This window comes from Gorilla gorilla, chromosome 10, assembly GCF_029281585.2.
Source record: "Gorilla gorilla gorilla isolate KB3781 chromosome 10, NHGRI_mGorGor1-v2.1_pri, whole genome shotgun sequence".
Classification (NCBI taxonomy): domain Eukaryota; kingdom Metazoa; phylum Chordata; class Mammalia; order Primates; family Hominidae; genus Gorilla; species Gorilla gorilla.
This window is the reverse complement of record NC_073234.2, coordinates 24462900-24534434: the sequence shown is the minus strand read 5'-3', so window position 1 is coordinate 24534434 and position 71535 is coordinate 24462900. Positions and strand designations below refer to the sequence as shown.

The 71535-nt window shown below is 44.1% G+C and overlaps 1 protein-coding gene and 1 long non-coding RNA gene across 9 annotated transcripts; one reads left to right on the top strand and one right to left on the bottom strand.

The window, feature by feature from the left end:
• Positions 1 to 16369: 16369 nt before the first annotated feature.
• A2ML1 (alpha-2-macroglobulin like 1) lies at positions 16370 to 70017 on the bottom strand. Of its 8 annotated transcripts, none has more exons than XM_019038173.4 (36): positions 69925 to 70017; positions 69272 to 69455; positions 68755 to 68917; positions 62865 to 62917; positions 57962 to 57982; positions 56978 to 57137; positions 56315 to 56399; positions 55078 to 55204; positions 54197 to 54311; positions 53429 to 53538; positions 51077 to 51244; positions 49246 to 49473; positions 47090 to 47150; positions 46389 to 46534; positions 44899 to 45048; positions 43680 to 43874; positions 42835 to 42925; positions 42320 to 42434; positions 40568 to 40796; positions 40244 to 40370; positions 38319 to 38440; positions 37737 to 37788; positions 36972 to 37055; positions 35227 to 35403; positions 34977 to 35058; positions 34463 to 34619; positions 31629 to 31703; positions 31287 to 31449; positions 29288 to 29502; positions 25253 to 25468; positions 24953 to 25080; positions 24663 to 24753; positions 24247 to 24315; positions 18919 to 19021; positions 18434 to 18475; positions 16370 to 17392 (listed from the first exon to the last, which is right to left on the bottom strand). In XM_019038173.4, exons 1-35 carry the CDS (start codon positions 69984 to 69986, stop codon positions 18435 to 18437), a joined length of 4365 nt encoding a protein of 1454 aa, XP_018893718.3. In that variant the 5' UTR covers positions 69987 to 70017; the 3' UTR covers positions 16370 to 17392; position 18434. The 8 variants fall into 8 exon arrangements, with proteins under 8 accessions (XP_018893718.3, XP_055214606.1, XP_004052709.4 ...); XM_055358631.2 differs by having other exon boundaries at positions 42320 to 42431; positions 69925 to 70004; XM_055358630.2 differs by lacking the exon at positions 16370 to 17392 and adding an exon at positions 17547 to 17986 and having other exon boundaries at positions 69925 to 70004.
• LOC109029127 (uncharacterized) lies at positions 35312 to 40683 on the top strand. Its single transcript, XR_008670511.2, has 3 exons — positions 35312 to 35429; positions 36155 to 36259; positions 40586 to 40683. It is a non-coding gene; the product is annotated as an uncharacterized lncRNA (long non-coding RNA).
• Positions 70018 to 71535: the final 1518 nt, after the last annotated feature.

The window sequence follows — 71535 nt, the reverse complement described above, 5'->3', positions numbered from 1 at the left end:
GCAGTGAGCCGATATTGCGCCACTGCACCCAGACTGGGCGACAGAGTGAGACTCCGTCTCAAAAAAAAAAAAAAATCTGGAAAGCAGACCACAAGATGTACAGAACAAATGGCGGAACACAGAAACCAGAAACACGGAGAAAAGTAATCTCAGTTCCAGAGAAGGCATAGGCTATCTCCCCTTACAAGAACAATCCTCCCACACCGCACCCCTCACCTGTCTCATTCCTGCTTATTCTTCATCTTGCAACTTGAGTGTCACTTCTGGGAATTCTTAATTCAGCGCAAAGATTAGGTTAGGTTCCCACAACCTGACTGTGCTTTGTCACATTCATCCCCCTAATGAAGGGCAGGCAGTGTTGCTCTCCCTCACTAAGCTGCAAGCCTGGGAAGGGCAGGGAGTGTGGTTGTCACATTCATCCTGTTCACTACTCAGTGGGTGCCCAACAGATTCGCATTTAATGAAGGCCCCTCTGCTGGCCTTCAGATTTCAGTGCTTATGGAATAATTATTTCTGTCCCCTGCCACTTAGCCCTGTACTCTGCTTTGTGATGGAAAAGAGGAAACCAGGAATAAGAAAATGTGCCCCACAGATTTTGCCAAAACCATAATCTGTTAGATAAATTGCTGAGAGGGAAAACACTAGAATACCTCAAACGGCAATTCCATTCAACACAAAATATGTAAATATACGTACTTTGGGAAAGTACATCACATATCACCACAGAGCAAATGCTGTTGGATCGCCATTATTTAAGGAATATCTCATACTCAGTTTCTGGATTTCTGCAACAACTGGTAAAGGGGAAAATATCACATTTCTTAAATTTATACATGTATAGGCTGGGCACGGTGGCTCACACCTGTAATCCCAGCACTTTGGGAGGCCGAGAGGGGAGGATCACTTGAGGTCAGGAGTCTGAGACCAGCCTGGCCAACATGGTGAAACCCTGTCTCTACTAAAAATACAAAAAAGTTATCTGGGTTGGTGGCGGGAGCCTATAATCCCAACTACTTGGGAGGCTGAGATAGAAGAATCACTTGAACGTGGGAGGCGGAGGTTGCATTGAGCCGAGATCGTGCCACTGCACTCCAGCCTGGGTGACAGAGCAAGACTCTGTCTCAAAAAAAATAAAAAGATAAAAATAATAATAAAAGAAATTTATACATGTATAGTTGAATAAGCACAGAATATCTCTGAAAAGATATACCAGAAACTGAGAATTAGCCAAGCCCCACCCACACACTTTACTGTCTACATTAGCTTGACTTTGCTATTCTACTGTCTTTACCAACAAGACTTTAGTATTTCAGGAAGCCCTTGCCCCAAAAATAAAAGCTGTAGTGGGAATGGGTAATGGGTACAAAAAAATAGAATGAATAAAATGTAGTATCTGATAGCACAACAGAGTGACTCGAATCAATAATAATTTAGTGTGCATTGTAAAATAACTAAAAGTACAAATGTATTATTATTATTTTTTCTTGAAACAGAGTCTCACTCTGTCACCCAGGCTGGAGTGCAGTGGCTCAGTCTTGGCTCACTGCAACCTCTGCCTTCCAGAAGCAATTCTCCTGCCTCAGCCTCCTGAGTAGCTGGAATTACAGGCGCCCGCCACCACGCCCGCCTACTTTTTGTATGTTCAGCAGAGATGGGGTTTCGCCATGTTGGCCAGGCTGGTCTCCAACTCCTGACCTCAAGTGATCCACCCACCTCAGCCTCCCAAAAGTCCTGGGATTACAGGCGTGAGCCACTGTGCCTGGCCTAATTGTATTGTTCGTAACACAAAGGATAAATGCTTGAGGTCATAGATATCCCATTTACCCGGATGTGATTATTACACATCGCACGCCTGTATCAAAATATCTCATGTATCCCATATACCTACTCTGCACTCACAAAATAAAATTTTTAAAAACTTTTTATTTCCATAGGTTATTGGGGCACAGGTGGTATTTGGTTACATGAGTAAGTTCTTTAGTGGTGATTTGTGAGATTTTGGTGCACCCATCACCCGAGCAGTATACACTGAACCCAATTTGTAGTTTTTTATTCCTCTCTCCCTTCCCACCCTTTCCGCCCAAGTCCCCAAAGTCCTTTGTATCATACTTATGCCTTTAATTTTTTTAACTGAAAAAACTTTTTAAAATAAAACTTTTAAATAATGTTATTGTTCATTTCAGGAATATCCAGACAACGTATTTTAAATTGCTTAGCTTTCCAGTACACAGTTATCAAATGATTATTCATGCTCGAAAACTTTTTTAAGCCCTCACCTTGCTAAATCATGATCCGTACCCAAACTTAATCAGAGCCCTTCACTGAAAGACCCACCTTAATCCAACCTAGAACCTCATAAATATCCTCCCTTTGCCCTCCCCTCCCAGATGCTGCTCAAGTTTCCGCAAGGCGGTGTGCTCCCTTGCTAAGACACGAATAAACTCAGCTTTGCCTGTCTGTGAGATTTCGGGTGGTGTATTTCAGGGCGCTGACATTTGGCAAAAGAAATAGTATAGGTTACATCCGAGGAGGGAACTGAGAGAAGAAATGTGGAAGGTGTCTTTCTGGACCTTTGAATTTTTACGTGGGCTTGTATTGTCTATTCGAAAATAAATGCTAAAACAAAACAAAAAGTTTAAAAGCAGGACACCATCGTGTAATCTCCTTTCTGACCAGAAGGTGGCGCCTCCACCTTTCCTGGGGCTGGGGAAGGGGAAAGCTGTAGAGAGGAGAGAAAGGTCCCAGTGAAACAACAGGGGCCTAGATTGAGAGTGAAAATTTTACCTACTGGCAAGAAAGGTCCAGAATCTCTCTTCACAATAATAGCTAATATTTATTGAATATATATTAAACGCCAATTAAGATTTTTAAAACAGGCCGGTCACAGAGTCTCAAGCCTGTAATCCCAGGACTTTGGAAGGCTGCAGCCAGTGGACAGCTTAAGTCCAGGAGTTTGAGAAAAGCCTGGGCAACATGGTGAAACCCTGTCCCTATTTTTTAAAAATAAAAAATGAAAGATTTTAAAACAGCATTCTTCTTTTTTTCTTTTTTTTTTTTGAGACAGAATCTCGCTTTTTTACCTAGGCTGGAGTGCAGTGGCGTGATCTCAGCTCACTGCAACCCCCGCCTCCCAGGTTCAAGCAAATCTCCTGCCTCCCAAGTAGCTGAGATTACAGGTGTGCACCACCACTCCAGGCTAATTTTTATATTTTTAGTAGAGATGGGGTTTCATCATGTTGGCCAGACTGGTCTCGAACTCCTGAGCTCAAAGTGATCCGCCTGCATCAGCCACCCAAAGTGCTGGGATTACAGGTGTGAGCCACTGTGCCCAGGTTTAATACAGCATTCCTAAGGTAAAATTGGTATACAATAACAGCACATATTTAGTGTACAATGTGATGAATATTAACATGTATGCAACCATGAAACTATCACCATAATCAAGATAATGGAACATATCACCCCCAAAGCTTTCTTGTGCTAATTTGCAATCCCTCCCTTCCTCCCTATCAGTTTTAAGTACTTTACGTAGATAATTTTATCTTCACTACCACTCTTTGAGGTATTATCACTCCCATTTTACCAAGGAGGAAACTGAGGTATAGTTAGGCTAAATAAATTGCCCAAAGTCATTCAGCTAGCAAGATGTAGAGCTGTTATTTGAACACAGGCTGATTGACACCAGATACACACTACATCAGCAATTTTCATACTGGAGTACATGTATCTCTGGGGTGTACAAAGCCTTTCCAACATGGACAGGGCTGAAATTTCCAGATTTTGACTTCCACATGCAGTCTCCATCTTGACACTTCACCAAGAATGTTCTCTACGTGTCAAAGCATCTTCTTTCCCCTCTCCCTGCTCACTTTACAAAAGGTTACTGCAACTCTCATTCCTTCCGTGGTATGCTGTTCTAGGGCACACACATACACATACACACACACACACACACACACACACACACACACACCCCCTCTTGACCACCAAAGATAATTTGAAATATTGTCACTTTGTGTAGATAAAGTACTTTCATGAAAAATCTTTTTGGAAGTCAAGATTTATAATTCTTTCAACCAAATTAAAGGAGCATCTAATCAAGTTGAGTGCTGATAAATCAGTTTTTGATGAAAGATTATTATAAGGTTTTGGTATATAACTTGAAAGAGTTCACAAAATTCACTGGCATTGCTAAAGCTAAATGACTTCTACTCCTATTTATATGAGTGAGATTACTCAAATAATATACCTAAAGAAATTAAAAATTGGAATACAATTCATCTTGATTCTTGTCTCATTCTAGAAATAAGCAAATTATGGGCCAGGCATGGTGGCCCACACCTGTAATCCTGGCACTTTGTCGGGCAGATCACTTGAGGTCAGGAGTTCGAGACCAGCCTGGCCAACATGGTGAAACCCCATCTCTATTAAAAATACAAAAATTAGCCAGGCGTGGTGGCAGGCGCCTGTAGTCCCAGCTACTCAGGAGGCAGAGGCAGGAGAATCACTTGAACCCAGAGGTGGAGGTGGCAGTGAGCTGAGATTGTACCACTGCACTCCAGCCTGGGGGACAGAGTGAGACTCCATGTCAAAAAAAGAAAAAAAGAAATAAGCAATAATCATCTGTGAATGTATGCACTAATATATTATTGGATAATTGAAAAAAATCCCAACCACATTCATGTCATTAGAAAATGTGCTTCCAGTTTTTACTTTTTATTATGTGTAATATTTTTTGGCCAGGTGCAGTGGCTCATGCCTGTAATCGCAGCATTTTGGAAGGCAAGGCGGGAGGATCACTTGAGGTCAGGAGTTTGAGACCAGCCTGGCCAATGTAGTGAAACCCCCTCTCTGCTAAAAATACAAAAATCAACCGGGTGTGGTGGCACGCACCTGTAATCCCAACTACTAGAGAGGCTGAGGCAGGATAATTGCTTGAACCCAGGAGGCGGAGGTTGCAGTGAGCCGAGATTACACCACTGCACTCCAACCTGGGCAACAGAGCAAGACTCCGTCTCAAAACAAAAGAAGTGATATTTTTTAACTTCTTATTTTAAAAATGTGTGCTGTTTTGATCGAATATGTCTAATTGTGATGTTAACTCAATCCACAAGAAGCCTTGAATATATTTGAGCCTTATAAAATAAAAATGTTTTGATATCTGAAGTTATAGATGTATTTTTATGGCAGAAACTCTGATAAGATGATCAATAAAACTTTTAAGCATAAAAACATATTAAATAAAATTCTCTGATAAAAGTGGATGAAGGCTAGGCATGGTGGCTCACACCAGTAATTCCAGCACTTTGGGAGGCTGACATGGGATGATTGCTTGAGCCCAGGAGTTTGAGACCAGCCTGGGCAACATGGCGAAACCTTATCTCTACAAAAAATGCAAAAATTAGCCTGGTGTGGTGGCAAACACCTGTAGTTTCAAGTACTCGGGAGTCTGAGGCAGGAGGATAGCTTGAGCCTGGGATGTTGAGGCTACAGTGAGCCATGATTGCAGCATTGCACTCCAGCGTGGGTGACAGAGACACTGTCTTAAAAAAAAAAAAATTAAATGTTGACCAAAAATATGCAAAAGAATGTATGCTTTTAAAAAATTATTTTAAAAAATTATTTTAGGAGGTAGGCAATAAAAAATGTTTGAGTCTATATGTTTCCTTATGTTTGCGTCACAGAAAACACAATTATTATTTTTGATTGGTCAAACCAAAATCTCTTCAGGGATGTGTTATTGTAGTGGGAAATCAGAGACTGGAGAGACTAAGCGGAGTTCAGGAGGGAATATTTTAAGTGTACACTAGCTCAGCGGACAGGCATCTTGAAAGTCTGAGCAGCAAACAAAGAAAATGAACGTCTTTTATGCACTTTGAGGTGGGAATTATATGATGCAGGAAGCTGGTTTACAAAAGCGAGAACAAAGCAGTTAATTATCAGGTGACATTCTTAGGACTCAGCTTACATCTTGGGAAAACATGTCTTGTGACTCATGCTTATCTATCTTGTAACTTTGCAGCTGCACAGCAAGAAAAACAGGAGCTTACAGAACTTACAAAATATGTGGGGGAGAGATATGGTTAATGCTTCACAGACCTTACAGAGGAGCAGTTAATATTCTTTCTTAACTCTTATTTCAGGGGGGCTACTTCATGTCTATTCTAGCATAACTTTAAACTGTAAATTTAATTTCTTTTAATTTTTCCACTTTATTATGAACTGAAATGTGTTCCCCAAAATTTATATGGGTTTTTTTGTTTTGTTTTTTGTTTGGTTTTGTTTTGTTTGAGACAGGGTCTTGCTCTGTTGCCCAGGCTTGAGTGCTGCAGTGGCGTGATCTCGGCTCAACCTCCTGGGCTTAAGTGATCCTCCCACTTCAGCCCCCAAGTTTCTGAGACTACAGGTATGCACCACCACACCCAGTTAAATTTTTTTGTTTATTTATTTATGTTTTTTTGTAGAGATGAGTCTCCCTGTGTTGCCCAGGCTGATCTCTAGCTCCTGGGCTCAAGCAATCCTCCTGCCTTGGCCTCCCAAAGTGCTGGGATTACAGGCATGAGCCACCACACCTGGCTTCCAAATGTGTATGTTGGAGCCATAACCCCCAATGTGACTGTATTTGGAGATAGGGCCTTTAAAGTGGTAATCAAGGTGAAATGCAGCCATAAGGGTGGCTAATCCAATGTGACTGATGTCTTCAGAAGAGGAAGAAGACAGTTACAAATGCATAATCACAGAGGATAGGCCACTATGGGCAAAAGTCCAGAGCGGGCACAACTGGTAGCTATCAGCTGTTAACACTCCCTGGAAGTGAAGGAATAAATGCTTCTGTCTCGAAAGGGGGTGGTTCTGGGTGCTGTGCCACAGAGTCCGCCATGCTGTCATTGTTCATGGACCACACAATTGTGTACTGAGATAATTTAAAAGAACCTAAGGAAAAAACCAAGACAATAAGCAAATTTAGCAAGGTTGCTGGATTCAAGGTCCAAATACAAAATAAATAGGAAATTAGATGTTATTACTGAAATTGTTTACATAACATCAAAAGAACCAACTGCCTAGGAATGAATTTAATATAAGATGTGCAACACCCACTACACTGAAAACTACAAAACACTGCTGAGAGAAATTGAGGATGGACTTAATACTTAAGGGACAGAGCATGTTCATAAATTAGAAACTTAACATTATGAAGATGTCAGTCATCTTCAACTCTATAGCTCCAAAGCAATCCTCCCAAATTCCCAGCAGGCTTTTTGAGGAAATTAACAAACTGATTTAAATTTATATGGAAATTCAAAATGCCAAGAATAGCTAGGGCTATCTTGAAGAAGAATCACAAAATCTAGAGGATTATACTACCCAAAATCAAGAACTATAATAAAACTATAGTGTGTGTGTGTGTGTGTGTGTGTGTGTGAGATATTGTTGAAGGATAGGCGAAGTAAACAATGAGACAAAACAGAATCCAGGAATAAACTCTTCCAATGTATGGCTACCTTATTTATGATAAAAGCAACATGCTGTAATGTAGTGGGAAAAGGATGGTCTTTCAATAGATGATCTAAGCCATATTAAATATCCATGTAGGAAAACAAAGTCTCTTGACCTAGCTCATACCATGCGCAAAAAGCAATTTCAGATAAAATTAAAACAAAAACAGCTTTTAGCTGGGTGCAGTGGCTCACGCCTGTAATGTCAACCCTTTGGGAGGCCGAGGCAGGCAGATTGCTTGAGCTCAGGAGTTCGAGACCAGTCTGGGCAACATGCTGAAACCCTAACTCTATCAAAACAATACAAAAAATTAGCGGGGTGTGGTGGCATGTGCCTCCTGTGGTCCCAGCTATTCAGGAGGCTGAGGTGGGAGGATTGCTTGAGCCCGGGAAGCAGAAGTTACAATAAGCTGAGATTGCACCACTGCACTCCAACCTGGGTGACAGAGTGAGAGAGTGAGACCCTGTTTTCTAAAAAAAAAAATAAAAAAAAAAAGCTTTTATTTGAAAACATAAGGAAAGCATTTTTTGACCTCGAAGGAAAGATTTCTTTCTCTTTATTTTGATTTTGATTTTGTAGAGACAGCTGCCTTCAAACTCCTGGCCTCAAGTAATCCTCCCACCTCAACCTCCCAAAGTGCTAGGAATAGAGATGTGAGCCACCACACCCAGGCAAGATTCTTAAATAGAATAATAAAATCACTCACTTGAACTATATTAAAATTAAGAACTTTTGTTCACCAAAAGACATTATTGAAAGAGTGAGAAGGCAACCCGTAGACTGAAGAAGATATTTGCGGTACTGAAGTTTATTCTGAACTTTTTGCAAGTCTGAAAATCTCACAAAGTCCTCTGATCTAGACATATAAAGAATTTAACAACCCAGCAATCCCATTACTGGATGTATACCCAGAGGAATATAAATCATTCTACCATAAAGACACATGCATGCAAATGTTCATTGCAGCACTCTTAACAATAGCAAAGATATGGAATCAACCTAAATGTCCATCAATGAGAGATTGGATAAAGAAAATGTGGTACATATAAACCACGGAATACTATGCAGCCACGAAAAGGAATGAGACCATGTCTTTCACGGGAACATGGATGAAGCTGGAGGCCATTATACTCAGCAAACTAATGCAGAAACAGAAAACCAAATCCCACCAGCCTGGCCAACATAGTGAAACCTCGTCTCTACTAAAAATACAAAAATTAGCCAGGCATGGTGGTGCATGGGCACGGTGGCGCATGCCTGTTGTCCCAGCTACTTGGGAGGCTGAGACAGGAGAATCACTTGAACCCAAGAAGTGGAGGTTGCAGTGAGCCAAGATCGCGCTACTACACTCCAGCTTGGGCAACAGAGTGAGACTTCATCTTAAAAAAAAAAAAGAAAAAGAAAACCAACTCCCACACATTCTCATTTATAAGTGGGAGCTAAATAGTAAGAACTTATGAACACAAAGAAGGGAAAAACAGACACTGGAGTCTACTCAACGGAGGATGGTAGGAGGAGGGAGAGGAGCAGAAAAGATAACTATTGGGTACTGGGCTTAATACCTAGGTGATGAAATAATCTGTACAACCAACCCCCGCGACACGTGTTTGCCTATGTAACAAACCTGCACAGGTAGCCCCAAACCTCAAATAAAAGTTAAAAAAAAGAAAATAGTTAAAAAAAAAAGAAAAAAAAAGAAATAAAAAAAAGAATTTCAAAAAAAAGTCAATCCAGAATCATAGACAAAAGCCTTGAACAGACCCTTTTTCATCAGAGGGTATCCAACCACAATGAGATACCACTTCACACACACTAAGATGGCTAGAATTAAAAAAACAGGGCAGGTGTGGTGGGTCGCGCCTGTAATCCCAGCACTTTGGGAGGCCAAGGCAGGCAGATAACTTGAGGCCAGGAGTTCAAGACCAGCCTGATTAACATGGCAAAACTCAGTCTCTACTAAAAATACAAAAATTAGCCAGGCATGGTGGTGCACATCTGTAGTCCCCGCTACTTGGGAGGCTGAGGCGGGAGAATCGCTTGAACCTGGGAGGCAGAGGTTGCAGTGAGCCAAGATCATGCCACTGCACTCCAGCCTGGGTGACAGAATGAGACTCTGTCTCAAAAATTAAAAATAAAAATAAAAAACAGGCTAGGTATGGTGGCTCAACCTATAATCCCAGCACTTTGGGAGGCCGAGGTGGGCAGATCACCTGAGGTCAGGAGTTTGAGACCAGCCTGACCAACATGGTGAAACACCGTCTCTAGTAAAAATAAAAAAAATTAGCCAGGCGTGGTGGTGGGCACCTGTAATCCCAGCTACTTGGGAGGCTGAGGCAGGAGAATCTCTTGAACCTGGGAGGTGGAGGTTGCAGTGAGCCAAGATCGTGCCATTGCACTCCAGCCTGGGCAACAAGAGTGAAACTCCATCTCAAAAAAAAAAAAGAGAGAGAGAAGAAGAAGAAGGAAATACTTTCCAGGGACTTCCGGTTACTTTTTATAGGCTGGAATTCTGCCACATGGCCAAACCTAACTGCAAGCGATTCTGAGAAGGTGGCAATTTTAGTTGGGCACGTGGCTGCTCCAAATAAAATTGTACTTTTTTGTCAGTGATAAAGAGAATAGATAATGGGGTGTGGTAGTGGGGAGTTGGAAGCACCCAGCACAGGGTCCAGCCTTCCAGAGATCTTACATTCTGATGGGGGAGATGGGAGGGTCAACAGAAAACAGGAACCCAGCTTGGTAAATCCTCCGCTGGAATCACAGGTGCTGTAGGAGCAGAGAGCTCTTAAGGAAGCCTTGCCAGAGTAGGAAACACACCTTGGAGGCCATTCCTTGAAGGACCAGTGGAAGTCCTCCAAGCAGAAGAGAGAAAAGCTTTTCAAGCATGATAGAAAGCATCTTTGAAAGTTATCGGAGATTTTAGTGGAAATTGGGAACCAAATGTTCCGTGTTCCTGAAGTGTGAGGGTCAAAGGCCGAAGATGGAGCTGGCAGGGAGGGGGCAGGAAGAAAATAGTCATGAAAATCTGGTATGCCATGAAGAGGAATAGAACTTTACCCCTAACAGCCCCTGAAGGGTTTTAAGCAAATGAATATCATAATCAGATTAGGATTTTATTTTTTAAAAAGAATGAGATTGGGTCTTGCTATGTTGTCCAGGCTGGTCTTGAACTTCTGGGCTCAAGTGATCCTCCTTCCTCAACCTCCCAAAGTGCTGGGACTACAGGTGGGAGCCACTGCACCTGGCCCAGATTTTAAATAGCTGGCAGTACATCACCTGACACGATTCTAAGGGTTAGTTGAATAGAGGCAGCCTTGTGTATGGAGAATATGTAAAATAAAACAATAGACATGGGGTGGAGGAATGTTCTGACATAGAAGGGGCAGCAACTGGGTTTTTGCAACAGTCTGGATGAGATATGATAAATATTTCAACAGGGCTACAGGAAGAAGGATAGAAAGTTCTCTGTGCTCCAAATGTGACATATTTTGCTTGTTAAGGTAGGATTCTTAGAAAGAAAAAAAAGTAGGATTCTTTTCTGATACTGGTTCCTTTCCACTTCCTACCAAATCCTTGATGAAGGCGGGGATTCAAGGGGGAGGCAGGAGAAGGGAAAGCCTTCAAGAGGCCATTGTTATGGGAAGAAATATTGGTGAGATCCTGGGTTCCGAAGTCCCTTCTCTTCCTTTGCTGTTGAAATGTTGGCACTCCCTTTTAGTCTCTCCTCTTCTCATTTCCTGTTCCCTAGCTAGTCCTCAACACTCTTGGCTTCTCACTACTTATTTGCTGCTAACTGCCAGTCTTTATCTTCAGATTTCTTTCTTTAGTGGTTGACATGACCCTTTATATCCCACTGTCTCAACATCTTCACCATCAGGCCTTACACAGTCTCAAACTTTTTTCTTTTTTTTTTTTTTGGGACGGAGTCTCGCTCTGTCGCCCAGGCTGGAGTGCAGTGGCGCAATCTTGGCTCACTGCAAGCTCCACCTCCCGGGTTCATGCCATTCTCCTGCCTCAGCCTCCCGAGTAGCTGGGACTACAGGCGCCCACCACCACACCCAGCTAATTTTTTGTATTTTTAGTACAGATGGGGTTTCACCGTGTAAGCCAGGATGGTCTGGATCTGCTGACCTCATGATCCACCCGCCTCGGCCTCCCAAAGTGCTGGGATTACAGGTGTGAGCCACCGCACCCAGCCACTCAAACTTAATGTAGTAAACTGAACACACTATTTTCTGTCTTTCTATATCTCTACCTGCATGGATGGCACCATCCACCCAGTTAAAAGGGATCAAAATATGCCAGTCCAAATTGTGCCACTTTGGTATAAGTATGATTTTGTGCTGGAAGGCAATTAAGAAACACTTAAAAGCAGGATATAAATTTCCCCTTATGAAGGAAAGTGTCTCTCTCCCCCTCTCCCATATCAGGAGAAGGAGAATAACTTATATCACAAGAGACAGAAAGTCAGCACCAACTTGAATCTGCATAAACAAATCTTACTAAAATGGCCATTATCTTCCATTAGTGCCTCCCATATATTTACCTTCCCATAGCTTACTGCCCCAAATGCCCAAATCTCACTTCCTTGGTCTTGTTAATGTTTCCACAACTTGTCCTTTGTTAAAATGGCATATAAGCCCCCATTCCTAATTGCTTCTCTTATTTTCACTTCTTCCCTGTGAAGTTGTCACATGCTTGTGAAATAAGCCTTTCCCTTTCATCTGTCTTTTCTCGGTTTCATTTGCAGGCCCCGTATACTAAACCTAACAGGTAGAGGAAAAGGTTTTTCTCCTGTATGTAATCCACAGTCTAGAATTCTGGCAGTCTTCCCAGCCTCTTCCCTTACTCTCCTTTCTTGCATTCACTTAGTCTCCGACACTGGTGAACCACCTAAGCCCTGTGCTTCTGTGAAACAGGTCAGTTATGAAATTTACCCATCATGTTGTTTTCCAAAACCCTCCAACCTTTTGTGTTCCAACAAAAAAGCTAACTGCAAAGAATCACTCTGCTCACACATATTCCATAAAAAGCCTCATCTCCATCCTTCATTATGGCTCCCATAAGATCCATGTATGACTCTTTTGTTCGCTGCCTCTATGAAACCTCAGGTCCCCTTCCTTTTCTCTGATATGTTATTAATTAATGAACATGTTCTTGATTGCAATGGCCCGAATAAAACCACCTGTGTAATTGTCTGGTACATTTTGTCTTTGATGTCAGTAAGTCTTCCTGATTCTATCTGCTAAGCTGAGTAGCTGTTGAGTGTCCCCTCCTCCCCCTCCCACTCCCCGTTCACCAGCTTTTACCTGGATAACTGTAGCAGTCTCCTAAATGGTTTCAAGGACTTCGGCTTTCTTCTTCTCCACCCCATTCTTTTTCTCCACCCCATTCTTCACATTACTGCTAGAATGATCTTTCTGAAAAGCAAGTCATGATCCAATCTCTGTTTCCCAGTCTAACTTTGAGGAGACACTACCCACGCCCCCACCCCGCCCCACACATACACACACACAATCCATGAGTACACTGAATTACTTGGGTGAAATACCGTGCTTTCTCCCCACCTCTTTTTTTTAGACAGAGTCTTGCTCTGTTGCCCAGGCTCCTGGAGTGCAGTGGTGCAATCTCCGTTGACTGCAACCTCCACCTCTCAGATTCACGCAATTCTCATGCCTCAGCCTCCTGATTAGCTGGGATTATAGGCACCTGCCACCACACTCGGCTGATTTTTTGTATTTTTACTACAGACGAGGTTTCACCATGTTGGCCAGGCTGGTCTCGAACTCCTGATCTCAGGTGATCTGCCTGTCTCAGCCTCCCAAAGTGCTGGGATTACAGGCATGAGCCACCACACCTGGCCTTCCGTAGCTTTTTGTGCTTTCTTCTGTCATTTTTTTGGTCACACTGTATTATAACTGTTAATTTGTTTGTTTCCTTCCTCCCTCCACTAGTCTGTGAGCTTTTTGAGGAGAGAAACTTCATTTTATTTATCTTTGTATTCCCAGGCCTGGTGTAATACCTGACATATAATAAATGTATGTATCAGTATTTACTGTAAGTACTGTAATACCAAGTGTCACTTGAATGCTAAATGCCACCTAATCCTCACAATCACCTTCTCAAATATGCACAAATATTTATATTTCAATGAGTTGGACGATGTACATGTTCTCATTAACATCCTTTTATTCAGCGTAGTTGATAATTTAAGCATAAGAATATTCTTTTTATCCTATCTGAAATCCCAAAGATACAAGAATAAAGAGTTTTCCTAATCATTTAAGATGTATTCTGCCCACATAACCTCTTAAGTCTTGAAGATCACCATTTCCTTTCGTTCCAAAAGGGGATGCTCTGGTAAGTGCTGCAGACCCAAAAGGTACATGGGATGGAGCTTTTAGTGAGTGGAAGGGGCTTTCATGATCATGACTACCTTCTTTTTTTTTTTGGACACCAAGTCTCACTCTGTCCCCCAGGATGGAGTGCAGTGGCGCAATCCCAGCTCACTGCAACCTCCGCCTCCCGGGTTCAAGCGATTCTCCTGCCCCAGCCTCCCGAGTAGCTGGGATTACAGGCGCGTGCCACCATGCCCAGCTAATTCTGTATATTTAGTAGAGACAGGGTTTCACCATGTTAGCCAGGCTGATCTTGAATGCCTGATCTCTAGTGATCCGCCCGCCTAAGCCTCCAAAACTGCTGGGATTACAGGTGTGAGCCGCTGCACCTGACAACTACCTTCTTTTCTTTAGAGTTCCCTCTGCTCTCTTCCTTTGATACCCAAGAGGCAAGCTTGGGAATGACCTCCTTTGCATATCTTCCTGCATCTGCCCTCACTATAGGAACTCCTAGAAGGACCAGGACAGACACAAGGATGGAGGAGAAAGGTACAGAACAATTAATGCAACTGTGACCCTGGGCTTGGGGAATATTCTCTTCAGTATACACTTTTATTTATTTCATTTTATTCTATTTTTTTGAGACAAGGTCTCACCCTATCACCCAGGTTGGAGTGCAGTGGTGCAAACTCGGCTCACTGCAACCTCTTCCTCCTGGGTTCAAGCGATTCTCCCACCTCAGCCTCCGGAGTAGCTGGGACTACAGGAACACGCCACCATGCCTGGCTAATTTTTGTATTTTTGGTAGAGATGGAGTTTTGCCATGTTGCCTAGGTTGATCTCGAACTCAGAGCTCAAGCGATCCACCCACCTTGGACTACCAAAGTGCTGGGATTACAGGAGTGAGCCACCATGCCTGGCCTTTTCAATTTTAAATTCAGGAGATACATATGCAGGTTTAGATTCAGGGGGTAAATATGCAGGTTTTGTTACATGGGTATATTGCGTGATGCTGTGGTTTGAGTTAGTGATCCCATTGCCCAAATAGTGAACATAGTACCTGAATGTAGGTTTCAACTCTTGCCCTCTTTCCTCCCTCCTCCCTTTTGGAATCTCCAGTGTTTATTGTTCCTATCTTTGTGTCTATGTGTACAACATGTTTAGCTCCCACTTAAAAGTTAGAACATGCAGTATTTGGTTTTCTGTTTCTGCATTAATTCACTTAGGATAATGGCCTCCAGCTGCATCCATGCTGCTGCAAAGGACATGATTACATTCTATTTATTTATTTATTTATTTATTTATTTATTTATTTATTTAGATACGGAGCTTTGCTCTTGTCGCCCAGGCTGAAGTGCGATGGCATGATCTCGGCTCATTGCAATCTCCACCTCCCAGGTTCAAGCAATTCTCCTGCCTCAGCCTCCCCAGTAGCTGGGATTATAGGCACCTGCCACCACACCCTGCTAGGTTTTTGTATTTTTAGTAGAGATGGGGTTTTGCCATGTTGGCCAGGTTGGTCTTGAAGTCCTGACCTCAGGTGATCCACCCACCTCGGCCTCCCAAAGTGCTGGGTTTACAGGTATGAGCCACCGCACTGGGCCGATTGCATTCTTTTTTATGGCTACATAGCATTCCATGGTATACATGGACCACATTTTCTTTATCCAATCTACCATTGATGAACATCTAGGCTGATTCCATGTCTTTGCTATTGTGAATAGCGCTGCGAAAAACATACAGGTGCATGTGTCCTTTTGGTAGAAAGATGTATTTCCTTTGTGTTTATACCCAGTAGTGAGCTTGCTGGGTTGAATGGTAATTCTATTTTTAATTCTTTGAGAAAACTCCAAACTGCTTTCCACAGTGGCTGAACTAATTTACCTTCCCACCAACAGTGTGTTAGCGTTCCCTTTTCTCTGCTACCTCGCCAACATCTATTATTTTCTGACTTTAATAATAGCCATTCTAACTAGTGTGGATGGTATCTCATTGTGGTTTTGATTTTGCATTTCTCTGATGATTAGTGATGTTGAGTATTTTGTCATGTGTTTATCGGCCACTTGTACTCTTCTTTTGAGAAGTGTCTGCTCATGCCCCTTGCCCACGTTTTAATGGGATTATTTGTTTTTTTCTTGTTGGTTTGTTTAAGTTCCTTATAGATTCTGGATATTAGTTCTTTGCTGGAGGCAGTTTGTTAATATTTTCTCCTATTCTTTAGGCTGTCTGTTTACTCTGTTGATAGTTTCTTTTGCTGTGCAGAAGCTCTTTAGTTTAAGTAGGTCCCATCTGTCATTTTTTGTTTTTGTAGAATGTACTTATTTTCCCTGACTTTTCAGTCAGAATTTACAATCAAGGGGAGCATAATGGATCCGATGGATACCCAGGATAAAAGGGTGTAATTGCCTAGAGAATCTTTTCTGTTAAATATCATTCATCTTACTTCCCTTATCCCTTTCCCTCCAAACCTGTTTCCAAAACAAAAGCATTCCTCTGAGGAAGTGCTTGCACAGTGATAGATAGCCCATGTGGGGAAAGGTTGGGAGAATCATGCAGAAGAGAAACCGAGAGAGATGGAAACGGCATTCTGGCCAGCCACTTTTCTTGTAATCAATCACTGTTTGCCCTGCAGTAGTGGGCTGGTTGAGCGTACCCGCATAATTAAAATTCTCTATTCTAACCTGTCCTCACATCTTTAAGATGATTCTTCGAGAAGTCTGGGTTAAAAGGTTTAAGGAAGAAACCAAATTGTGAGTTTTGGGGGAAAGGATGATCATCATCTTTAAAAGAACTTTTGGTTTCCAAAGAAATATGTATAGAACTAAATGCACAGATTTTCTTTTCCATTTTTATATTTTTAGCCAATTCCCAAAGCCCTAAATCACATTTTCCCTTAGACTGAAACTCTAGAAAAACATTATTATTATTATTATTTATTATTTTTTGAGACAGGGTCTTGCCTCATTGCCCAGGCTGGAGTGCAGTGGCACAATCTCAGCTCACTGCAACCTCCACCTCCAGTGTTGAGGCGATTCTCCTGCCTTGGCCTCCCAAGGGGCTGGGATTACAGGCCCATGCCACCACACCTGGCTAATGTTTGTATTGTTAGTAGAGACGGGTTTTACCATGTTGGCCAGGCTGGTCTTGAACTCCTGACCTCATGATCAGCCCACCTCGCATTCCCAAAGTGCTGGGATTACAGGCGTGAGCCACCGCATCCGGCCTAGGAAGACATTCTTATCTTCTCTAGTTCACCCTCTATCACCGTCTCCTCTCTGGAGAGCCCCCTGAATGGCTAAATAAAACAGCTAAACCACCTTTCTTCCCCCTATGACCCTGCCCATGCAACGCCTCCTCTGAGTGATTGTTCCTATCCCATCTCCTTGCAAAGGTAGTAGAAAGTATTATAGCTGAGGTTCACACATATTCATCTGTTACCCATATACTAGTCAGAGAAATTAAATTATTTGATTGAATGAGTTCTGCTTCAAGCGAGAGAAGAATGTTCCACCCTCCAGTAATGTCACAGAGGACTAATTGAGTTTCCAGCTTCTATCCTGAAAAGCGAACAATCAAACAAAAAATAGAAGACACTGTGATACTCAGAAGCTCATTACATACATAGAAGATACTTGACCTCTCTCTATATATACAAAAAAATCTCACAAATGCACAGTTGGATTATTAATAGTGTTATCTCACAGGTGTAGAATCAGGTAAGCTTTACTTTCATCTTAGTATTTTCATATAACAAAGATGTATCATGTAAAAATATCAGGAAAAATCAATCCATTTTCAATCTGATAGAAAAAAGTATTGTTTTAATACCAAGATTAGCTTTTTCTTCTGTAAACTATTTTCAAGAGTTTAGGACAGGCCGGGCACAGTGGCTTACACCTGTAATCCCAGCACTTTGGGAGGCTGAAGTAGGCGGATCACCTGAGGCCAGGAGTTTGAGACCAGCCTGGCCAACATTGCAAAACCCCATCTCTATTAAAAATACAAAAAATTAGCTGGGCTTGATGGCACGTGCCTGTAATCCCAGCTACTCAGGAGGCTGAGGCACAAGAATCGCTTGAACTTGGGAGGCAGAGGCTGCAGTGAGCTGAGATCACGCCACTGCACTCCAGCCTGGGCAACAGAGCCAGATCCTGTTTAAAAAAAAAAAAAAAGTTTAAGACAAAAAGGGAAAGCTCACTTTCTATCAACAATAGCTTCCAAAAGACAATAACAGGGCTGAGTGTGGCGGCTCATGCTTGTAATCCCAGCACTTTGGGAGGCCGAGGTGGGCAGATCACCTGAAGTCAGGAGTTTGAGGCCAGCCTGGTCAACATGGTGAAACCCTGTCTCTACTAAAAATACAAAAATTAGCCAGGCATCATGGTGGGTGCCTATAATCCCAGTAACTCGGGAGGCTGAGGCAGGAGAATCGCTTGAAGCTGGGAAGTGAGCCACTCAACCTCCGCCACTGCCCTCCAGCCTGGGCAACACAGCGAGACTCTATCTCAAAAAAAGACAATAACAGTAACTCGAAAGAGGCTCCTCTTAACTTCTGCCACCCTAACCCATAATTCCACCCATTTCTCCGCTGGACTTACCTCATTCACAGGGATCAGAATACTTAATTGTTGCCTGTTCATCTGTAAAATGAAATGAGACATATTATTACTTTGAGGGCCTCCTATATTCAGAGGGAAAATGCTTCAGAAAAGCTACTGCTTGAGCCCCTTCCAGAGAATCTCTACAGGTTATGAGCATATTCAGAATTACAAGAAAGTTTCAATCACTAATATTTGTACATTGTGACAAACTATTAATCATAGCAAAAATAATAGAAATAGCCCTTTAAGAACAATGGTTCACATTGTTCTCTTATCATATAAAATGTCTCTAGTGTACGCAACTTAAAAATGGCACACAACTGAATTAAAATATTTTAGGAGATTAGATAATTTAATTATGTGCTACTTGGCTTGGGAAGGAGTATTTGTAAAATTAAGAGAGAAGCCATGAAGAATGAGGCAGAAGTAAGTTGGGAGATGCAGGTAAGATCTCAGCTCTCATTTCAGCCCAGCCCTCTCACCTGGCAGGTAGTAGTCATAGACCTTGATGGTTGCTGGTTTCAAGTTGGTGACCAGCACACTTTGGCTGATGGTGAAGCTATAAGTCTGAGTGTTCTTAATGAGCTGTGGGGAAGACAGATGAAACAGTACCTTAGAAGTAAGATGAAAATTACACTGTATGCAATGTGGAGTTAAAAGACCCTTGCTGTCTTCACGTAGATTTTCTGAAGCCCCGCCAGGCACAGTGGCTCATGCCTCTAATCCCAGCACTTTGGGAGGCCGAAGTGGGTGAATCACCAGAGGTCAGGAGTTCCAGACCAGCCTGGCCAAGATGGTGAAACCCCGTGTCTACTAAAAATACAAAAGTTAGTCGGGCATGGTGGCTGGCACCTGTAATCCCAGCTACTCAGGAGGCTGAGGCAGAAGAATCGCTTGAACCTGGGAGGCAGATGTTGCAGTGAGCCGAGATGGCGCCACTGCACTCCAGCCTGGGCAACAGAGTGAGACTCCATCTCAAATTAAAAAAAATTTTTTTTTTTAATTAAAAGAAGATTCTCTGAAACCCTCTACGTACCGCTACTGCCCTATGACAGCCTTAAAGACATTGCCTCCTGCTGACTTCCTGGCTCTTTCTTCTTAGGATCTTGCAGCTCTCTGGCCCTCTTGTGAACTGGTTCCCTTTGTTCGTGGTCCACCCTGACCCATGGCTTCTCCACTAAATTAGTCAAAGTGGCCAGAGAAACAGAGGCTTGCATTTTACTCCAACAGTTCTATGCCCCTTACTGGTTTGCTTTCTTCAATCTGGTCCCTGAGCAAATGATACCTCCTCAAAGAGGCTTTCCTTGAACACCTTATTTAAAAAAAGTCACGTCCCTGGCCTGCACCACTAGCACTTTTTATCCCCTTATGCTGCATAGCACTTATTACTACTGAAAAAAAAAGTGTGTGTGTACACATATACATGTAATTTTTAAAAACCTGAATATTGTTGTCTCTCCACTAGAATATCAGCACTCTTAGGCCAGGTATCATACCTATTGGTTTCATTGCTACGTCTCCATCACTTAGAAAAGTGACTGGCGTATGTTGGTTGTTCAGTAAATATTTGTTGAATAAATTAGCAAATGGAGAATCTAAGGCAATTGTATAAGTTACTTTAATATAACAAAATAAATCCTAGCTACTTGGGAAGCTGAGGTGGAAGGATCATTTGAACCCAGGAGGTGGAGATTATAGTGAGCCAAGATCGGACCACTGAAGTCCAGCCTGGGCAACAGAGTGAGACCCTGTCTCAAAAAAAAAAAAATCGTATTATAAATTTAGATATAGCGCTATTAACACCTAATTGGAAGGGGTTTCCAAAGTTCTTCAGGTATAGTGCTTCTCAAAGTGTGGTCGAGGGACCTCCCCTACTCCAGGGATCCCCGAGATTGCATCAGAATATCTGAGAGGTCAGAATTATTTTTAGAATGATATTAAGACTTTTTTTTTCCACTCTCATTCTCTTACAAATATACAGGAGATTGTTTCCTTCTGGGGAAAGTGATTTAAAAAAATAAAAAACAAAACAAGTATACAGGAGAGTTATCAGAGGCTACTTTATGTGTAATATTGCAACGGTTTGAATGTAGGAGTAATTAGGAAAATTTCATTCTCTTTGATTAAGCCAGATATTAAAGCAAAAATGCAAAACAATGTCACCATTCTTATTTTTTTTTTGTTTTGGAAAATAGTTACTTTCTTTTTCTTTTTTCTTTCTTTTTTTTTTTGAGATGGAGTCTCACTCTGTTGCCCAGGCTAGAGTATAGTGGCATGATCTCGGCTCACCGCAACCTCTGCCTGCCAGGTTCAGGCAATTCTTCTGCCTCAGCCTCTCAAGTAGCTGGGACTACCGGCACGCACAACCGTGCCCAGCTAATTTTTGTGTTTTTAGTAGAGATGGATGGGGTTTCACCATATTGGCCAGGTTGATCTCGAACTCCTGATCTCGTGATCCACCCGCCTCGGCCTCCCAAAGTGCTGGGATTACAGGCGTGAGCCACCACGCCTGGCCAGAAAATAGTTACTTTCACAAAAATTTTATTTATATTAAGATGTACTGAGTTTATTATCATTTTTAAATTAATTAATAAATATTTTAAGATTGTCTCAGTTTTAATTTCTAATATGATAAAGACCAATAGTTAAAACCCACTTCACCGAAAGCTGTTTGAGGTCCTCAATAAATTAAGAGTATAAAGGGACCCTGAAACAAAGAATTTTTAGAACCACTGTTCTTTCCTATCATTTGGTCACCATAATGAATTAAAGCAAATGACTAATATGAACCAAAAGAAAGCTGGGGTAGCAGTTTTTTTGTTTTTTTTTTTTTGAGACGGAGTCTTGCACCGTTGCCCAGGCTGGAGTGCAGTGGCACAATCTCGGCTCACTGCAAGCTCCGCCTCCCAGGTTCACGCCATTCTTGTGCCTCAGCCACCTGAGTAGCTGGGACTACAGGCTCCTGCCACCACGCCCAGCTAACTTTTTGTACCTTTAGTACAGACGGCATTTCACTGTGTTAGCCGGGATGGTCTTGATCTCCTGACCTCATGATCCACCCGTCTCAGCCTCCCAAAGTGCTGGGATTACAGGCGTGAGCCACTGCTCCTGGCCAGGTAGCAGTTTTAATATCTGACTAAATGGCACCCAAGGCAAGGGAAAAAAATGTGTGTGTGTGTGTGGCGGTGGGGGTGTGTAAGAATCTAAGGCAAAAGTAAATGATATAAATATATACACATATATAGTAATGGGGAAAGGATAGTATGTACTAATATAAGGAAAATTTAATAAGAAGATATGTTCATAACATATATATCTAATTATGTAGTCTCAAATATATCAGGAAACAATTGGCAGAAATGTATGGATAAATGGATAAATCAAATATCATAATTAGAGGCCAGGCGTGGTGGCTCACACCTATAACTCCAGCACTTTGGGAGGCCTAGGCAGGCAGATCACTTGAGGTCAGAAGTTCAAGACCAGCCTGGCCAACATGGTGAAACGCTGTCTCTACCAAAAAAATACTAAACAAACAAACAAAAACCATCATAATTGGATATTTTAACACATGCTTTTCAGAAATTGTTAAATCAAGCAGAAAAATAAGCAGAGTTATCAAACACATGAACAACAGAAATAATGATCTCAGACTTCTAGATCAGAATGCAAGCCCAAGAGAAAAGAAATAGATGTTCTTTTGGAGTGAACACTGAACACTTGCAAAAACAGATCATGGATTAGGTCATGGAAGAAACTTCAGCACATTCCAGGCAATCAGGATCATGAAGACTGTATTCTCAGACCATAATGCAACAAAATTAGACATCAGGAACAAAAGGATGGCTTTAAAAATTCCATGTGTTTCCCAACAAATTAAGAAATAGTTAGAACTGAATGACAGTAAAAACATTGCTTGTCTGAGATTGTGGGAGAGGGATGGCATGTACCTAGAAGGACGCTTATAGTACAAGTTCATTAAAAAATAAGGAAGACTATATATGTGAATAAGGTCATCCTCTGGTGAAATTGATCAAGAACACAAGGGAGAAGACACAGAGAAAAGAGGAAATAACCACAGATACAATGATTAGCACTGGCTTTTAGATCATTAGGCCTGTTAACTCAAATTAGAAGCCAACTGGCAGATTTGGCAGGACACACTGAGGAGCAGTTCATTGCAGTCTCAGGCATGGTGTCATGGAAATCAGACTCCCCAGGTTCTGCTCCCACCCTAGACACTGACAGATGGTATGACTTGGACAACCCACTCTCTCTCTCCAACTCTGTCTCCTTATGTCTAAGGAGGGTGGCTGTAAGACTTGAATAAGTCATGTATGAAAGCATCATAAACTTGGCAAAGTTTTAAACAGCAACATCATGATTACAGGGTAGTGCCAGATAAGCTAACCCGAGCTGTCTCAAAAGAAACTATACACAACTTGGCTGGGTGCGGTGGCTTATGCCTGTAATCCTAACACTTTGGGAGGCCGAGGTGGGTGGATCACGAGGTCAGGAGATCGAGACCAGCCTGGCTAACACGGTGAAACCCTGTCTCTACTAAAAATACAAAAAATTAGCCGGGCATGGTGGCGGGCGCATGTGGTCCCAGCTACTTGGGAGGCTGAGGCAGGAGAATGGCATGAACCCGGGAGGCAGAGCTTACAGTGAGCTGAGATTGTGCCACTGCACTCCAGCCTGGGTGACAGAGCGAGACTCCGTCTCAAAAAAAAAAGAAAAAAAGAAACTATACACGGCTCACACAACATAAAAAACCCTGGCTCCCTGGAAGACAGGAAACACAGTTAGATGATCGGGTTGGTGGGTGGGCAGGGGGTTGGAAATGGATGTTACTAACAATAGTATTTTGATTTGGGATATTCTTGTCTTTTGGTTATATACAATAAGGATAACTTTGTTCCTTGTGTGGAATGGAATATCATGAAAAGGAACATTGTAACAATCTTTAGAACACTGTTAGTCCTTGAGAACTTCTTGTTTTGTTAAAATGAAACATTACATACAATGTCTGATTAATATTAAGTAATATTAACATTATGTTAAAATGATAGGAGTAGCTATAGAGTGATGAGGGCTTACTCTATACCAGGTACAGTTCTAAATATTTTTACATGTCTGAAATAATTTAGTTTTTTCTATAACTCTAAAAGAACTATTTTGACCCCTACCCACACACATTTTACAGCTAACTTTCAACAGCTTGTCCAGTTACTCAGTCAATGCTAGAACCAAGATCACAGCCCAGGCAGTCTGGCTTCAGAGCTTCTGCTATTAACCACTATAACATACTCTAGAGTTGCAATGTCACTTGTGGCTACTGAGCACTTGAAATGAGGTCAGTCAGAATTGAGATGCGCTGACAGTGTAAAGTACATACTGGATTTCAAAGATGTGGTACAGAAAAAAAAAAAAAAAGAATGTAGCTATCTCATTAATACGTCTGTATATTAATTGTATGGTAAAATGGAAATATTTGGGGTGTATAAGCTTGCATAAAATATACCGTTAAACTTAATTTCATCTGTTTCTATACTTTTTAAATGTGTCTACCAGAAATCTTCAAATGTCGTAAATGGCTCACATTATAGGTCTGTTGGACAGGGCTCCTCTAGAGGCACAATGGGGTGTTTTACGGTATACCAGCATGGAGGCAGAACTCATGGCATGTTGTGGACTCACTCCCAGGCCCCTCATCCCCATGTGTGTGATACCCGTATATACAGATTAGAAGGGAAGTCATGAAGATCCATAAGCAATCCAGCTCTTTGATCTGGTTCCTGAATACCTACCTCATCCAAGTAAATGTTAAGTGTGTCAGTTCCAAATTCAACCTTCTTCACCAGGGGTTGCTGGAGAAGCTGAATAAGAGAGGGAGAAAAAAAAGATACTAAGAGCCAGAGCCTTCCCTGGGGTAGTCTTCCAAAGCTCTGCCATGATCAAGGAAACAATATATACTGTGGAAAAGGTAGGAAAAGGGAACCAAGACTATTACAAGTTGCATGTCATATATCTGCTACAACCTTGCAGCCCATTTAAATAATCCAATCATGAGTTTGTGTGTACATACATACATATATATGTATGTATATACATGCCGTGTGTGTGTGTGTGTATACACGCCATGATGCCCATTTTACCAGTTTTTAAAATTATAATGTTAGGTCCCCTCACAGCTAGATAAATGAAGAAAACAGAAGTAACTTACTAACTGATTGGTGCCCTCCATGGGACTGAACCCAGATAGCATCTTCACTTCCACAATAGCCATATTGGAAGAGCTACGGCTCCCCACATAACTGAGAGCAGGAAGAATAAAACACATGTGAGCCTATTACTTCAGTGCACTCTGCATCCCCAACACACACATGCACACACACACATGTACACACACACATACACACATACACACACACACATACACACACACGCAAGTGTCCCAGCTCAGCTCCTATGACCAGGTGCTCTGCCGGGCACCAGCACCCCAGCTTTAATCACCTGGTGTGAATAGTGAGAGTCAAGGATCGAGGTGAAGTCGGTTGCTCACATCTAGCTTTTCCTATTTCCACACTAAGACTAAAGGTCTTCATATTTGTGGGAGGGAGAATATTGTATCTCAACACCGTCTGGTAGGAAGAAATAGGTAGCCAAATCAGAGTTGGAAAGAACTTTAAAGATTGTACAGTTCAAACTACTTTTCTTACAAGTGAGAAAGAAAGAGAGAGAGAAGGCCTAAGGGGAAGATGCTCTCAGACTCTCCTTCCCAATGTCCACTCATTCTCATGGATCTCTACTTACCTGCACATAGACACAGCCCTCGCCTGAGGCCTCCAACATGTACATTCCAGGGACATTGGGCAGGGTCTCCTGCTGAAATACCAATCTGTTGACTGACTGTATGTTGAATGTGCGCTGGAAATTCTCAGTGGATTTTACAACCAGGTTGATCGCCTCAGATGGCATGTAGGCGGTAGTGGCATATTTGGCAAGAGCTTGGAGAGCAACTACAGTATCCTGAGGGAAACAACCAAACATATACTTACCATTTTGTGAGCCATTGGAATTAACCTTGAACAACTCTATAACCCACACATCTGGTTGTTGTTAGTTGGCTTGGATGATGACTTCTTTAAGTATTTAGAGAACTATACCCACCTCCTCTGGAGAAGCTGGCCTAGAAATCACAGTAGCTTGCTTTTATTTTTTTCAGATGGAGTTTTGCTTTTGTTGCCCAGGCTGGAGTGCAATGGCACGATCTCAGCTCATTGCAACCTCCGCTTCCCGGGTTCAAGTGATTCTCCTCCCTAAGCCTCCCAAGTAGCTGGGATTACAGGCGTGTGCCACCACATCCGGCTAATTTTGTGTTTTTAGTAGAGAAGGGGTTTCTCCATGTTGGTCAGGCTAGTCTTGAACTCCCAACCTCAGGTGGTCCGGCTGCCTTGGCCTCCCAAAATGCTGGGATGACAGGCATGAGCCGCCACACCCAGCCAGTAGCATGCTTTTATAGAAAATCACCATCAACAAGGTACTACTGAACATCCACAGATTACTTGGTTAACCTCATCAATTCATGTTCAGAAACCAACAGCTTCAGAATGAGTTATTGCTAGAAGCAAGTGGATAATTGTTCAGTATATATTTTACAGCTTCCTTATTTGGGGAGGAAACAGTAGTAACTTGATAGCCCTAGAAATTGCAGTCTATGAAGTCATTTAACTGTGTAATGATCTTCTACATCACAGTTGGAAGGAGTATAAGGGACCCTAGGAAAGTCCTTCCCTGCAGGCTGGCTTCTTAGCCATTATACCATGTGACAATCTTTTATTTCTCTGGGAATAAGACAGATAAACTGTCACTAAGTGAGCATGGTACAGTGATATTTGAACTGTTTCATTCTGAAAACATAATTCATATAAATTACAAGGGGAAGGAAAAATGAATGAAGTGTTCAACAAAATTGTTATATCTCGCTCATGTGTAAAATATTACAAAAAATATCTATTACAAAAAAAACCCGATTTCTTCATCTCACAAATGAAAAATACATTCTTATTTCGACATTATCACTGTCCTACAAAACAGGAAGACAGGTCACCCACCCTGGTGAAGCTGTGAAGAAGTTCTATCTGTGCAGCTTGACCATCTACAAACAATTTTTGTTTACCTTTTGTGGACTGGAGCCAGGGAGGTTTTTTACTGCTTGAACATATGGAGACAATTCAAAGAAAGGGAACTCACAGTCAGCTGAAAAACCAGTGTGGGTAATATATGATATATGACTTCTTGTGATAGCCAAGGATTTCATTGAAAAAGGATTCTGACATATACCTGTCACCGAGAGTTGTAAACATTTCACCCACTGCTTTCCAAAAATATTATTATATATTATAATTATTCAGGACCGAGCAAGAAGGAGTATTTTGTGATCTTTGGCCAAGAATTTCCCTGAAACAGGGAGGCATAGTACCATATAATTTTTTTAAGTTTCAATTAAGTCATTACCATATTTAAACTTGGTGCTTTTTTTTTTGAGACGGAGTCTCGCTCTGTCTCCCAGGCTGGAGTGCAGTGGCGCGATCTTGGCTCACTGCAAGCTCTGCCTCCTGGGTTCATGCCATTCTCCTGCCTCAGCCTCCCGAGTAGCTGGGACTACAGGCGCCCACCACTGTGCCCGGCGAATTTTTTGTATTTTTAGTAGAGACGGGGTTTCACCGTGGTCTCGATCTCCTGACCTCGTGATCCACCTGCCTCGGCCTCCCAAAGTGCTGGGATTACAGGCGTGAGCCACCACGCCTGGCCTAAACTTGGTGCTTTTAACATTTTTACCAAACATGCAACCTATTAAAAGATGTTCATTCTTTCAGGTCTGATTTACATGTTATATCTTCAGTGAAATTGGCTAATTTCAACAAATCAGAATATAATCTTCATGAGAACAATAAATACATTTTCTTAGTTATTTCTGTAGCCTCATCAAAGTGATTTGGACACGGTAGATATTTAATATTTTCAGAATACATAGATTAATGACTACTCTCTTCATTATAATCTAAAATAATTTTTTATGATTTGAGTTTATCATACAATTCTACCCCTCTGTTTTTTCCCTACTGCCACACCACTCATTCAATTTCCCAATTTCCCCTTACCCCTAACCTAGATAAAGGAAACAGTCTCCTGATCTCTTCCCTAACCTAGATAAAGGAAACAGTCTCCTGATCTCTTCAAGTCCAACGTTTCTCCTCTCTAAATTATCTCACACACCAAGTGGCTGATTAATCTTTCTGAAACAAAGTTAAAATTTTTGTTGTTGTTGTTGTGTTGTTGTTGTTGAGACGGAGTTTTAACTCTTGTTGCCCAGGCTGGAGTGCAATGGCGCCATCTCGGCTCACTGCAACCTCCGCCTCCCGGGTTCAAGCGATTCTCCTGCCTCAGCCTCCCAGGTAGCTGGGATTACAGGCACCCACGACCACGCCTGGCTAATTTTGTATTTTTAGTAGAGATGGGGTTTCTCCATGTTGGTCAGGCTGGTCTCGAACTCCCGACCTCAGGTGATCCGCCTGCCTCGGCCTCCCAAAGCACTGGGATTACAGGCATGAGCCGCTGTGTCCAACCTAAAAAATTTTTGTTTGTTGTTGTTTTTGTTTATTGTTGTTGTTGACACAGAGTGCTGCTTTGTCACTCAGGCTGGAGTGCAGTGGCGCGATCTCAGCTCACTGCAACCTCTGCCTTCCAGGTTCAAGCAATTCTTCTGCCTCAGCCTCCCTAGTAGCTGGGACTACAGGAACATGTCACCACATCCAGCTAATTTTTGTATCTTTAGTAGAGATGGGGCCACATCCAGCTACTAAAATGTAGAGATGGGGTTTCACCATGTTGACCAGGCTGATCTTGAACTCCTGACCTCCAGTGATCCATCTGCCTCAGGCTGCCAAAGTGCTGGGATTATAGGCGTGAGTCACTGTGCCCGGCTAAGACTTTTCTTATCCCTCAAGCTGATATGAGCTTTCTCTCCCATTTTGAAATTCGATATGTTGTACCTTTTGCATGTTTCTTATATTATAAACCAGATCCTCTTTGTAATACATAGACTTTGTCCTCGCTTTTCTTCTAGACTGTAAACTTTTTAGAGTTCAGACTATATCTTATTAGCTTTCTAATACCTGCGATAGCAGAAGAAGGATATGTGCCCATGAATCTTGGTGTTATCTTTACAGACCCCATAATGGTCTTCCTAGTTTATTAATATGTACATTTAGCCATAATTATATATATCCTACTTGTATGTAAAACATGGACCTCATGATGTTGCTTTTTTTTTTTTTTTGGAGACAGAGTTTCACTCTTGTCACCCAGGCTGGAGTGCAATGGCATGATCTCAGCTCACTGCAACCTCTGCCTCCTGGATTCAAGCGATTCTCCTGTCTCAGCCTCCTAAGTAGCTGGGATTACAGGCACCTGCCATCACACCTGGCTAATTTTTGTATTTTTAGTAGAGACGGGGTTTCATCATGTTGGCCAGACTGGTCTTGAACTCCTGACCTCAGGTGATCCGCCTGCCTCGGCCTCCCAAAGTGCTGCGATGACAGGCATGAGCCACCACGCCTGGCCCCAGTGTTTCACATTCAACAACAAAAAAAAGAAAATTAAATACATCTGGTACTATTAATGTGCTCATATAACCCATTTTATGAATACTTCCATATATTGTTCACAGGCTTTTCCTCTCTCTAAGCCCCTGGACCGAGAAGGCAAGGACAATATGTTTTCCTCTATCTCCACACAAGATCTAATTCTACCTGATAAGTGGCAGTGGGAGAACAGGCTGTTTACCTGAGTAGAAGAGAAGCCCCCATATGCATTGCGTTGCTTGGCCAACCAAGCCACTATGCTAGTGGCCTTCGCTATCTCCTTTTGAGTCAGGCTGGGCTTGGTAAGCTGGGCCAACAATGCATATGCTGTGAGTTCCACATCTACAGCCGCAGGTTCAGACCAAGGGCTGGCGTTCGATGATGGAGTAGGTTTCTGGCTCCAGTGAATGGATTCTCCTATGGAAAAAGAAACATAACTAGGATGTCCTTAGAAGGAACTGGCTTTCCCACATTCACTTTGTAAATGCAGCATCTTAGAGCAGAGTAAGTACCAACTGAGAATTAAACAGAGTAGAAAAAAAATTTCTTAGATTTAGCTGATTAATTGACCTTGATGTAAATACAAGGATGCATGTGTGCGCCTGTGTGTAAAGCTAGAAGCATCGATAAATGTTCCTGCCTCCAGCAATTACATGAAAACCACCCTTGTTAATTTATCAGTTTTGATGCTAATGGAAATAGGTAAATAGAAGCTCCTTATAAGAATCTCTGTGTTTGGGGGCAATTTTTGTTTGCTTACAGTTTTATTAATTTTTCAGCATTTATTTCATTTAATCAAAGATTTAGGCCGGGTGCGGCGGCTCACACCTGTAATCCAGCACATTGGGAGGCCGAGGCGGGTGGATCACCTGAGGTCGGGAGTTCGAGACCAGCCTGACCAACATGGAGAAAGCCCAACTCTACTAAAAATACAAAATTAGCCAGGCATGGTGGTGCGTGCCTGTAATCCCAGCTACTTGGGAGGCTGAGGCAGGAGAATCATTTGAACCCGGGAGGCGGAGGTTGCGGTGAACTGAGATTGCGCCAATGCACTCCAACCTGGGCAACAAAACAAGAGCGAAACCCAGTCTCAAAAAAAAAAATTTTTTTTTAACATTTTAAGTAGAATAAAAATGGCAGAGTATATGTAAGAATTCTGAGAAACCATGAAGAAATGCTAATGAGGCCAACTATATGAAACATGCTTAGAAGGCAGTCCAATAGAATGAGACCAAAAGAAGCCTCTGTGACAGCCAAGATGACAGATAATGGATAACTTGAAAAAAAATAAATAACAAATGAGAAGACTGTAAGTTAGAAGACTAATTAAACAGAATTTTGGAGATAATAAGTAACCACAGAAGGGCAATCTAATTGGAAGAACGTAACAGGAAACATGTGAGCTTGCAATACAAGATAATGGAAAAGAGATCATCACAATAAACCAATATACGGTGGAACAGGTGTATTTAACCCATTGTCTCGGACACACATTTCATGACTGGAGTTGCTCAGACACAAGAGAAAAAACTACCTGACCCCCTGTGAGAGGACAGCTCAGCCATGACGCTCATATAAATGAAGGCTGAGACTGCACTTCTGCCTGGAAGAATAATTTTAAATACACAGCCAGATAAATGAAATGCATTAATATTTTATTTACAAGATCTGTCATACTTCAAATAGTATTCTAAATATATTTAAAGTGGTCCGGGCCAGGTGCAATGGCTCACGCTTGTAATTCAGCACTTTGGGAGGCCAAGAGGGGTGGATCACTTGAGGTCAGGATTCTGAGACCAGCCTGAACAACATGGTGAAACCCCCTCTCTACTAAAAATACAAAGATTAGCCAGTGTGGTGGCAGGCACCTGTAATCCCAGCTACTCGGGAGGCTGAGGCAGGAGAATCACTTGAACCCAGGAGGCAAAGGTTGCAGTGAGCCAAGACTGCACCACTGCACTCCAGCCTGGGTGACAGAGCAAGACACTGTCTCAAAAAGAAAAGAAAAAAAAGTATAAAAATGCCCTTTGAGCACTTGCGTGTGTTTCTCACAAACCTCCCAACAATAATTTGATGACTTAATCACTGTTACTAAAATGAATCCTAGAGTACATGTGTGGGACAGAGGTTACTAGGGAGATTATAGATAACTCACAGCTTATGTTCACAATTTCAAAGAACTCTCAACAGGACCAACATACCTGAGATGATAGCCTGTTGATCTAACTGTTTAAGGAGAATGTTTCTGATGTCCATTTCCCCAGCCAGGGAGAAAATGTAAGCCAACAGGGCCTGTGTGTAGAGGTTGGTCGTGGAGGTGGCCGAATTCTTGAGACACCGTAGACCCTGGCTCACCATTGGGTCCTAAAAAGTGAAGATGAAGACTATAACTTATAAGGCATTCCTTTAAAAATGGCAAGTAATCAGGAAATCATCTTATCCTCCTTGACCATAAAAGGGTGACTAGAGACAAAGATGGGTGAATGTCTCTAGGAATACGCTTGAGAAGGAGGGTATCAAGAGCAGGAGCCAGGAGAACTTACATCTACGTCCTTTCCCATCTCCAGCAATGCAGCTGTGACATACGCAGTCAAGGAGACCTCATCATCAACACCACCCTAGAGGCAAACAGGGAGACAGTGAGTCAGGGCAGCAGGCAGCAGCTGCAAGAATTATGTGCAGATTGCAAAATAGCCTCCCCTCTGAATAGATGAATAATTTTTAAAAAGAAAAAAAAAAGAAAGCTCTTCTTTCCACAGGCTTTCTGCAGCTCCAAGCCTCCAGGACACACAAAGAGGGAACAGGCTGGACTTCATAACTGCACAGCCTTAAACAGCCTGCAGGAGGCAGCATGTGGACTTCAGCTGAGTGGGTATTTAAGAAACCCAAGAGGAGTTAGGAAGGATAAGAGTTTGAAAGAAGGGAGGAATAGGGAGAGAATCTGCCGCATCACCACATCTGAGCCTCCTCACATGCAGCTCCCCTCAAGCAGCACAACACCCAGCCCTTCAGCAGAGATTAGGTGAGAACTTCCCTGCTTATCGCCTTTCCCAGAAAGAGCTAAGCAAATTTTTTAAAATATCTACTCAAATTATTATCCTCATTCTATAAATAAGAAAACAAACACTTAACAAGATTAAATAGCTTGTGGTCACGCACAGTGGTTTATGCCTATTATCCCAGCTTGAGGCCAAGTCTGTGGGGAGGATCGCTTGAGCTCAGGAGTTTGAGGCCAGCCTGGGCAATACGATAAAACCCCAACTCTACAAAACCTGCAAAAATTAGCCAGGTGTGGGGGCACGTGGCTCCGTGGTCCCAGCTATTCAGGAAGCTAAAGTAGGAGGATCATCTGAGCCCGGGGAGGTCAAGGCTGCAGTGAGCCATGATTGTGCCACTGCCCTTCAGCCTGGGTGACAGAGTGAGAGCCTGTCTCAAAAAAATGAATAAGTAAATAAATAAAAAGATTAAATAGCTTGCTCACGGTTACATGGCTCATCTGCAGCAGGACTGGAATTTGAACCCATGACATTTAACTCTGGAGCTCATGTGCCAAACCACTAACCTTGGCTACACAGAGGATGGATTTCTCAATGGACTGGCCTGCTCTCATAAGAAAGTAGGAAGAGGCTGGGCACGCATAGGTCACGCTTGTAATCCCAGCACTTTGGGAGGTCAAGGCGGGTGGATCACTTGAGGCCAGGAGTTCAAGACCAGCCTGGCCAACATGGTGAAACCCCATCTCTACTAAAAATACAAAAAGTAGCCAGGCATGGTGGCACATGCCTGTAGTCCCAGCTGCTCAGGAGGCTGAGATCACTTGAACCCAGGAGGTAGAGGTTGCAGTGAGCTGGGATTGCGCAACTACACTCCAGCCTGTACAACAGAGTAAGACTCTTGTCTCAAGAAAAAAAGGAAAGAAGGAAGAATACCTCTGAGATCTTGCTCTAGTCAAGTCCTTTATCTTAGTAGAGACAGGGTTTCAGACTGGTCTCTAATTCCTGACCTCATGATCCACCCGCCTCAGCCTCCCAGAGTGCTGGGATTACAGGCATGAGCCACTGCGCCTGGCCCCCACGCATATTTCATACAGTGTATAAGAGAAGAAGAAGACAAAAACTTAGGGGAGACTAATAAGATCCTGCAGAGGAAGACTAATGAATCCTATAAATAGATTTTTTTTTTAACACTCAAGATTTTTAATCCTTGCCCTGGAATAGCAATGTAAGTGATTTCTCTAGAAAAGTTTATACAAGTCTTTCTTGCACTGAGTGTGTCCTGAATTGAACAAGTTATCCTGCAGGATCTACGCCTCGCCCTGTGCTTGGGACAGGTACAGACAAGGTAGTGAACAGAAGAGAGCAGTGCCTCTGGAGTGCAACTGCCGTGGTTCAAATCTCAGTCCTGCCACTTATTAGCATGCACCTTGGGCAATTTACTTAGTCTCCATGGCTTAGTTTCTTCATCTGTAAAATGGGATTAATAATGGCATACCAATACCTAGCTCACTGATTTGTTGTAAACATGAAATAATATCAAATAAACCACGTGCCTAGAACAGTGCCCAATAGAGTAAACTTCTTACAAAAGACGCTGGGCTGCCTGCTAGTCCTCACCACAGGAAATGGCTTTCCCGGATGGATTTGGTGACAGAGTAAGAGGCCAGAGATCTTTTAGTCCGGTAGTCTCAAATTTCAGTGTGTATCAGAATCATCAGGAGGGCTTGTTAAAACACAAATTTCCGGCCCACCCTCCCAGAGCTTCTCATTCAGTAGGTGTGGGCTGGGAGTCAGAATCTGCATTTCCAACAAGTTCCCAGGTGATGCCAATGCTCCCGATCTGGGAACTATGCTTTGAGAACCATGTTCCAGTCCACATTCTCTTTTTTTTTTTTTTTGAGGCAGGGTCTCACTCGGTCACCCAGGTTGGGGTGCAGTGGTGCAATCACGGCTCACTGCAGGCTCGACCTCCTGGGTTCAAGTGATCCTCCGACCTCACCCACCCAAGTAGCTGGGACTACAGGCATGCACTAACAAGCCTGATTAATTTTTCATATTTTTTTTGTAGAGATGGGGTTTCACCATGTTGCCCAGGGTGGTCTCAAACTCCTGGGCCCAAACGATCTGCCCGCCTCGGCCTCCCAAAGTGCTGGGATTACAGGCATGAGCCACTGCACTCAGGCTTCATCTGTATTCTCATTCTACAGACATGAAAACTGAGGCCCAGACCAGCTAAGCATTTTGATCACGGTCACCCAAAGCCACAGTGGAGACCAGGAGAAAACTGATTCCCAGGCCAGTGCTCTTTTGCTTCTACTCGGTCAGAGGTGTGAGGTCCTTCGAGACAGTGGTTGGCTGCAGGCTCCTGGACAGATCCGCACCTTCATAGCTGTGTGAAGGAGATTTCCCACGTTGGCATAGCAGCCACTGGGGAGCTGGTTTCCTGCCATCCACTTGAGAGCATCCTGGATGTTCTTGGGATCAATGAAGATGAATTTCTGAGCTTGGCCAAAGCATTTTGTGACAAACGCTGTCAGCCTACATGGGTAAAGAGGAAAATATGGCATGAAGAGGAATTTCCAGGTGAGGGTGCAATCATTTCTTCATTTATTTGGGTGTATACTTCCAGAAGGGGAGCTGAGGGAACATATGCCATAGCAGGCCTAGAAAAGAGAGGCATTAATGGGCACCAGTGAGGACAAGAACAGGGGAGGCACAAGCTCAGGAAGATCGAGGGACTTGACCATCCATGAGGGTGAAATAAGCAGTATTAAAGAGGTAGAAGACTGAGTGCAAGATGGAAAGGGGTTAAGGGGAGAGGTAGTGGAATAGTTCCAGAGGGCTCAGGAATTATGCTCTGGAGTACAGAACTCATTGGGAATTGGGTGATATTACCATGTGTTTCCATTTCCATCTTGCTCCCCAAAGGCACTGTATGAGCCATTGCTGTGTTTGTACATCAGCTCCTTCTGGTACCCTGGGAAGCCAAATGTGGTTTCAGATCACAGTGACAACTTCAGAAAACACCCCCATGCTTTTCAAGGATATGGGACACTTGAGGGGCTGGAATTCCCTGTATCTTATCAATCTGTCATAGGGCCTAGTGGAGGAGAGTGTTCAAGAAAGAAAGACTGAACCAACTTACCTATTTCCAGGAAACCCACTGCCCGAGACCTGATCTCCTCCGTCAGCAGCCCTGCCTTCTCCAGGTACTGCAAGACATAGATGATGGGAGCAAACAAGACCATGTTCTGCTCGCCACAGCCACTGGGCATCTGCACCAGACCATCCAGGTTGTGCAGGGCTGTGCCCATAATGTCTCCTGGGATCCAAAAGGAGAGAGAGAAGGTGGGGGTACAGAGAAGAAGGGACCCTCTAAGAGTTACCATCATTCACTGAACAAACATGTATTAGCTATCATTTAATAAGTACCTACTATGGGCCGGGCATGGTGGCTCACGCCTGTAATTCCAGCAGTTTGGGAGGCCGAGGAGGGTGGATCACCTGAGGTCAGGAGTTCGAGACCAGCCTGACCAACATGGACAAACCCTGTCTCTACTAAAAATACAAAAAAAAAAAAAGTACCTACTGTGCGTCCTGGGAAGACCACAGTAAATCAAACTCAGTCTCTACCCTCAAAAAAACTCACAGAGGAGCAAACCATTACAACACATTACAATTTTTATTCATTATAAATAATTTTAATACAGTGCTACAATATCATACGGGATATGTACGAGGTGCTAGGGGACACAGAGAGGCACATAAGCTATCTAAGAGAGTTCAGGGCTTTTAAGAAGACATGTCACTGAGCTGATGAGTGATGTGACAAAACTTGGAACACAGAGGATCAATCTCTAAGTTCCTCTACCACTGCATGTACGTTCCTCGCCCTCCAAATCACCAAGTTTCTCTAAAACACAGTTCTGATACTCTTTTCCAAGTTGTCACTGACCCCTTCATATACTTCCCAAGCCAGCGAACCTGACATAAGTGACTCATTAACATCTGCATTGTAGCCAACAAGCTCAATTCAATCTATAAATGTGTCCTGAATGTCAACTATGTTGCAGGAACTGTACTAGGAACAGAAAAGAAAAAGATGTGGCCCTTCCTCTTCAGGAGCCCCCAACACAGTGTGGAAGACAGATATAGACAGTGAACTCTAATACAATAAGGTAAGTGCTATGTCAGACTTATGAATAAAATAGACAAAACAGAGACACTGTTACTGCAAAGGATCTCAATAGAGGGTGAGGGAGTGAAGAAAGAGCCTAACATTCATAGGGCTCCTACTACATGCTAGATATTGTGCTGGGGACTTTATATTGCATTTAATCTTTAACCAGTCTGAGAGGTAGGTCATTATCACTGTTTTACAGAAGAGGAAAGAAGGCCCAGAACTGTTCACTAACTTGTTCAGGGTCACATGGCTATTAAATGACAGGTTAGATATGATTTCTAAGTTCATGCTTTTCAACCCACTTCCTCCCTTGCCCAAAACAGTAAGTGTGCTGCCTATTGTAAATATGGTTGTATCTTCCCTAAACTATACCCAAATTCCTCATTTTTAAAAATGGTTGCTGCAAATATTCTGTTTTCCCTTCACCCAATTTATAGACTGTCTAAACCTAAATACGTATCAAGCATCAGCGACCTTAACTTCTTCCTACCCTGACTCCCTTCCATTTTTAACTAGAGTACAAGTCTAATCCCATCTGTACTGTTGCCTACACTGTATTTCCCTCCTATATAAAATACGCTCTTTCTCCTTCATCACTTGTTATTAGTCACACTCTCCAGATAGGTCCGCATGTCCTGCCCCACTCCACACCTTTGCAGCCTCCATTCGCCTTTTCCTTTCTGAGTCAAGAATCTCTAACTGCTTACCCAGAACCGTAACATAAGCCTTGGTCGAGTCAGGAACAACGTCCACTGGGAGCTCCAGGGAGACAGATTCAGATGCCACCTTTCCTGTGAGAGGCAGAAAAAAAGGTGACACAATAGAAGATGGGGAATGGCAGGGGTTCTCAAGACAAAATTGTAGAAGAACTTTCTATAATCCAGGGATTTCTGTACTCGGTGCTTTCTCTGGGATGCAGAAAGCACTGGGTACTATTCATAGTGATCTTGCTGAAAATAAATTCCACAGAGAGTCATCATCGTGCTGCACACTTTCTCTTCTTCCTCCTGCCTCCCAGTTAATCAGCCCCATGAGGAATGGCACTTCAGACTCTCCTATTCCTTCTGGTCCTGTGCATTCCTCCTTTTGCCTATGAGAATCTCCTGCTGCCGGGTGCAGTGGCTCACGCCTATAATCCCAGCACTTTGGGAGGCCAAGGCAGGAGGATCACAAGGTCAGGAGTTCGAGACCAGCCTGGCCAATATGGTGAAACCCCATCTCTACTAAAAATACAAAAATTAGCCAGGCTTGGTGGCATGTACCTGTAGTCCCAGCTACTCAGGAGACTAAGGCAGTAGAATCACTTGAACCCAGGAGGCAGAGGTTGCAATGAACTGAAATCGTGCCACTGCAATCCAGCCAGGACGACGGAGCGAGACTCTGTCTCAAAAAAAAAAAAAAAAAAAATGAAAAGAAAATCTCCTGCCCTCTAAGGGAATTCTCACCACCAATCCTGCTCTGAGTCCACCCACCTTTTGGGCACAGCAATGAGCTGTGTGTCTTCTCCACCAGGACTCCCTCAGGCTGGCATGAAGAGAGACACAGATAAAAACAACAAAGATGAACATCAGGAGGGATGGCACTAAAGGAAAGGGAAGGGAGGTCCCTCGCTGTGCCCCCAGGGCTTCCCTCAGAACTGCAGACAAGAGCTTCTCATTGAAGCTCAGAAGAACTCTGCGTCAACCCAAGGATGGGCCCTTTCTGTGAAGTTCTTTCTGGGCAAGCGCTAGAGCCAAAGACACATTTAGGCAACTTCTAAGAGGCAAGATTGACAATGGGCTCCATGATGGGACGAAAAAGGCAGCTATTGATGAAGACAGACATTTTAATTAGGGAAACTAACATTCATTGAGTGCCTATGAGGTGCCAGGTTTTAGGTGCTTTCATAGGCCATGGGTGTGGATTAGGCAAATGTTCAAGGGGCCAGGGAAGGAGAAAGTTGAAGCTGCCTGGTTGGACTGGAGTACAGTTGCTGTGAGAGACTAACTCACAGCAAGATGAGATGCTGAGCATCCCTCGGTTGGTTGCTGTCTCTACCAATGAAGAAAACTCACTTTGACGAGAACTGGCTTGATGAGCGTGTCACTTTGTCCCTTTTGGGGAACAAACCCCTTCTGGCCCCCACATGGTTCATTGCTGTCCAGAATCTTTGTACTAATAGTAAAGTTAATGTGACCTGAGAGAAAGAAGGAGAAGGGAAGCCATTAGCCCTATTGCCAGAGGTACCAGTGAGGTCCATTCCCATTTGGATCAGCATTTCTGAAACTTTAATGGGGATCTTGCAACAGTGCAAACTCTGCTGCCATAGACCTGGGGTGGGGCCCATATTCTGCATTTCTAACAAGCTCCCAGGTGATGCCAGAGAGGCTAGTCCAGTGTGGTAGGTAACCCCTAAAGGGCCCTCAGAGATCCCTGCATCCTGATATTTACATCCATTGAGTGTGAGCTGGATTGAGTGACTCACTTCTGTTAAAGAGAACAGGGTGAAAGTAATGACTCTTCTGGGATTAGGTTACAAAAAAGACTGCAGCTTCCATCTTGGGTGCACCCCTTTTCTCAAACTGCTTGCTCTGGGGAAGACAGCTGTTGTGTGATGAGGCAGCCCAGCAGAGAGATTCATATGATGAGATACTGAGTGAGGCCCCTAGCCAAAAGCTGAGGTCAAGAACTGTGTCCTTCAGTCTAGCAGCCCGTGAGGATCAGAGACTTTGGGATGAGCTTGAAAAATCAATCCTCTCCTAGTCGAGTCTTCAGATGAAACCACAGTCCTGACTGACAGCCTGGTTGCAACCTCATGAGATACCTTGAGCCAGAGGTACCCAGCTAAGCTGCACCCAGATTAATGACCCATAGGATCTGTTTGATAATGTTTGTCCTTTTATGACACTTAAGTTTTACAATAATTTGTCAAGCAACATGAGATAACTCATACATATGAAAATCAAACTTTGAGTTGCAAGGACTTAATCTATGAGTGACTGACATCCCATAGGGTTGGGGGTGAGGATTAAACAGGTTAAAGGTGCGGTGACTCATTCTTGTAATCCCAGTACTTTGGAAGGGTGAGGCGGGAGAATCACTTGAACCCAGGAGTTTGAGAACAGCCTGGGCAACAGAGCAAGACCACTTCTCTGCCAACTGAATTAGCCAGGCATGGTGGTGGCATGAGCCTATAGTCCCAGCTACCCCGGAGGCCTAGGTGAGAGGATCGCTTGAGCCCGGGAGGTTGAGGCTGCAGTGAGCAATGACCACACCACTGTACTCCAGCTTAGGTGACAGAGTAAGGTCTTGTCTCTCTAAAAAAAAAATAAAAGGCCAGGCGCAGCGGCTCACGCCTGTAATCCCAGCACTTTGGGAGGCCGAGGCAGGCAGGTCACCTGAGGTCAGGAGTTTCAGACCAGCCTGGCCAACATGGCAAAACCCCACCTCTACTAAAAGTACAAAAGTTAGCCGGGTAGGGTGGCACGCGACTGTAATCCTAGCTACTTGGGAGGCTTGGCAGGAGAATCATTTGAACCCAGGAGGTAGAGGTTGCAGTAAGCCCAGATTGCACCACTGCACTCCAGCCTGGGCAACAGAGCGAGACTTCCTCTCAAAAATAAATAAATAAAAAATTAATTAATCAATCAATTTAATGAGTTAATATACGTAAAGCAGTTAGAATAGTGCCTGGCCCAGGGACTCTTATAGTAAGTCCTTGATTATTTACATGACCATGTATTCCTTGTCCAGCTGTAAATATTGAAAGCTCTCCCTTTCACACTCAAAATATTCCGGTTTGAACAAATTTGTTTGGTCACCTATCAAAGAGTGTTTGTGTATTGACTTATAACAGCCTTAGGAGGGAGAAAAATAGAGGTAAATAAAACAAAGAGGGAGGAGGAAGCAAAGCAGATGTGGCAGAGGAAAAGACTGAGTGCTCAGTCACTGGTCTTCTGCTGCAGGCTTTCCTCGCCCGTCTGCCACTTCCCTCTCTTACCCAATTTGACAGCTGTGATGTTCCAGTGGTGGGTTTTTGCTTCATCAGCACAGAGACAACTGGAGGTCTGAGAATCTGCCCATGATTCTAGCTGGTACTCATGCGATTTAGCCAGGTCAGTCTGAACCTACGGAGGATGTTTAAGAGACAAAGGGTACAAACAAAGGAGGTAGCACATAGAGGCCTGGGGAAACCTGGGGGCTGAGACACCGACATCTCCTCTCTTTCCCAGGGAAAATTGGGATGCTTCCAATTTAGAGACAAACTTATGGGGGAGGTGTGATTCCAGGGCTGACACCTGATTCCTGTATCCCCAGCTCTCACCCTGATGCAATCCTTTAGGTAATTGAAGATGGTGGCAGTAAGATGAAAGGATTCCCCACGGACTACTGAGTAAGGGAGAGTCAGGTCAACAAAGAACGGCTTGAAAGCAGTTAGTCCAACAGTGGGTGAAAGCCCGAAGCCTCTTGACTGGGAAGTGCAGAAACTCATCGCCTTCCACTCGGTGATGGCGTCAGGAACTGTGACGTGGACCGCCTCCTTCCCCGAGTTACTGTGAGAACACAAGGACCAACATGAGGCAGAGGTAGCGTGGGGCAAGGAGAACATTTGTGAATTAAGCCACAAATTCGGTGGAGTGTGCTGGCTCACACTTGTAATCCCAGCTCTTTGAGAGGCTGAGGTGAGCAGATAGCTTCAGCCCAGCAGTTTGAGGCCAGCCTGGGAAACATAGCAAGACCCCATTTCTACCAAAAATTTAAAAATTAGCCAGGTGTGGTGGTGCATGCCTGTGGTCCCAGCTACTTAGGAGGCTGAGGCAGGAGGACTGCTTGAGCCCAGGAGTTTGAGGCTGCAGTGAGCTATGACTGCACCACTGCACTCCAGCCTGGGTGACAGGGCAAGACCCTGTCCAAAAAAAAAAAAGCTACAAATTCATCTGCAGAAGTAAAATTGTTATTGTTATTGTGTGGGGAGAAGTAAAGAGGCAACTGAACAGGTGAGTCTCAGTGTGAGTGAGGCTGCACTCATACGGAGGAGGGGGACTATGGTGGGGAGTCGGGGTGGGCATCTCTGTGCAAGCACATCTGACAGGGAGGCTGGTGCCCCTCTGAGTCTGAGGATGCGTGTTCTCAGGGCTTGTCAAAATGGACGTGCAAGCAGTGGGCAAAAATTGATGTCAATATGTACCGTTAAATGTGTGTGGTTCTGCAGTGAGAACACAGGGCCTGCAATATGTGAGTGCGGAATTGTGTGGATTTGTTTTGAGTGGTTGTATATGAATGCATGAAGAATTCAGGTAGGCGGGGCACAGTGGCTCACACCTGTAATCCCAACACTTTGGGAGGCCAAGGCGGGTGGATCACTTGAGGCCAGGAGTTCAAGACTAGCCTGGCCAACATAGCAAAACCCTGCCTCTACTAAAAATACAAAACTTAGCCAGGTGTGGTGGCATGTGCCTATAGTCCCAGCTACTTGGGAGGCTGAGGCACAAGAATTGCTTGAACCTAGGAGGTTGAGGCCTACAGTGAGCCAAAATCATGCCACTGCACTCCAGCCTGGGTGACAGAGCAAGACTCTGTCTCAAAAAAAAAAAAAGAAAAAAAGAATTCCGGAAAATAAATAAATTTCCCACACCCCATCAAGCTTTCTTTGCTTAAGATTTAGATCCATTAGGAATGCGTCTGATTCTGAGTTTTCTACAGGCTCTACATTGCAGAATCTTACTGCTTTTTTTCTGGGTTTGTTGTTGTTGGTGTTGTTGTTGTTGTTGTTGATTTTGAGAAGGGTTTTGCTCTGTCACCCAGGCAGGAGTGCAGCAATGTGATCTTGCTTCACTGCAGCCTCTACCTCCTAGACTCAAGTGATCCTTCCACCTCAGCCTCCCAAGTAGGACACAACTACCATCTGGCTATTTTTTTAATTTCTTTTGTAGAGACAGAAGCTCATTATGTTGCCCAGGCTGGTCTTGAACTCCTGGTCTCAAGTGATCCTCCCTCCTCAGCCTCCCAAAGTGCTGGGATTACAGGCGTGAGCCATGCACCTGGCCCTTTACTGTACTTTTGAGTCATCACTTACCCAATAGGAAACAGATCCCAGAGCCAGGTCTCTGGGAAGTACTGGCGGACCTGAGAATCCTCTGCTTGATGTAAAGGAGTTGATGACTCAAAAGCCTCTGGATGACCACCGCCTGCTGATGAAATTGAGAATACGAAAACTTTAGGAAACAGGAGACTTCTTGTTGTGACATAAATTGGGATGGAGGGATTACTAGAAAGAAATTTAGAGGGAAGCAGAGAACATCCAGTCAGAGGCAAGGAGGAAGGACCAAAGAGGAACTAACTAGTCACAAAGGCCATCGAGGGAAGTGATAGCCAAGGACGTTTGGCCAGGGAATGGATACATAAGCTTCAGGCTTCAAAAGCTCTCCCCAGAGACAGAACCCTTGGGAAACTGTCCTGCATCTGTGACCCACAACCCATTAACATTCTTGGGCTAGAGGCTCAGTGCAAGAACAGGAGGCAAGAGGAAATCTGCAGAGTTCCAGGACTGTTAACATCTCAGAGAATCCACAGACCACAGAGGTGGCTTACCACCCATAGCAGTGCTGTATTCTGGAGATCTGTGACTGCAATCTACTGGCTTCTTGATTTTGGCATTGGACAGTATTTTCAGGCCCATGTCCTGATAGGCATCAGAGAAATAAGTATTAAGGTGGTCCCTTCCCTAGCTACAAGGGCTACTGCCCAGGAATTCCACCATCCAAGAGTTGAAACAAAACATTCTTTTTGAATTAATGGTGAACCTGGGTGTTCTTACCTGAAACTCAGCCACTGAGGCTGGTTGGCTTCTGTTCCAGCTAGCATGAAAGGCTTTCAGTTAAACTTATTTCATCATTACATACATTTAATGGTTCTTCCAAATATTATTCACTATGTCCTTATTATTTGACTTACGCTCTGAACATGCTGAGGGTAGGGACCATATCAGCGTACTCAATTCAACAAAAATACAATGAGCATTATGAAGGGTCAGGCATTAGAGAGAATACAAAGATGAACAAGACCTAGTTCCTGACCTCAGGGACCTCCTGGTCAGACTTGGGTCACACAGCATCCCAAATCCTGCTCATAGAATAGGTGCAAATTATTTTTTATAATAATGATAAGAGACCTCTGGTCTACCTTCTCTAATTTTCCCTCCTGATTGATCTCATGGAAATCAGTGTTTGGGGACAACAAAAATAGGAAGACTAGGTTGGACATCTTCTTCAAGCGTAAGGGCCAACAGAGGCGACCTTACACGTCAGAAGCTTCTTTCAAGATTTTGTTCCCATCAGTGCCCATATGAGTCTCTCTGCTTTCTTAGATATGAACTTTCCTTTGCCCATTCCCACCACCATCTTTCCCATAAGAACAAAATGGGTAAGAAGACCTACCCGGAAAAAGCTGAAAAGGTCTGTGCCTTCAGAGAACCAGGGCCTCCAGATAATGGAACGCTGGCTCGAATGCCCTTGGGGCACTGGGTCAATGAGGGGCTGAGGAAAGTCCCATGGGCCAGACACTGGACACTGATCATACTCAGCCACTTGATAGGGGTAGTGACCATACCAGAATGGAAACATCCCATAGACCTGGGACAAGAGGGGGAGAGGAAATAAAGCATTGATATAGTGACATCAGTTGAGAAACTTCTCTCAGATTCTGGTGCTCAGTTCACTACTCCTGTATCATTTCTCTTTATTACTTCAGAATTATTTTTATATTTATTCTGTCATAATTACCTTTCTCACTAAAACTTTAACCTCTATCTCACCTATTTTTTCATAATCCTATCCCCTATTTCGTTCTCTTTCTTGTTTTTTTTGAGACGGAGTCTTGCTCTGTCACCCAGGTTGGGGTGCAGTGGGACGATCTCAGCTCACTGCAACCTCTGCCTCCTGGGTTCACGCAATTCTCCTGCCTCAGCCTCCTGAGTAGTTGGGATTACAGGCATGCGCCACCATGCCTGGCTGATTTTTGTATTTTTAGTAGAGACAGGGTTTCACCATGTTGGTCAGGCTGGTCTTGAACCGCAGACCTCAGGTGATCTGCCTGCCTCGGTCTCCTAAAGTTCTGGGATTACAGGCTCATTCTCTTTTCTTGTCTCTGCATTGATACTAACCATGCCTTTCTCTTATCCTTTCTTTTTTTGTTTTTGTTTTTTTTTTTTTGTTTTTGAGACAGAGTTTAGCTCTTGTTGCCCAGGCTGGAGGGCAATGATGCGATCTCAGCTTACTGCAACCTCCGCCTCCCGGGTTCAAGTGATTCTCCTGCCTCAGCCTCCCCAGGATTACAGGCATGCGCCACCACGCCCAGTTAATTTTTTTTTGGATTTTTAGTAGAGACAGAGTTTCTCTATGTTGGTCAGGCTGGTCTCGAACTCCCAACCTCGAGTGATCTGCCGGCCTCGGCCTCACAAAGTGCTGGGATTACAGGTGTGAGCCACCGCGCCCAGCCCTCTTACCCTTTCTAACTTCATTTTCACACCAGCCTTTTTACCGCCTTATGGCAGTGCATTATTTCCCTAAGACTTTCTCTCCCCTGCCTGAAACCTACCTCTTAATTGTCTTCTCCATCAACTCCCTCCTCCCACTCTGTCAGCAGACAGTTACTCACAGAGCGGTTGCTCAGCTCTCTGTCTGGCCTAAGCAGTAAGACACTCTCATCCACCGCCCGGAGTGCACACAGGGATCCAGGAGCTGCCTGCAGCTGTAGCTCCACTTCTGCTCCTGGAAGCTGCTGGGAGGGGGAGAAGCCAAGGGAAACCTGGGGAAGGGAAAGGTATAACTTGGGGATCAGGTCAGCCTGGAAAGGAGGGGAAACAACATAACTTGGGTCATCAGCAAATATGCCCCAGCTATGACATCCAACCCATTCTTTCACTTTTGTACTTATCTTTCTTTGTAAAGTCTAGCTCTTCAGGACGTGTATGCCGTGATAGAGTTGGGAAACGTGAGCAGCACAGTAAAAGGATAGAGAAAGTTTAGAAGACAAAAAGTAGAGAGAACATGTGGAATAACTATATAGAACATGTGGCTTCCCAGTATGGCTTTTTTTTTTTTTTTTAAATAGCGACAGGGTCACACCTGTAATCCCAGCACATTGGGAGGCCAAGGCAGGTGGATGACCTGAGGTCAGGAGTTCAAGACCAGCCTGGCTAACATGGTGAAACACCGTATCTACTAAAAATACAAAAAAAAAAAAAAAAAAAAAAATAGCCAGGCATGGTGGTGCATACTTGTAATCCCAGCTACTCGGGAGTCTGAGGCAAGAAGAGAATCACTTGAACTCAGGAGGCAGAGGTTGCAGTGAGCCGAGATCGCACCATTGCACTCCAGCCTGGACAACAAGAGGAAAGCTCTGTCTATAAAAAATAAAAAATAAAAAAAATAGAGAGACAGGGTCTCGCTCTGCAGCCTTGAACTCCTGGGCTCAAGCGATACACCTGCTTCAGCCTTCCGACTAGCTGGGACTACAGGTATTCATCACCACACCCAACTAATTTTTTTTTTTTTTTGAGACAGAGTCTCACTCTGTCACTCAGGCTGAAGTGTAGTGGTGTGATCTTTGCTCACTGCAACCTCCGTCTCCTGGGTTCATGCAATTCTCCTGCCTCAGCCTCCCAAGTAGCTGGGATTGCAGGCATCCACCACCATGCTTGGCTAATTTTTGTATTTTTAGTAGAGACACGGTTTCACCAGGCTGGTCTTGAACTCCTGACATCAGGTGATCCACCCACCTCGGCCTCCCAAAGTGCCGCACACCCAGCTAATTTAAAATTTTTTTTGTGCAGACAGGATCTTGCTATGTTGTCCAGGTTGGTCTTCAACCTTTGACCGAAAGAAATCCCTCTGCCTTGGCCTCCCAAAGCACTGGGATTACAGGAGTGAGCCACTGCACCTCAGCCAGCATGACTTCTTAAAAGAAAAAGTAGGAGAGAGATGGATTTCAACACAAACCCCAAACACTAAAGATAGAAATATAATACAACATCCAATGTCAACACTATCTTCTTTCCCTGACCTGTCTTGTCTCCAACCGCAGCACACATAAGATCGTTCTCTATGCCCAACTTTTGTCTTCACCCTTCTCCGCTATCATTTTACCTGATTGTCAAAGCACAGCTCGACTGAGAACTGAATTTTGTCAGCTACAACACCTCCACTGGGGAAAATGGCATAGATCACCAGGGAAGGATCAGGGGCCAGTCTCGAAGTGAAGGTCAGTGAGAGAGAGAAGGAGCCTTTCAGTCCTGAAAGAGAAGAGGGAATATACAGGAAAATCAGAATGCACGTTCACCTACCAACGGCATCTAACCATATATACTTTTCACTGAGCCAGTGCAGGCACCATGGTGCAAGTTACTTCTCATTTTTCTCTTCTCCTGTGATGACTGTTAGTGCTCCAATTCCATTATTTCTGTGTATAAGAATTTTTTTTTTTTTTTTTTTTTTTTTTTTGGAGAGGGAGTCTCGCTCTGTCGCCCAGGCTGGAGCGCAGTGGCGTGATCTCGGCTCACTGCAAGCTCCGCCTCCCGGGTTCACGCCATTCTCCTGCCTCAGCCTCCTGAGTAGCTGGGACTACAGGCGCCCGCCCCCACGTCCGGCTAAATTTTTTTGTATTTTTAGTAGAGACGGGGTTTCACCATGTTAGCCAGGATGGTCTCGATCTCCTGACCTCGTGATCCGCCCGCCTCGGCCTCCCAAAGTGCTGGGATTACAGGCGTGAGCCACCGCGCCTGGCCAAGAATTGTTTTCTGGAATTTAAAAATATCCTGTTTGCTTCCAGGAAAAGCATGTACACTCACCTTTCTTCTTAGAGTTCAGGTGTTTCTGCCCCTCCATCACCAAACTTCCTTTCCCTATTAACTAAAGAAGAAAAGAAAAGAAAAGAATCAACTGCACAGAAGTTACAGTAATTTCACCTTGGACCAACTTCTAGAGCATCTCTGCATCCCTTCATGAGGAGAGGCTCCTTTCACAGTTCAGAGCCCGGGTCAATACCTCACCCAGCATCCACTAGCTTGACAAATGCAGGATGCTGCCAACGGATCCTGGTGGCTCCTCCTGCAGTTGGAGGTCTGGCTGAGAACCACGCAGGTGGATGGGAGGATGACAGCATAGAAATTGTTCCTCACCATAGACAACTGTCTGCCATTTCTTGAAGATCTCCAAATTTTATTTTCTTATAATCCTTGTAACATAAAGTCAGGGAAAAATCTATCCTCATAAGTGTTTTTTAATTACAGCTCAATTTAAAATTCAGTGGAAATAATTTCATCCTAAACCATCTGAGCCCTTGTGACATTGAACCCCCTAGAGGAGAAATCTCCTCTTCTAACTCCCCCTTCCCGTCCACTTTCACTTGAAACAGAACTCGGTGATCTTGTTTGCAAGCAGGCTCTCGTCTCACGCTCCTGCAGGGCTCCAAGGTCGGTTCCTCGGACGCCTGCCCAGCATTAGCCATTCCACGTGGCTCGGCCCCAACTTCACTTTTCTCCTACGCCTCCCCACGCTTCGGTCCTGAAGACAGAGCCCGCTTTATCACCTGGACTTGTTATTTTCCACCTATCTTTTCTCTTTTCGTTGTATTAGGATGATTTTTTTTTTTTCACTTAATGACAACACTGAAACCACAGAAGCTACTGCAATGATCCAGAGGGGAGAAAGTCTCTCATAGACTGAAAGGAGGATAAGGGAACAAAGAGGCTCCGAGCCGTTAAACCTGAGGTTTCCATTCTACTTCCTGACTGTCACCAAGGTGACAGGAAAGCTGCTCATCCTTATACATTGCTTTCAGGCTACCAAGTTATGATTTTATTTCCCCAATGAGGCTGCTATCGATGTGAATTTAACCCCATATCATCTATTTGATAATATTGACCAATGGAACACAGAATGAAATGTATCCTGGCTGGGTGCGGTGGCTCACACCTGCAGTCCCAGCACTTTGGGAGGCCGAGGTGGGTGGATCACCTGAGGTCAGGAGTTCAAGACCAGCCTGGCCAACATGGCGAAACCCTGTCTCATATAAATTAAAAAAAAAAAAAAAGTATCCTGAGTCCCATGCCCTCCCCACTCTCCCTCCCAACCACCCAGCTGTTTTTTTTTTTCGTTTTTGTTTGTTTTTTTTTTGGTCCTGGCCAGCACTATTTTCTCAGGTAATTCCTCATTTTATTTCCCCTCACAATTTTCCTGTGTTCCTGCTCAGAATCTCTTTCTTCCCCCAATGTTTTCCGTCTCTTACACCTATACTGGGCCATGCAGTATCTCATAGCCACATAGGAATATTGAATACTTGAGGCCGGGCGCGGTGGCTCATGCCTGTAATCCCAGCACTTTGGGAGGCCGAGGCAGGTGGATCACAAGGTCAGGAGATCGAGACCATCCTAGTGAACATGGTGAAACCCCGTCTCTACTAAAAATACAAAAAAAATTAGCTGGGCGTGGTGGCGGGCGCCTGTAGTCCCAGCTACTTGGGAGGCTGAGACAGGAGAATGGCGTGAACCTGGGGGGTGGAGCTTGCAGTGAGCCAAGAACACGCCACTGCACTCCAGCCTGGGCAACTGAGCGAGACTGTGTCTCAAAAAAAAAAAAAAAAGAAAAAAAAAAAGGAATATTGAATACTTGAAATGTGCTCAGTCCAAACTGAGATACGCTTTAAGTGTAAAATACATACTGAGTTTCAAAGACACCGTTGAAACAAGAATGTAAAATATCTATTAAAACTTTTTATATGGCTTTCATGTTAAAATGTTACTATTTTGGATATAATGGGTTAAATAAAAAAATACATTTAAAATTAATGTCAACTGTTCTTTTACTTTTTTAGTGTGGCTTTAAAATTGTTTTTAATTAGATGTGCATCTGCAATTCAGATAGCCTAGGTGCCCCATCTGGCTGACTCTTCTCATTCTCTTTCCTTCCCAGCATACTCTCACCCGTCCCCGTTTCCCGGTCTCACATAGTAGGAGAAGCTGATCTCTTGGTCAGGGCTTGCATCGGCCGGGTCGACGTAATAATCCACCAGCACTTCCTGGGGCTGGCCACATTTCAAGGGGCCGTTTAGCCGGTGGATGCCAAGGAAGCTGCGGGTTGTGCTGTAGAAGGGTCGCAGGTGCAGGTAGGCATTTTGGTAGTAACGTGGCACTTGTTCCGGATTATATACTAAGTCTTCCATTTGAAACTTTCCCTGAGAATAAAAGAGAGAGAGAGAATTTTAGCATGTGCCCCAACCATAGAAACCCCACGGACTTGTTACGGTTTTCAAATAGAGCGCTTTCTCTCAAATCTTCACTGCCTGAGAATGGCATGTGGGTATGTCATCAGTGGTCCAGCCAAGGATGGATAAAGAATCCATAAACGTAGTTGTGTACAGCAACATTTTGGTATGTAGGAGAGCGACAGAAGGGCTGAATTATAGTTACTAAATGAGGGGAAATTGCGGGTGATGTATCTTCACAGATATTCCTGGGATAGATGAACATGACTTAGATTATATAGAAATCAAAGGTCATATTTCAGGGATAAGAAAACTAGGTACAGAAGACACTAAGATTGAAAAGTAAGCATTTCTGAGTAACTGAGTCACGCCTAGAGTAAAGAAATAGTCAAATTAGCCACAAGGCACAGAGTGTGTGTTTGCTTAAGTCCTGAGGTTGAACGATCTCATTAATGGCTCCAATTCCTCACACACACCCCGCCCCCTCCGAGATCAGCATCCTTTAGCATGTAGTCTTCCAGTACCCTCCTAGTCTGACTGTGGGCCCACTGTTTGATTTGTTGGGAATGGGGTGTTAACATATGCAACAGGGGCCGGGTGCGGTGGCTCACGCCTGTAATCCCAGCACTTTGGGAGGCCAAGGCGGGCGGATCACGAGGTCAGGAGATCGAGACCATCCTGGCTAACACAGTGAAACCCCATCTCTACTAAAAATACAAAAAATTAGCCAGGCGTGGTGGCGGGCGCCTGGAGTCCCAGCTACTCAGGGAGGCTGAGGCAGGAGAATGGCGTGAACCCGGGAGGCGGAGCTTGCAGTGAGCCGAGATCACGCCACTGCACTCCAGCCTGGGTGACAGAGTGAGACTCTGTCTCAAAAAAAAAAAAAAAGAAAAAAACATAGGCAATATACAGAGGTTTGGAAGAGCCCTGAACATCAGCTTTTGCACTTGCACCTCATCACTGCCATAAGAATATACCTGGGCTAGCTGGCTCCTGCATGAGAGGCATGTGGAGCACCAGCTTATGGCCAGCCGATCTGCAGACAGTTCTGGAAATCGAAATCAGCAGAGCTGCCTGACTGAATGCCCCAGATGCACAAGCAGTGAATGCTTTCTGCTGCACGATACTGAAGTTTTTAGCTGTTTGATAAGAAGCATTGTTGTGGCAGTTGATAATTGATACTTATAAGTTATCTAGAATCTAGAGTTATCTTGTTTGCTGTTTTTATTAAGTAATGAGGGGATGGGAAGGGGAAAGAGAAAGAAAAAGACTCTGAGTCACCTATTCCTCCCTGCTCTAACTTCATATACAGATAGGATCAGATAGAGATGGGGGTAAGTTAAAAGATGTCTTAGTAGAAATAGCAGTTTTCTTCTAAGTAAGGACTATTTATTTGATTGATATTAAAAACAGAAAGCATCTAAGGAAAACTTTTTGTCAACTGGAGAGCAGGATTTGTGAGTGAGAGAGATGTAATTCCAAGCAGAGGGGAGGATAGGAAACAGGAAAATTCTGAAGTTTTCCTTCAGGGAAGTCTTCCTTTCTAAGAAGCTGGTCCTCCGTCCATGCTTACCTCCAGAGAAACGTCTGTCCCATTCCAACCGGATGTCTCCAAGGTAAAGGGAGCCAGGCCATTGTTGTCAGTAACCAGGGTCTGGTTGAAGGTTCCATTTGTGCCATAAATCACCAGAAACACTAGATGGTTCTTGAGGAAGGAGTCATCATGGCCCCTAACTCTTATCTGAAGGACAAAGATTATTACGGATTAGAATTAGGTTTGGAGTAAGCTTGAGTATGAGGTAAAGTGAAATATTAGGTTGGTGCAAACTAATTGCGGTTTTTGGCACTAAAAGTAATAACAGAATTTCTAAGAATACATTTCAGGAAAGAGTCCTGAAAAAGATAAATGTGATTCAAGCTTTTGAACTAGGATCTGTGAGGAACCGAAAAACAAGCAGAAGTAACAGCCCAGAGCAGAGCTAGATTTGCCCGGTGGCTAATGAAGCTTCAGGGCTCTTCATATGCACAGGCTCCTTCAAAGGTTCTGCACGTTGTTTTGCTTTCTTTTTTCTTTCTTTCCTTCCTTCTTTCCTTCCTTCCTTCTTTCCTTCCTTCCTTCCTTCCTTCCTTTCTTCCTTCTTTCCTTCCTTCCTTTCTTCCTTCCTTCCTTTCTTCCTTCCTTCTTTCCTTCCTTCCTTCTTTCCTTCCTTTCTTTCTCTTTTTTTTTTTGAGATGGAGTCTCAGTCTGTCACCCAGGCTGGAGTGCAGTGGGACGAGCTTGGCTCACTGCAACCTCTACCTCCTGGGTTCAAGCGATTCTCCTGCCTCAGCCTCCCAAGTAGTGGGACTATAGGCCTGTGCCACCATACCTGGCTAATTTTTGTATTTTTAGCAGGGACGGGTTTTCACCATGTTGGTCAGGCTGGTTTTGAACTCCTGACCTCGTGATTCGCCCGCCTCAGCCTCCCAAAGTGCTGAGATTACAGGCATGAGCCATTGTGCCCAGCCTATTTTGCTTTCTTTTTCTTAAAGCGAATCCCCTACCCTCCCAAATTGTGTAATCCTTAGGCTCTAAAAATAATTTGCACCCACCCTTGGTCTAGAGAAATGATAACTGAGGAATAAATGCATCTCTATGTGTGCAATATTATTGTGTGGACCAGCTGTACAAGAAGTAAAGAAAGATAAGCTGAACAAGAGAGAAATTCAGTTAGATATCAGAAAGAAAACACTAGCAAAGAAAATTTAATTATGTATTTATCTTTTTTTTTTTTTTTTTTTTTTTTTTTTTTGAGACAGTCTCGCTCTATCACCCAGGCTGGAGAGCAGTGGCATGATCTTAGCTCACTGCTCCCTCTGCCTCCTGTGTTCAAGCCACTCTCGTGCCTCGGACTCCCGAGTAGCTGGGATTATAGGCATGCGCCACCATGCCTGGCTAATTTTTGTATTTTTAGCAGAGACAAGGTTTCGCCATGTTGGCCAGGCTGGTCTCGAACTCTTGGCCTCAAGTGATCTGCCCACCTCAGCCTCCCAAAGTGCTAGGACTGCAGACGTGAGCCACCATGCCCTGCCGGAAATTTTAAAATCTCTAAAGAAAATTGCTAGTCAGGCACAGTGGCTCACTCCTGTAATCCCAGCACTTTGGGAGGCCCAGGTGGACGGATCACCTGAGGTCGGGAGTTCAAGACCAGCCTGACCAACATGGAGAAACCCCATCTCTACTAAAAATACAAAATTAGCCAGGCATGGGGGCACATGTCTGTAATCCCAGCTACTCAGGAGGCTGAGACAGGAGAATCGCTTGAACCTGGGAGGTGGAGGTTGCGGTGAACAGAGATCGCGCCATTGCACTCCAGCCTGGGCAACAAGAGCGAAACTGTCTCAAAACAAAACAAAACAAAAAACAGAAAGAAAAACAAAATTGCTTACAGAGCTATACATGGCTGTCAAGGAAAGTTTCATGTTAACCTTGCCTAGATGCAGGAGACCAGGCTGGATGATTTCTCTAGAAACCCTGCGGCTCTTAAATATGAAGATTTAGACATTAGAAGATCAGCCCCTGGCATTAGAAAGACCCCCAAGGTGTCATTAATATTCAAGGCGCTTCTTCTATGGGATTAGGGGCAGCACAGCATACGGAGTGGAGAGTGTATACCCCGGAGGCAGGCTTCCTGGATTTGGTCATATTTCCCATCTATTTGCTGATCACCTTGGAAAAATCACTTAGCCTCTGTTGCCTGTCTCATTATCCATAAAATGGGGCCAATATAGTGTCTGCCTCATTGCATTATTGTAAAGATTAAAATGAACACACATAAAGTACTTGGAACAGCGCTAAGTTAGCTATGTGGCTATGGCTGCAGGAAGGAGGCAAAGTAGATGGTTATGCATTTTTTTGTCTATGCAGAGAAAAGTTTTAACATACCTTCCCACTGAAGGGGAAATTTGGATGGTAAAAATTGCTGGTGTCTTCAAAGGTCATTGATCCCATTTGTGGAGAAATGTAGATATTCTGAGTGGCATTGGCCTCCACGCCTGCAGAGGGAAACCAGATGTATAAAGATCTAGGCACCTGATATTCTCATCTTCATGTTTAATGTCAAGTCTCTGAGAGAATGGTGGCAGAGGGATGAAGTTGAATGTATTTCTGGCCAAAGATCCAAACCAACCTCACCTCCCCAATCTTTTGGAGAAGTATGTAGTATTTCTTCTTTTTTTTTTTTTTTTTTAAGATGGAGTCTTACTCTGTTGCCCAGGCTGGAGTGCAGTGGCACGATCTCGGCTCACTGCAAGCTCCACCTCCTGGGTTCACGCCATTCTCCTGCCTCAGCCTCCCCGAGTAGCTGGGACTACAGGCGCCCCCGTCACCATGCCTGGCTAATTTTTTGTATTTTTAGTAGAGACAGGGTTTCACCGTGTTAGCCAGGATGGTCTCGATCTCCTGACCTCGTGATCTGCCCGTCTTGGCCTCCCAAAGTGCTGGGATTACAGGCGTGAGCCACCGCGCCCGGCCCGTAGTATTTCTTATAGATGGCAAGATGGGATCTGGCATTTCCCCTTGACTATGAACTAGGAACAAGGTACCATCCAAACACTCAAGAGGGTAGGTCTTGTATACTTGGAGTAAATCTGTCCCTGGGACCAACCCTTTTTCTTTCTCTTTTCTTAATGAGCCAAGGAGCACCCTACTTACCTGTCCCTTCCTCCACAACAGTAGCCACAATATTGATTTGATGGCTGTACGCATATCCAATGAGGTCAAAGGTGGCCATGTCCACAGGTGCTGAGAAGCATCCTGTTTTGTCAGTCTAGTGAGGTGATCAGAGACAGAGATAGAGAGCAGATGAGGAATCTAATCTCTACATCCATTTCATAATGTTCTATAGAAGGAAATAATTTCTCATCTCCACACTTCAGTTTCTAATATAGAAAAACTCTCCTACAACATGAAGTATACACTTGCACATAGATAATCATGAAATGACTTTGAAGCTCCAAGATTTGGGAAAGGGAAAAAGAAATGCCTTCAAAACTGGAAAATTGTACCTTACTGGGGTTTAGGTCAATTTCTTGGTTCCAAGGCAGACTCTAAAACACTCCCTGTTTAGGATAAAGATCCCTGCTTTGTTCTTTGGAACTGGGATGATAATTCTAGGAAACGCTTTCTACTTTGGGCTGTTTAGCTCTTTTCTAGATTGTTGCTTCCTTACGCTTTGGGACATGTGGATACGTTCTTTTTTTTTTTTTTTCGGTGGGGGAGGGGGACTGAGTGTTGCTCTGTCACCCAGGCTGGAGTGCAGTGGCACCATCTCGGCTCATTGCAACCTCCGCCGCCCGGGTTCAAGTGATTCTCCTGTCTCAGCCTCCAAGTAGCTGGGATTTCAGGTGCACACCACCATGCCCAGCCAATTTTTTGAATTTTTAATAGAGACGGGGTTTCCCCATATTGGTCAGGCTGATCTCAAACTCCTGACCTTGTGATCCGCCCATCTCGGCCTCCCAAAGCGCTGGGATGATAGGCGTGAGCCACCGTGCCCGGCCGATAGGTTCCTTTTTAACCTGTCATTTACTCACCTGTCCAGAGAGGTTCCTGCATTTGTCAGGTAGCTGTTCCCGTTCCACCTCTGGATACCAGTAAGTATTTGCCTTCTGACACACAGATACCTGCACTGCCCCTAGCATGGGCTTTCCATAGGTGTACCTAACCAAGAAAAGCATAAGGAGTCAGAGTTGGGAAATTCCACTTGAGATCCAACTCTTCTGCCAAACACCACTTCTTCCCTCTCACACTCCAGCCTCTGAAAGAAAGCTCTGACAATCCAGGCCAGTGCAGTGGCTCACGCCTGTAATCCCACCAGCACTTTGGGAGGCCGAGACAGGTGTATTACTTGAGGCCAGGGGTTCAAGACCAGCCTAGGCAACATGGCAAGATCCTGTCTCTACTAAAAATACAAAAATTTGCTGGGCATGGTGGCTCACACCTGTAATCCCAGCTTCTCTGGGAGGAAGAGGCAGGAGAATCACTTGAACCTGGGAGACAGAGGTTGCAGTGAGCCGAGATCTCCCCACTGCACTCCAGCCTGCGTGACAGAGACTTTGTCTCAAAAAAAAAAAAAAAAAAGAAGAAAGCAAGCTCTGACAATCCTACCTTTTTCTAGCTCTCTTCCCCTTCCCTACTTTACTCAGAGTCTTACAGTAGACCCAGTTCCACAATTAGCACCATACTAAGGACGGAAACAGTATCTTTCTTTCTCCTGATCCCCATTTATCTATGGGATTCAATATTGTGTCTTATAAAGACTAAATCAATAATACTATCTGAGTGAGCAATGGAAAAAAACAGCAGAAACACAACTATAAAATATGTTCTTGGCTGGGCGCGGTGGCTCATGTCTGTAATCCAACACTTTGGGAGGCCAAGGTGGGTGGATCACCTGAGGTCAGGAGTCCGAGACCAGCCTGGCCAACACGGCGAAACCCCATCTCTACTAAAAATACAAACATTAGCCAGGCATGGTGGCGCACGCTTGTGATCCCAGCTACTCTAGAGGTTGAGGCAGGAGAATCGCTTGAACCCATGAGGCGGAGGTTGCAGTGAGCCGAGATCACGCGATTGCACTCCAGCCTGGGAAACAAGATTGAAACTTTGTCTCAAAAAAAAAAAAAAAGGTCTTGGATAAGCCATGACTCTGAATCACATAAAATACCCCAAGTTTTGGCCCCACCCATAATCCCACATCCCATGTCATTCCCTCATCATGTCTCTCGATGCATCTTTAATCTCCACCAGATCCCAAGCTTCTGCTCTTACCTACAACAAATTTTTACTAAGAAAGATTCCTGCACCGTTGATAACTCCTTGGGTTCCACCACTTCCACCTTAAACTTCGGCAGCACTGAAGAGAGTAAAAGGAGAAATGGAGAAAGCATTGGAGGAGGAATCAGTCAGACAGGCAGTGAGCAGAGGGGTATAAACAGTGAGAATTAAATTAACGGATCTAATGAAGGAGGCATTACTTAGGTAGCATGTTCCTGAAGTAATTAGCTGGTTCAGCATCGATTCAAAAATGAATAAATAATCCTTTCCCAGAGTACATTTTACTCCACCTTTGCTGATTTTTTTTTTTTGAGACGGAGTCTTGCTTTGTCACCCAGGCTGGAGTGCAGTGGCGTGATCTCAGGTCACTGCAAGCTCCACCTCCCAGGTTCACGCCATTCTCCTGCCTCAGCCTCCCAAGTAGCTGAGACTACAGGCACCTGCCACCACGCCCGGCTAATTTTTTGTATTGTTAGTGGAGACAGGGTTTCACTGTGTTAGCCAGGGTGGTCTCGATCTCCTGACCTCATGATCTGCCTGCCTCGGCCTCCCAAAGTCCTGGGATTACAGGCGTGAGCCACTGCGCCCGGCTCCACCTTTGCTGATTTTAAGATGAGATTATGCCCAATGCTTTGGCCTGTCCATTCCCCCACCTACCATATTCCTCCACACTGAAAGTACCAAAGGTCTTGCCCTCAGCCACTGCCACAGTGTAGGTGCCCAGCATTGCCTCTGGTGCCAGTTGGAAGGACAGGTCTACAATGCCTTGCTCAGGTACCACTTCCAGCCACTGTGCAATCCTGTTGCTATTTGGATCCTGTCCAATAGAGAAACTGCATGATGTGCCTGCCCGTTTGCCTCCCACTCTGCACTGCAAAACGCAGGTAAAGAAGCAAAAGGCAGGTAAAGAACCCCACCCATTGTTCATGACCCCCGTGGTCTGTGTCCAGGAAGAGCAGCTCCCTGTGTTACTTATAACTTTCTTTATGGCGGAATGAGGTAAATATTTCTATAGATCCAGCCCCCATTTGGTAGGAAATCTTGTGGATTTTAATGATCAGACTGAGCCCTCTAAAGTGTTATCTCCAGTTTTAGAAAGTAGGACCCAGGATGTCATTTACAAAGAATGTTTACTCTGTTTCTGGTCACTATTAGGGGACAAGGCTGAGGAGATTGATTGTAAGATACCTAAAACATGGGTGATTTAATGGAAAAATGGAGAAGATATTGTGGAGAAATCACCTTCTAGATCCTTTCCTTTAAAATACTTCTCACAGGTGTTTATGTTATCACGTACCTGTTGAGAATGCCTATGGCAAGGGCTATTACCTTACACTAAGGGGAGTACGGAACCAAGCCTGGTTAAGTCGTCTGGGCACAGAGAAGTTAGGGGAATGAGAGAGCGGTGTAGTCATTACAGAGGCTGGTGTCCTTGTCTACTGAAATGTAGGTGTGAGAGACCAGGAGGGCAGAGGCAAGAAAGCAGGCACAGCTTAGGTGGATGTGGGCGCTCGGTGCTGGGCAGAGTCATGGGGCTCTGGGCCAAGATCTCAGAGTTGCTTCTGTCTTCAAGGTGTACCACCAAATTCTCATTCTTCCTCTTCCACAACTGACAGAGAAGAGAAAGAAACTTCCGCTTACCTGTAGTTCCACCATGGAGTACTGAAAAGGAAAACCAGATAATGCGGGTTAAAGAAGGTTGACAGCAATAAGAATAAGTTTGCTGAAAGCAAAAGTTCACAAAGAATTCTTCCTTTCCCTTTTGCCCATTTCTTCATTTCTTCCTTTCTAAATGGCTCTTTTGTGCCCTGAAAAGAATAACAATGGGGGCACAGACTTCTTGGGAGGGAAACAAGGCAGGAGGAGGGGAAGAGTGGGGGCAAGAATCTGAAAGGAATTGCCAGTCTCCAAAAGATTTGAAGAACTGGAGCGTCAGACCAGTCTCAGTGCCCTGTGACTGAGCTCTTGCACAAGAAACATGCCCTAAAAGAAGTATTAGCACCAGGGGGTTCCTCAATGTTTAAACCTCTTCTTGGTAGCCAACCATCTCCTGGCCTCTTCCTTTACCATCTGAATGCTTGTGGGCAGGAACCTTACTTTCAAGCATTGCAAATAATTATTTTTAAAATTGTTTGAAATAGTTCCATTGGAGAATCATGTATCACTTTCCTCAAGACAGTAGTTGCTAAATAGATGTGAAAACCATTAAGTTTGTGAGGAACAGGTCATTGTGCTTGCAACTAGATGAGATTGAAAGCTGGAATTCAGTGAATAGCAGGAGAGGGGCTCAGAGAGACTGCAAATATATTCAAAAGAGAAGACCAGTTTGGATCTAACTTGGAAAGAAGAGAATGAAATCAAGACAGTGCTTGATTTTTTTATTCTTGGGCCAAGTGTCATGTGATGCCAACCAGTGAAGAAGCTGAACCACTAAATACAAATATCAGCCTTGATAGTAGGGATAATGGCAATTCTTCAAAAAAAGCCAAAAAATAAGGAGATCGAAGGATCAAGATGAGCTAGGACTTCCACAAACCTGGGCTATATAAACATCAGGAGGAGAATATCACTAAGATTTCTATAAATTTCCGTAAAGTCAAAACAAAACAAAACAAACAAACACTTCTTTAGGCCAGACACGGTGGCTCACACCTGTAATCCCAGCACTTTGGGAGGCTGCGGCGGTTGGATCACCTGAGGTTAGGAGTTCAAGACCAGCCTGGCCAACATGGTGAAACCCCTCTCTACTAAAAATACAAAAATTAGCCGGACATGGTGGCACATGCCTGTAACCCCAGCTACTCCGGAAGCTGAGGCAGAAGAATCACTTGAACCCGGGCAGCGGAGGTTGCTTGAGCCGGGATCATGCCACTGCACTCCAGCCTGGGTGACAAAGTAACTCAAAAACAAAATACAAAACAACAACAACAAAAAACACTTCGATAACAAAGTACTTTTCTCACACAGGGATCAAGAATCAGGAAAGACATCAGTTGGCCAGAAATAGGCTCTGGAAGAAAATAAGTGTTTCGCTAGGAAAGTAGCATTGCTGAGGCCAGGCATGGTGGCTCACGCCCATAATCCCAGCACTTTGGGAGGCTGAGGTGGGCAGATCACCTGAGGTCAGGAGTTTGAGACCAGCCTGACCAACATGGTAAAACCACATTTCTACTAAAAATACAAAATTAGCCAGATGTGGTGGTACATTCCTGTAAACCCAACTACTCGGGAGGCTGAGGCAGGAGAATCCTTTGAACCCAGGAGGGGGAGGTTGCAGTGAGCTGAGATCCTGCTACTGCACTCCAGCCTGGGCAACGCAGCGAAACTCCCTCTCAAAAAAAAAAAAAAAAAAAAGGAAAGTAGCATTTCCGACTGGAAGTTGCCTGGAGTTTCTGAATAACTGAGCATAGCAATCAAGTTAGACAGGGTCAGTTAATATCAGGCTTACTTTACTTGTTTGGGGATTAAATATTGTGCTGTGTAAATGAAACTGACTTTGCAAAATTAAAGCTGAGGAAACGATGACAGTGAAAGAAATCAGACCTAACCAACACTATCTTGCTTCTAAGCAGTTCCACTCCTCTCACCTTAGGTACCCTCACTATGCCCCCTCTCAGCAGGAAGAAGCCAGAACAATCGACAGCCTTTTCCCATCTTCCTAGCCCATACCTGAAGATTAAGGTGTTATAAAACCCAAAGGGAGGGACTGAAGCCGCCTTTGCAAAATTATAACTGAGGAAACTATGAAAGTGAAAGAAGTCAGACCTAACCGACTCCATCTTGCTTCTAACTTTTAAGCTGTCTTTGTGGATTCCTGGGTGTAACCCAGACTAACTTTGGGAAGGAATTCAGTTCATGGTTTGACTCTGAAACAAAATTGATAACAGCCCTTTCCCAAAAAGACCCCCTTCTTGCCCGGGGTCCAGTCTGCCTTTGCAGGACTAACAAATTAGCTACAAGATTAGAAATTACACTTTAGGGGTCATGCAGCCTCTGGCTCCAAGAGTCTGAACCTCTTCAAATTGCTCCTGGGGATAACATCACTGTTGTAAAACCTAAGATCAGTGCCTGAGATGTTTTCCAGATCTTGCATTCAGTGGATCAGCTGACACCACCCAGATCAGTAATCAGGCTCAACCAGTTCTGCCATCCCACCCAGGAGGAGGAAAACAGCAAGAAAACCTCACTTTGACCATCTATGACTCCATCTCCAACCTGACCAATCAGCACTCCCCACTTCCCAAGCCCCTACCTGCCAAATTATCTTTAAAAACTCGATTTCCTGGCCAGGCACAGTGGCTCACGCCTGTAATCCCAGCACTTTGGGAGGCCGAGGCGGGTGGATCACTTGAGGTCGGGAGTTCAAGAACAGCCTGACCAGCATGAAGAAACCCCGTCTCTACTAAAAGTACCAAAATTAGCTGGGCGTGTTGGCGCATGCCTGTAATCCCAGCTACTTGGGAGGCTGAGGCAGGAGAATCACTTGAACCTGGGAGGCAGAGGTTGCGGTGAGCCGAGATCGCGCCATTGCACTCCAGCCTGGGCAACAAGAATGAAACTCCGTCTCAAAAAAAAAAAAACAAAAAACAAAAAAAAACCTCGATTTCCAAATGCTCAGGGAGACTGATTTGAGTAACAGTAAAACTCCAGTCTCCCGCACAGCCGGCTCTGGGTGAGTTACTCTTTCTTCATTGCAATTCCCTTGTCTCGATAAATCAACCCTGTCTAAGCAGCAGGCAAGGTGAACCCATTGGGTGGTTACATAAACACAATTTTTATTCTAGCTTTCTTGGTAAAATTCCTTTTGTTAATCTCAATGTTTCAACTGAATTTGGAGGGAGGGCTTGGCTGGAGAAATAGAGTGGGGAGGAAGGAGTAATTTCACAAGAGAAAGGGAGCCTAACTGCAGAAAACAGAACACCTGGAAGTAATCCCTCATCATTTGAATCGTAACAGGGGTAGTTAATGAGATCAACCCTGAGGGTAAGTGAGTCTAAAATAGTGCTGCTGCGGGCCACACTTTGAACCTAGCACTTCCTTGTTGCAGCTCTAGAGAAAACAGTCTGTTAAGAAGTAAGCAGTCAGGCCGGGTGCAGTGGCTCAGGCCTATAATCCCAACACTTTGGGAGACCGAAGCGAGAGAGGCCAGGAGCTCAAGACCAGCCTGCGCAACAAGGTGAGACCCCCCCACCACAACTCTACAAAAAAAAAAATAATTAGCCAGGTGTGGTAGTGCACACCTGTGGTCCCAGCTACTGGGGAGACTGAGATGGGAAGATTACTTGAGCCCGGGGCAGGGTCAAAGCTGCAGTGAGCCATGACTGCCACTGCACTCCAGCCTAGATGACAGAATGAGACCTTGTCTTAAAATGTTAAAAAAAAAAAAAAAAAAAAAGTAAGAAGTACTCAACGTTATACCTACCAAAGAAAAGCTACAGGTGATGGGGAGGAGGAACTAAAAGGAAATCTATATTGGGAAAGAGAGTAGCGGGTAGGGCATTACCAATCATAACAAGCTAATAATTCCCCTGCACATAGGGAAAGGAAACAGCAGCTCTGAGAACAAGGAGATGGAAAACGGAAATCATGCTTTCTCTATGTTTATCTCTAAAAGTTTCATTTGAATACACAGGCTGGGACAGACGGAAGAGGAAGCAAGCAGGGGTGTCCAGGAGGTAAGTGTCTCAGAAGCATGTAGAAATGACACATGCTCCAACTTGAAATCAAACCTGTTGTAAGGCTTATGATTCTAGGGATGGGGAGTCCAAGGAAAAATCAAATATTCGCAAAATGTTGCTACATTTTAAGCTTTGGCATGTATTTATTTAATGTTGCCTTAAGAGAATTACCTACTTTGTAAATTATTTTGCCTCATAGAAACAGAGTGGAAGCAGACATTCTCCTTTCTGCCTTAAAAAAAAAAATACTCTTGTCAGTCCTTGAAGTTTGCGAAAACTCTTAAAATGAAAGGGGGCTGAGCATGGTGGCTCTTGTCTGTAATCCCAGCACTTTGGGAGGCCGAGGTGGGTGGAACACTTGAGGTCAGGAGTTTGAGACCAGCCTGGCCAACATGGTGTAACCCTGTTTTTACTAAAAATACAAAAATTAGCCGGGCGTGGTGGTGCGCGCCTGTAATTCCAACTATTTGGGAGGCCGAGGCAGGAGAATTGCTTAAACCCAGGAGGCAGAGGTTGTAGTGAGCTGAGGTCACGCCATTGCACTCCAGCCTGGGCCACAGAGCGAGACTCTGTCTCTAAATAAACAAATAAATAAAATAAAATGACAAGGAGCATAACCATCTCTCAAGAACCTGATTAATGTGTAGATACTGAAGCTGAGAACTGGTTACCTCTGCTTATTCCTAGGCTGATTTAGGCTAGCTCCCTGAAGCTAGTCCAGCACTTCCAGTCCCACACACACGGCAGTCTCCAACCCAGAGGGCCTCGCCTTGCCACGCCCAGGCTGAGAGGACTTCCACCCTAGAGAATCTCTCATCCTTTTCCCTGTTCTCTCTGTGCCACTCCTTTTCCTCCTCCCAACTCACCTTGTCATTCACCGGAACGAAGTTGCTATCCATGGTGACAATGCGGAAATACACTGGAAAGGAACAGGCATCATTAGCAAAGGGGATGTTTCCTGGCTCAGAATTTTTTTTTTTTTTTTTTGAAACAGGGTCTCACTCTGTCACCCAGGTTGGAGTGCAGTGGCACAACCGTGGCTCACTGCAGCCTCAAACTCCTGGGCTCAAGTGATTCTCCCACCCCAGCCTCCGGAGTAGCTGGGACCACAGGCAGGTGCCACCACACTTGGCTAATTTTTGTAGAGACAGGGTTTCACCATGTTGGCCAGGCTGGTCTATGAACTCCTGACCTCAGGTGATCCACCTGCCTTGGCCTCCCAAAGTGCTGGGATTATAGGCGTGAGCCACCGCGCTCGGCCTGCTGCTCAGAATCTTTCCTCTATCCCTCCTCCTTCCTCACACATGCTCTGAGTCAGCAAAACCCCAACAGGTTTTACTTTTTTACAAAACCTGCTCTGAGAGTGAGGTAAAGTCCAAACACAGGCCTGGAGCTCAGGAGGCAGAGCAAGAGGCAGAATAGAAGCCTCCATGGACCACCCTCCTCATCCCCCACAGGAACACCAAACTGAACAACTGCCCACACAAAACAGCACTGTCATAAGAGCCAAAAATCAGAAGAGTGATCACAGTGCCTGGTTTTAACTTCATATCACTGAAAGAGGCACTGAAGAGGGTGGAAAAGACACACTTGAACTGCTGATTCACCCCCCTCCCCGCCATCCCCCAGCAGTGACTGTGGTACAGAGACAGAATCGATGAGCTTGAGGGCGGGAGAGCACAGTGACTGTGGGACTTGGCTTTAGAACGCAGTGCTGCCCAATCACAGGGGAAAGCACACAGGGCAGAACTCAGCCAGTGCCCATGGAGGGAGCATTTAGACCAGCCTTAGCCAGGGGTGAACTGCCCATCCCAGCGGTTGGAAGCTGAGTTCCGATTAGCCCCTGGGGCTCTGAATACTCAGCAGTGATAGCTGGGCAGTACTTGCCGTGGGCCTTGGGTGAGACTCAGAGACATGCTGGCTTCCAGTGATTCAGCACATTCCCAGCTGTGGTGACTATGGGGAGAGACTCCTTCTACTTGAGAAAAGGAGAGGGAAGAGTCAAGGGGACTTTGTCTTGCAGCTTAGGTACCAGCTCAGCCACAGTGGGGTAGAGCACCAAGCAGGCCCTTGGGGTCCCCAGTTATGGGCTGTGGCTCTTGGATGGCATTTCTGGACCTGCTGTTTGTCAGAGGAGAGCTCACTGCCCTGAAAAGAGAGTCCCAGGCCAGGCACCATTCACCACAAGCTGGTGAAAGGAGACTTTGGGCCTCGAGAGAACACTGGAAGTATCCAGGCAGTACTCCTGTGGGCCTGGAGTAGTGGTGGCCACAGAGAGAGACTCCTCTGTGAAAAGGGGAAGGAAGAGTGGGAAGGACTTTGTCTTGTGGCTTGGGTGCCAACTCAGCTGCAGTAGAACAGAACACCAGGTAGATTCCTAAGGTTTCTGACTCCAGGCCCTGGCTCGCAGATGACATCTCTGGACCTTCCAGGGTCATGGGGAACTCACCACCCTGAAGGGGAGGACACAAGCCTGGCTGGCTTTGTCACCTGCTGACTGTAGAGCCCTAGGGCCTTGAGCAAACATGGGCAGTAGCCAGGTACTGGTTACCACAGGCCTTGGGTGAGACACAGTACAGTGCTGGCTTCAGATCTGACCCAGTGCAGTCCCAATGCTGGTGGCCACAGGGGTGCTTGTGTCACCCCTCTCTCCAGGCAGCTCAGCACAAAGAGAGAAACTCTGTTTGTTTTGGAGAAAGTAAGGGAAGAGAACAGGAGTCTCCACCTGGTAATCTGGAATTCTTCCAGATCTTATCCAAGACCATCAAGGAGGTACCTCTATGAGCCTTCAAGAGCCACAGAGATACTGAGCATGGGGTCCCGCCTAATGCAGATGAACTGCAGAGTCCAAACACTTAGATTACGACACCCAAGTCCCTTCAAATACCTGGAAAGTCTGCCCAAGGAGGACAGGTACAAACAAGTCCAGAATGCCAAGACTACAATAAATACCTAACTCTTCAATGCCCAGACACCAATGAACATCCACATCAAGACCATGTTGGAAAAAATTACCTCACCAGATGAACCAAATAAGGCACCAGCAACCAATCTCGCAGAAACAAAGATAGTGATCTTTCAGATCGAGAATTCAAAATAGCTGTTTTGAGGAAACTCAACAAAATTTTAGATAACACAGAGAAAGAATTCAGAATCTTATCAGATAAATTTAACAAAGAGAAAAAAGAGGTATTGACTTTAAAGAGGAGGTAGAGAGAGAAAATGAGATGGAAAGTTTATTCAAAGTGAAAATAACAGAGAATTTTCCAAACCTAGAGAAAGATATCAATATTATTATTATTATTTGAGACAGTCTCGCTCTGTTGCCCAGGCTGGAGTGCAGTAATGTGATCTTGGCTCATGCGACCTCCGCCTCCCTGGTTCAAGCGATTCTCCTGCCTCAGCCTCCCCAGTAGCTGGGATTACAGGCACGGGCCACCATGCTTGGCTAATTTGGTATTTTTAGTAGAGACAAGGTTTTGCCATGTTGGCCAGGCTGGTCTCGAAATACTCATCTCAGGTGATTTGCCCACCTCAGCCTCCCAAAGTGCTGGGATTACAAGCATGAGCCACTGAACCCAGCTGAGAAAGATATCAATATTAAGTACAAGATTATAGAACACCAAGCAGATTTGGCCCAAATGAGTCTACCTCAAGACATTTAATAATCAAACTCCCAAACATCAAGGAATAAAAAAAAAGAAAAATCCTAAAAGTGCAAGAAGACAGATGTGGTGGCTTATGCGTGTAATCCCAGCACTTTGGGAGGCTGAGTGGGGAGGATAACTTGAGGTCAGGAGTTGGAGACCAGCCTGGCCAACATGGCGAAACTCCGTCTCTACCAAAAATACAAAAATTAGCCAGGGGTGGTGGCGCTCACCTGGAATCCCAGCTACTCGGGAGGCTGAGGCAGGAGAATCACTTGAACCCAGGAGGCAGAGGCTGCAATGAGCAACCATTTATTGCATTCCAGCCTGCGCGGCAGAATGAGACTCCATCTCAAAAAACAAAAAAACAAAAAAAACAAAAATTAGCGAGGCATGGTGGCGCACGCCTGTACTCCCAGCTACTTGGGATGCTGAAGCACAAGAATCACTTGAACCCAGGAGGCAGAGGTTGCAGTAAGCAGTGATCCCGCCACTGCACTCCACAGCCTGGGCAACAGAGGGAGACTCTGTCTCAAAAACAAAAAAAATTCAGTAACATTTCTATATGCCAACAGGGAACAATCTGAAAAAGAAATTAAGAAAGATAATTCCATTTACAATAGCTATAAATAATATAAAATACCTAGGAATAAACTTTACCAAAGAAGTGAAAGATCTCAACAATAAAAACTATAAAATATTGATGAAAGAAATTGAAGAGGACACACAAAAACATGAAAAGAGATTTCATGTTTCTGGATTGGAAGAATTGATATTGTTAAAATTCCATACTACCTAAGGCAATCTACAGATTCAATGCAATCCCTATCAGAATACTAATGACATTCTTCACAGAAATTCTACATCCTAAATCTTAGGACTTTTGTAAAAAAAATCATAAAATTTTTATGGAACCATAAAAGACCTAAAATAGCCAAATCTATTCTGAACAAAAAGAACAAAGCTGGAAGAATCACATTACATGACTTCAAATTATACTGCAAAGCTATAGTAACCAAAACAGCATGGTACTGTCATAAAAACAAATACATAGACCAATGGAACAGAATAAAGAACCCAGAAACATGTCTACGGTGAACTCATTTTTGACAAAGGTGACAAGTGTATACACTGGAGAAAGCACAGGCTCTTCAATAAATGGTTCTGGGAAAATTGGATATCCATATGCAGAAGAATGAAACTAGACCCTCATCTCTCTCCATATAGAAAAATCGAGTCAAAATGGATGAAAGATTTAAATCTAATACCTCAATCTATGAAACTATTATATATAAGAAAACTTTGGGGAAACTCTCCAGAACATTTGTCTGGGCAAAGATTTCTTGAGTAATACCCAAGGAGCACAAGAAACCAAAGCAAAAACGGACAAACAGGATCACATCAAATTAAAAAGCTTCTGCACAGCAAAGGAAACAATCAACAAAGAGACAACCCACAGAATGAAAGAAAATATTTGCAAACTACCCATCTGACAAGGGATTAATAACCAGAATATATAAGGAGCTCAGACAGCTGTATAGGAAAACATCTAGTAATCAGATTAAAGAACCGGCAAAAAGATCTGAATAGACATTTCTCAAAAGAAGACATACAAATGGCAAACAGGTATATAAAAAAGGTGCTGAAATCATTGACTGTCAGAGAAATGTAAATCAAAACTACAATGAGATATTATCTCACCCCAGTTAAAATGGCTTTTTTCCAAAAGACAAACAATAATAAATGCTGGTGAGGATGCGGAGAAAAGAGAACCCTCATACACTGTTGGTGGGAATGTAAATTAGTACAACCACTATGGAGAACAGTTTAGAGGTTTCTGAAAAAAACTAAAAATAGAGCTTCCATATAATCCTGCAAGCCCACTGCTAAGTATATATACAAAAGAAAGGAAATCAGTATATCAAAGACTATCTGCGCTGCCATGTTTATTGCATCAGTATTCACAATAGCCAAGATATGGAAGCAACCTAAGTGTCTATGAACAGATGATAAAAAATGGATTAAAAAATGTGGTACACATACATAATGGAGTACTATTCAGCCATAAAAAAGAATGAGACCCCATCCTTTGCAACAGCATGAATGGAACAGGAGGTCATTATGTTAAGTAAAATAAACCAGACACAGAAAGACAAACTTTCCATGTTCTCATTTATTTGTGGGAGCTAAAAATTAAAACAATTGAACTCATGGAGATAGAGAATAGAATAATAATTTTTAAGTGTGTGGAAAAAATAAGGTAAAAGGAAAAAAATTTTTTTGAAAGAGAGAGAGAGAACAGAATGATGATTACCAGATGCTGGGAAGGTAATGGTGGGCAGGGTGAGGGGTGGGGTGGGAATGATTAATGGGTACAAAAATATATTTAGCTAGAATGAATAAGATCTAGGGATCTTGTGGTTTTTAGCACAAAAGAGTGACTACAGTCAACAATAATTTATTGCACATTTAAAAATTACTAAGAGAGTATAATTGGATTGTTTGTAATACAAGGAAATGATAAATGCTTGAGGTGATGGATACACATGTACCCTGATGTAATGATTACACATTGTGTGTGTGTATAAAAATATCTCATCTACCCCATAAATATATATACACCAGCTATGTACCCACAAAAATTTTAAATAAAAAAATTAAAAAACCCAAACCTAGTTTCTTTTCAGGGTGCCTGACTTTGAAATCTCAGAATGAAGTGCCCCTGTAAGGACGAATGAACAAATACAAAAAAAAAAAAAAAAAAAACAACCCCAGTAGCTCAAGCCAAATGCCCTCAGTGCTTTCTTAGCCATTTACAAGCAGCTTGTTGTAAGGCCCAGCAACCCAGTTATACTTGCCAAATTCTATTCCAGAAGAAACATGTACTTTTGTTTTAGATACACAAACTCAGTAGCAACCCCCACCTACTTCTCTTGCTTGTGTAGCGCAGCATGTATTCAACACTTGTAATACTTAATCCTCCCAGATTTTCCTCTCCTCTGCACTCCTTGTTTTCCAAAGCCTACTGTCAAACCACAAATCCCCTCTTTACCCCTGTGCACAGCGGTTTCCCCAGGTTTTAGTCGAACCCCAAATATGTGACTCTTACCTTGCTGCCCTGCGGTGTAGAGAGGTTTGTCGGTCTGTACAAAGGTGCCACTCCCCTGCCTCTGAATTAAAACCTTTTTCTTCTCCTCAAAGCTGATGTTATTTCCAACTCCCGACACCCGGATTGTGGCCACTTCTTCTGTGCCACCAGCAGGAGGTGGTACCTGACCAAGAAAGGGGACTTCTGGGGAGGAGTAAGGGATTGGGGGAACAGAATCAACTGGTCTCAACCCAACAGTGAGTTAAAGGAAAGAGCTGAGTTAGACGGGGGTAGCAAGGATAGAGACATAAAACAAATTACCACGGGGAAGAATTAAGGTCAGGAACTAAAGGGAGAAATCCTAGGTCGAGGAAACTGTGGATGAGTGATAGCCGGGGACTGAGGTTAAGTTGAGAAAAAATAGGTTTAGAGGCCGTGGCAAAAGATAACAGAAATTATACTTAAAGTAGATTATAGTGAGCTTAGGGAGGAGAATAGGCAAGTAAGGGATTCGAGTGAGGGCTGAGTCTGTGCTTACAAGAAAGGAGATACAATGTAAGTGCCTCTTCTTCAGTCCAGAGTATTCTAGCAACTTCTGGGTCTTGTCCTCGGTCTCCAGAGTAACCGTGAATTTAACATCACTGTACCCAGGGCTCAGGTCCAAACAAACCTTCTGAACGGAGGGGAAATTTAGCCGGGCTGGTAATGTCACCAGGTAGTTTCTATTAAAGGAGCAGAAGGATTTCAGGGCAATAATGATTCATTCACTCGAGGAAAAATCCAGCACTCTCCTAAGCGCTCAGCGAGTAGCAGTGAATTAGACAGACCAAGCCCCTGCCTTCCTTATGCACCTCATTTTCTACAAGAAGCAGAGGGGCAACAACTCTGCACAGTCTTCAACTTCCGCCATCAGGAGGCCCTCACCAAGAACACATGCCTAGAGCACCAAGGAGGAAATTAGGCCTATTTCAGAAAACAGGGCACATTTTAATATTTATCTTTTTTAAAGCTTCCTCTTCATGCGTCAGCCTCCCTCTCTGGGTAAAGGATCAGTGGAACCAAAGAAGAGAAAAAAGGAGGAGGAAATTAAGATAAACCAAAGTTGATCTCCCCATCTCCATATAAATGTTTGAGAAACTTAGGCGAAGAAGCCGCTGCCCTAATAAACCAATTCTGACACCAAGCACTCACGGAAGTTCTTCTGCAATGGCTGGCGATAGGGCCAACATTCCTAGAAGGAGCTGAGCCCACATCTTTGTGGGTGAGACAGATTTTTCCAGGGTCAGGGGCAGAGATCGCTCCGCGTAGCTTTATATACTAATTCCAGGTAGGGTGTGCAGTGATGACTGATGCTATAGTCAGTCACCTCCTGGCACCTGGAACATAGGAGGACTGTGTTCCTCCTTCTGTAACCACCAGGTTAGGTGGTGGACCAGGGTAGGGCCACTATTCACTTCTTTAAAGTTGTTTCTGCCTGGAACATCCATACTGGTTCAGCCAGTTTTGGGGGAAAACCAGAGCTGAGTATTCATAATGGTAAAGCTCTCAGAACATATTTTGAACTCCTCCCTTTTTTTCTGGTTTCATTCCAATTCCTGTTCTCATTTAATGTCCTTATTTTCTTTTATTATTCAATTAAGGTGTAGTTGGGAACATGGGTATGAGAACAGTATCAATAGAAAAGCAGTAAACTTGGCTGGTCACAGTGGCTCACGCCTGTAATCCCAGCACTTTGGGAGGTTGAGGTGGGCAGATCACCAGGTCAGGAGTTCAAGACCAGCCTGGCCAACATAGTGAAACCCTGTCTCTACTAAAAATACAAAAAAAAAAATTAGCTGGGCATAGTGGTGGGTGCCTATAGTCCCAGCTACTTGGGAGGCTGAGGCAGGAGAATCGCTTGAACCCGGGAGGTGGAGGTTGCAGTGAGCCGAGATCATGCCACCGCACTCCAGCGTGGGTGACACAACGAGACTCTGTCTCAAAAAAAAAAAAAAATTAATACTACTCAGTATTGTTGTGACTGTATGGAAATAGGGACACACACACAGTCCTAGAGAAAATAGAATGTGGATAACTTTCTCATGGCAATTTCGTAATACACACCAAAGCCTTTGAGATTTGCATATTCTGTCACTCAGCAACTCCTACTCTGGAAATGTTTCTTAATGAGGAAAAAAAGGACAGCATGCGTGTATGCACAAGTGTAACACTGAGTTTTTTCACACTGTTCTTTCTTTTTTTTCTTTTCCTTATTTTTTATTTTTTTGAGGTAGAGTCTCACTTGATCACCCAGGCTGGAGTGCAGAGGCACAATCTCAGCCCACTGCAGCCTTGACCTCCTGGGCTCAAGCGATCCTCCCACCTCCACCTCCTGAGTAGCTGGGACCACAGGTAGGCACCAACACTCCTGGCTAATTGTTTTGTATTTTTAATAGAGACAGGGTTTCACCATGTTGCCCAGGCTAGTCTTGAACTCCTGAGCTCCAGGGACCACCTCAGCCTCCCAAAGTGCTGGGATTACAGGTATGAGCCACCGTGCCCAGCCCACAGTGTTCTTTATGATGGTAATACTTAGAAGTCACCTAAAATATAAATTAGTCTAAGTGCAGTGGCTCATGCCTATAATCCCAGCTTTTGGGAGTCAGAAGCTGGAGGATTGCTTGAGCCCAAGAGTTCGAGACCAGCCTGGGCAACATAGTGAGACCCCGTTTTGTAACCACCCAATGGATTCACCTTGCTTGCTGCCTAGACAGAGCCGATTTATCAAGACAGGGGAACTGCAGCGGCAAAAGAGTAATTCAC

Excerpts from the sequence above, each read along its gene's own strand:
- A2ML1 (XM_019038173.4), bottom strand. The coding sequence starts at position 69,986 with ATGTGGGCTCAGCTCCTTCTAGGAATGTTGGCCCTATCGCCAGCCATT. Across the intron at positions 29,503-31,286 it reads TCAACAGGCTATCATCTCAG|GAGAATCCATTCACTGGAGC; the intron begins GTATGTTGGTCC and ends CTTTTTCCATAG. Across the intron at positions 19,022-24,246 it reads TTAACATTTACTTGGATGAG|CTCATTAAGAACACTCAGAC; the intron begins GTAGGTATTCAG and ends TCTTCCCCACAG.